Below are 52734 nucleotides of genomic sequence, written 5' to 3'. Positions count from 1 at the left end.
AAAACAAATATCATTAGATATGACATTATACTTAATATTGCAAACTCAAGAATAGTATAGCAAGTTGGTCCTAGATAAATTAATTTTCTATTTAAATCAGATGCCAATTCTTATAAACCCAATACATCCAAGCACAATTTTTTAACCCAACTTTCAAGTACCCTTTGTTGTATTTGTTTCTTTATTGGATCCAAACAAAAGTAGATCGGTTAACTTGATTTTACGCCACAAGATTTGGTGATCATTTGCAAAATGAGTCATTAGATTTTAATTTTTGCATTTCACATCATGTGGTTTCTGAATTGCACCAATTTAACTTCTCCATCAATTTCATTGTCTAATTAGACGTTACGTGTTGATGTGGCATAGACTTGTTAATTAGACGATGAAATTGACTGAGAGGTTAAATTTGTACAATTAAAAAATCAAGTGGTGTAAAATAAAAAAATTCAAAACCTCGTGACTCATTTTGAAAATGACCCCTAAATCTAATGGTGTAATTGTAAAATGTAGTTAACCCAAAGAGAGATGCTAAGAAGACACTCTCAAAAGTGGGACTCTCAGGCACTTCATGTTTTTGGCATAATTTTGCATGCCAACATTATAAAACATTGTGCAAAAAAATGAGGTGACGGAGAATCTATAAAAAGTCTCACTTTAAGAAAGTCTCTTTAACATTTCTCTAATTCAAAATAAATTTTCAAAAGAACAGTAGATAAAAGACATAATATTTCATTAACTTGACTAGCCAATAGGCTTATTTGACATCTGTTCTTCATAATAATTTGAAAGCAATAAACAAAAATAAGACCTAACAGAACAAAAGCAAACTAACAGAGAAGACATAATATAACTCTCTCAAAACGGAACTCTCCGACGCCTCATGTTTTTCTGACTAATATTTTATAATACCGGCACGAGAATTGTACAAAAAATATGGGGTGGTGGACAGAAAATCTTACTTTTAAGAGAGTATCCTTAACATTTCTCTTAATCAAAATCATAACTCTGTATTTTATGCCTCTGACTTAATATTTAAAACCATCATAACCTCTTCATGGAAAGCCTCCACCACCATTAGGGTTCCATGCATCGAGATGCCAAACAAGAAAGTTATTCAACGCAGCAGTGCTAGTGCTAGCCTGATCTACAGAAGCCTGTACCATATGATCATTGCCATATAAAAGATCGAATCCAGCATTCTTAACATTAAAGTTAACCAAATCTTGGTGGCCAGAAGCCCAACGACTCGACTAGATGAAGTGCTTGTTGGGTTTTTGGAAGACTTGACATTCGTATCATGTTTTTCATGTTTATGTCGTTTTTGTATTATATTTGATATCTTAACAGGTCGTGTCGTGTAACACCCGTTAAAGTAAACGGGTAAAATGACCCAACCCGAAATTGACTCGATAATATTAACAGGTACTATGACCCGGCATGTTACCCATTAAGGAAAATATATTTTAAACCAATAAATAATCAAATGAAAAACATAATACTAAATAAGTATAAACATATCATATTATCACATTCAAAACATAAAAACGCATTTGTCTTTCAAGCATTACATATTTACATACCCAAAATAAGAGCATAATAAAAAATAATAAAATAATAAAATAAAATAAACATTAGAAGATTACAAAATATCAAATGTTCAAAAGATTTGCAAAATTAAGAGAGTTATGTTTCAAGGTTTGGAACCTTGCGCATTTTCTTACAATCAAACTCTTCAATTTTCATCAATCACCATGGGAAACAGTATTGATGATATTTTCAATGAGGTTTTCTACATTAGCACTCTCTTCTCATTTATCATATGGCTATTGTTTAAGTAAAGTCTTTAATAGTTTTTTAATTAATGTAGAAGTGTGAAAAATATATAAAAATATATAAACACTCGTAATGACGAGCTTTACAATTTTCGTGAAGGGCTTAACTTTGAAATGTGCCACTATAATCATATAAATCATAGATCAAAATTTAACCGTCGATTATTGTGTACATTTATGCTTCATTTTTCTCACCAAATTTTGTTTTTTCAGATTTTGTTTTTTTGAAAACATGATCTATTAGAGGATATAGGAAGATGAACGGTTCAGATCGTTGATATTATGTTCAGAGTTTTACCATTAGTGAAAATATTGTTTGGTGTTTATAAAGTCTTTACAAACTATATAACATCGACTCATATTTCAATTAACCGTAAATATCTATTAAAGATCTGAACCGTTCATCTTCCTACATCCCCCAGAAGATCATGTCTTCAAAAAAGAAAATTTTAAAAATGAAATTCAATATAAAGAATAAAGCTTAAACGACAATCGATGGTTAAATACAAATTTAAGGTTTATGGATTATAGTGTCGGATTTCGAAGTTGATTCCTTCACGAAAATTGTAAAGCTTGTCACTATGAGTGATTGTGTGTGTGTATATATATATATATATATTTTTTTTTTTGTTTACATTTCTTACATTTCTTACACTTCTACAATAACTATTATTAATTTTATTACTTTTACGCTCAAATAAAAAACACTATTCATGAAGGTTTGAAGGGTTTTAAAAATCTAAACAATAATGTAAGTATAACCATTGTCTACTTGTGGCGGAATGATGAATCATGAGTGTTTATATATTCTTTCACATTTTTCATACTTGTAGGGATGTCTTATTGCCTATACTAAAACTATATTAGTTGATTTTAATTTTGGACAACAACATATTAAGTAAAATTTATCCTATTAATGATAATAAAAAACTCTTATAATAAAAATAAATAAAAGAATAAAACTTAATTTTTTTTAACTTATATAGAATAATAATACAAAAATATATATTTAATATAGAATATACCAATATATACAATATGGCTATTGTATTTTATAATAATTTTTTTAGTAATTAAACTTTAAAATTATAATTTATTTTTCTTAACGGGTCGAAACGGGTTACCCACATGTTACCCACGTGTATACCCATTAAGAACCCATTATTAACGGGTCACCTGATAATGACCCGATTAGTTATCGTATTGACCTGAAACCTGTTATTTTTATGTTGTGTCATCGTGTTGTGTAAGAAACTGCCAGGTCTAGTTTTTAGGCCTGTTATTAGGATAAACTTAATTCTAATAATAATAATAATATGCAAAAAAAAAAAAATGATAATAAATATACAGTATGAAATTCGATTATATATTTAGTTAGTCGTAATTAATAATGCTACAAGAACAAAGGAAAAAAAAATTAAATTAGTTGAATCCTCAGCCGCTTGTGTACTGCTTTGTAGGATCATCTTTGTGTTTCTTCTTCTTCATGACGTTTCACGAGAAAACTCCTCAAATGTTGAGTTTCTAGGAGCATTCACACTGATACACCAATGACGAAAGATGGAGTGAGGGATTCGATTGTGCTAGCAAGATCACTCATTTGGAATAATGTATTTGAGCCGCACACTATGGTGTTTTGGCATAGGATTTTTTTTTTTTTTTTTTTTTTCTTTTCTTTTCTGAGGAACAAAACTGATTTCACTTAGGTTAGGAGAAAAAAGACAAAGGGTATATATAGACCTCTCGCTGCACCCCCTATGCCGCACCTCCTTTAGGATTTGACATATGCTTCGTGTCTTGTGTCAAGCCCAGTGATTTATTTTGGGCTTGGTACTTGGACCCCTTTTAATTAAATAAACCCAATGTTTATTTTAATTAAAACATGTCCAATATGCCCAAATAATAAATCCAATATAACTAACAATTATTATTTTTATCATCATCCATGTAACATCGTTAGTATTATCATAGGTGTGTGACCTTTTAGGTTCTAATTAAAGCCGACAATGAAATTAATTAATAAATTAATTTAATTCTACAAGTCAATAGTGACACTTTGCAGCATGTTATGCCTATCCAGATTAGATAGAAGTATTTGTGATACAATCAAGATACTTTTTCAAACCTTGATTGTAGTTACAATGCAATATGATCCTTTTATCATTCATATCCCGATCAAGATTTATGTGATATGGATTTATGTCAAATCACATGTAGTCTTCTATGATCACCTTGATGCATCTAATGTTGAAGTAGTTCTTACAAGCATAGCTTGATCAATAAGGACTCTACCTGGGCAGAGCTTTTTGAGATGGACTTTCAAGTGGCTTTGAGAGATATCTCCTTTTATTAAACAATTACCAAAATGTGATAGATTTCTTATTGCGCATTCATATATCCCATACTCATTACATGAACCCAAGCAACACACTATCACGCTCTACGAAGTAATGAGGGGCACTGAGCTGAAGTGAGCACAAGATATCCAATGATGCCTTATGTCTAAGAACTATTTGCATACTACAACCTGAAGCTTTGTAACGTTTGATGCGTGGTAAGCATCCATATGTTCAAGCTTCTTGGGCGGTCAGCGATAAGTGAACTTGCTCAACAGACAATCACATGTATGTCCACCACGTGTCTAACACACATAGTACGAGATCATACTAACCTTATGCCATATATCCTGACCTTTTTGGATAGTCAATGTCCAGTTGACTTTTCAAATGACTAGGAACTTTACTTAAGGACTAAGTGACTATAGAATACAAGTATATTTGCCCTAACCTTGTTTAGAACGTTGCTTCCATGCATACGTTAAATCCTACGGACTTATTCATGGTATATTATCTCTACAATTTAAAACCAAAACTCGTGAATTAATAATATGAAGTTATTGCATAATATCCAATATCAACAATTGACATTCTGGGCACAACTCCAACAGTATTCCCCACAAAAAAAATTAATATTATTAGCACCGTTTAATGCTTGGCCAGCAAGCATTATGCATCTAACCTCACCAGTTGCTTTGCACCTCAGATCTTCCACACAAGTTTTGAGAATTTCCAACAACTTGGCATTCTCGATCTCATCTAGCGGTCACTCCCACAAGTGATCCACCGTGCCCGCATTCATGGCCTGGGTCATACAACCATTGAGCTTTTTTTGTTATCGACCAACCCAAGCATCTTTGTGAGGTCATTGTTGTGCTTATTCAAGGTCACATTTCAAAACGCCTCGATCTTTTGTTGCAAATTGAAACCATGGCAAGTTGACTGAGTGAGAGTTTGCCCTCGAACCCATCAATCAACACCTCAAAAAAGCATGGATGGCCAAAGAAAATTACCTTCTTGCTCTGTGTTAAGACCATAATGGCCATCTGTATATCACATAGGGTGTATAGCTCACTAGCCCTTTTTTTTTTTTTTTTTTTTTTTTTTTTTTAATTTTTTTTTATTTTTTTTTAACAAACAATATTATCTACACTAAGGGGAAGGAGGGTGGGTTTAACCTCACAATGTGCTAGCAATAATGTGTAATGTGGTTCAAATTCGCCGTTGGCAATAATCGAACTTAAGACCTCTCACTTACAAGTAAAAAAGAATATTACTAGACTGTAGTATTAAATAGCAACACATTAGCCTTTTTGAAAAGGTCATATCTCCTCTTGGAGAAGGTGACTTGGAGACTGGCTTCATTCGTTATCTTCCTCATCGACACCCTTTGGCGACCCCTAATATTTCTAGCCATGACTAACACTAGAAATTTATGGTTGAGGGGGCCGAATTTCCCTAACCAACCTAGATAATTATCAATCTTTGTTGTCATAATTTTACTAAATTCATATGTAGTTACTAATATACTAGTTTGGATGAAAATTGAATTCCTTTTTTTGTTAGCACACATGGTAGGCACTTCATGAATTTTCATTTTATTCATACCATGTTGAACCAAGTCTAACCATTTCTTACTCACTAAGAAAAAACATGGATGCATAGGGAATTAAAGTGCTAGATAATATTTTCCTAGAAAACCTAATCTTATCTTCTTAATTAATTCTTATCTATAACGAATATGGTTTTAATTTAACGCATATTCGTCCAATAAGGAGTAAAGGAAATAATTGAGAAAATTGTATTAATGATCCTTCAACTTTAATCCAATTGAGCAATGGTCCCTTAACTAAAAATATATGACCATTAGTCCCTTAACTCATCAAAAAGAGCAGCTATGATTTTTTTCGTTAACTCCATCAGAATTCGTCAAAATGAGTTATGTTGGAATAACGATTGCTATAGTTGAGTTACAGTTGAGAGACTTTTATTGCTCCAATTGGATTAAAGTTGAGGGACAATTTCTCTAGTTGGGTTAAAGTTGAGGGACCATTGCTTCAATTTTTCTCATTTGGTTTTCCATATTTGCCCCTCGATTTAGCCTCATGTGTGTGACACGTGACTCATTTTGACAGAAGTTCTAACGGAGTTGATAAAAATGACCATAACTCTATGTTTTAAGGAGTTAAGGGACCAATGGTCATGAATTTTTAGTAGAGGAATCATTAGTCCAATTGGATTAAAATTGAAGGACTATTACTATAACTTCCTCGAAATAATTTGGCTGAAATTTTTAAAGAAAGCAATTTTAAGAAAACATTATAAACCTTGAAATTTAAGGTGTTTAGGGAGGATATAACAATTAAACTTAAACTTAATTGTGATGCGGCATGGAATGGGAAGAATGGAAGAGGGGCGGCGCCCGGGGGGGGGGGGGGTGGGGGGTGGTGGAGCAGCAAGGGATTTTGATGGGTTACTGAAATTTGTAGGGGGCACGCTGCAGTGTGACTCAGTGAAGATGGCAGAGATGGCAACAATTCGCGAAGGTCTCCGGGCATGCTGTAGGGAAGAAGTGCATGACTTAATCATTACTAAATACGGAGATGAAACTTGATGCTAGTGCGGAAGGTTTAGTTTATGATATTTGTATGTTGAGTGAATGCGTTTGTTCCGTGAAGTTTTTGTTCTCGCCGAGAGAAGGCAATAGAGCGGCACACTCCGTGTCGGTGTTTGTTCTTAAAGAGGGAGGCTCATTCGAGTGAGATTGTATTGATCCTTTTTTTGTGTTTAATACTTTAAATCGATGATGTAAACCTTTCGATTCGAATTTAATATTATTGATTTCTTTGACAAATAAAAGACAATTAAACATCATATTCTTGTTAAAATTTTAATTAACTGAATGGTACTTTGAATACAACTAGGGACTAATGTTTTAGGTGGCACACCGCCTTGATGACTTTGCAGTCAAATGAGCCTTTTGAAGATCAAACACCGACACGGAGTCTCATTCGAGTGAGATTGTATTGATCCTTCTCATGAATGTTTTAGGTGGCACACTGCCTGAATCTGAAAAATATTCATGAGAAGGTCTTTTGAAGATCTCCGAATGTTTTATATGGATCCTTTTTGTACTTATCAAATGTTTAATGTAATATTTGCTAGACATATCTCAACAAGTTGTATCAACAACACTCAACAAATTCTATCAATATCCCTCATCAAATTGCTTCAGCATATGTCAAGATTTATTGACATGTGCACAACATAGTCTGACTAACGACAACAAGCCATCCAACGGTTCGACAAAATGTCTTAGCTTATAAACTGAATTCTTTTTACGCGCTTCGCGCTTTGTTTGTATTTAAAAAAACTTGAACCTTTATTGTTGGGATCCCCAAAATTTGAACTTGAATTCGCCACTCTTCGCAGTAGTATTCTAATACATACGTGAATAGAGGACTTAATTATGTGTTAGCTATTAGATTTGATATTCAGGAAATTTTAAAACACACATGGATCTCAATCGTTTTTAACTTGAGATACCACATTTCATAATCAATTTTCAATGAGAGCATTAATTTTGTTTAAACGTACGCAGTTTTAAGTCATCAACTTATGCAATCTCTTGAACAATCAACATCTCGAATATATTTTTGTAAACTTTCTTATTAGAAAATTTTAATTGGATTTCTTTAAGTGACCTACAACATTTCATAATTAATTTTACATATAAGAGCATAAATTGTACACTAGGTTAAGAATTGCTAGCAAGGCTGGGGCAAAGGATAGCTGAAGTAGGCGCCGGCCTAGGGCCCTCACTTTGGAGGGTCTTTCAATTTTTATTTATTTATTTATTTTTAATATGTACAATTCAAATTCAATAAAAATATGGAAAAAAATAAATAAAACAATAGACAATTGAAAAAGAATTTGTTGAAAAATTTAGATTATCTGAACTTAATTAGTACATTTGCGTCTAAAAACGCGAACCGTGTAATATTTAAGTAATGTTTGTATACCCTTCTTATTTTCATATTAGTTTTAATGATATTTAATGTAGAAATAGAATTTTTTTCATGTATTTATAAAAAAAATTTATACATATTAATGTACAAAAGGTCGGAAGTCAAAGAATTTTAAGGCTTCACTTTGAAGGCTCTCCTTAGGCCTTCAAATTCTCAGGATTGGCCTTAGAGTTTATGTTATTCCAAGTTGAACCATAAGTTTAAATCATGACCCCAACCACCAATCCAAATTGCGTCATTATATAACTCACCACATCCAACGTATAAGAATCTATTAAATAATGAGTGAATATAGAAAAACAATGATCCAACTGCACATAACAAATAATAATCAGCGTGTAATACCGACCTCGAGTTTTGACATGACAAAGTTATCTCATAGCACGTTGGCAAAGTACACTAAAATCTTTCGAGACAATCATAAATTAAGTGATTGTCTACTTAAAAATTAAAGGAAAATTAATAAAAAGTAAAAGAAAAATTTAGTTTTAATAAAAAATGACAAATAAAGGTGTATCAAATAGTACCAAAAAAAATGTAAAAATATGATTTTTGTTTAAATATGAACAGTATCAAGAGTATTTCGTTAAAACTCCTAATTAAAAGAAAGCATCATCCAGACCAAATTACCACACAAAAACTTGCACTCACTAATAACAAAGTATGTGATGGTGGTTTGCAACCCACACCGTATTAATAAAAAAATCGTAATGTAATAAGAACATAACATAATTCATGTATTATAATATAACTAAATCACATACCATATGTTTCTCACCACCAGTGAGGCATATATTTGAGGAAAATCGAAGTCAGATCATAATATTTGAACAAAATCTTACTAGATAAACTGTAGTGTGATATTTTTTTTATCAAATGATAAATTTTGTTAAATTAACAACGAAATTCAAACTCACATTATCTACTATGATAGTCAAAAGGGCACGTGCAAATTGTAGTGTAATATCTCCGAACAGTATCTCGCTCGCAGTGCATCTCGTCCAACGTCATGAAGTCCACACCTATCATCACTGAGCCATCACACCTCCCTCCACGATGAATTAGCCCCTAACTTATTTGGTACCCACCACGTGTCGAGTATGCGTACATGACACGCAATCCAATTAGATTAACTGGCAGACCGACTTGTTGGGCCAATAGGAGTCGACAAAAGTAAGCAAAAAAAGCGAAAATGTCATCCCCGTGGGCTCCACATAGTCCGTCAGTCCCTGGGTTTGGTCGGTTGAGTTTAGTCTCCCAAACCTCCCCACGTGTCGAATCCACTCACATTTGATTGCAACCACAGACCACCCTATCCGTCTTTTTTCTTTGTTCTTGTTTGCTTCTGTTTCATACGTGTATCTGTTTTTCTAATTCACCTTTCTTCTTTTTTTTTTTTTTTTTTTTGACTTTTTGGTCCCCATACAAAAGTGAAATGCACCGACCAAAACAAAAGTTGATGTGGAGGACGTGGGAGAAACTAAGAGAGACCATTTCCAATATTTTATTTTGGTAATAACAAGTTAGAAAATGATTAGTGGAGGAAAGGTATTTTATGCCGACATAGTTTGTAAGATTTTCATCTTTTGTTTTTTTTATTTTTTTTATTTTTTTATAACTAATATTAAATTGGTAGGAGATAACTATGTGACAATTTGGATAAATATACCCAATTCTATACTCGAGGTGTAATTCAATGGACTTATTTATTATTCTTTTTTAAAAACAAACCAGCTAATGGTTTGTCATGACATTTCATTCTTACATAGGTATAATTCAATGTAACACGAAAGAAAGAGGTATTAGGTTCGATTCTCATCAAAGGTAAATTTTGAATCATTTTATTGGTAGCCCATTATGAGGCTAAGCCCAACCCTTCTCTCTTATTATAGATAATATCGTTTGTTAAAAAAAATTATCATAATTGCTTATTGCGCAAATGAAACTTTTATGCATCACATATATTTGGCGTTACTTCCGTTAGCATCCAACATTACCGAATCAATTAGGAGTTTAGGATTAGTATACATAAGGAAGAAAATCAACTTGATTTTTATAGAGAACCAAATCAGCTAGAATTAAGATAATATAAACAAGTGATAATGTTAGAGAAATCAAATTTTTTTAAAAAAAATTACAAATTAAATGATATGGTAATAAATGATTGAATTATTACTTAAATAGTAATTAAGGTGACACAATTATTTGCAAATTTATTTTTATTCCAGACATACATTTGAAAATGTTTCTAGATTAAAGGCCGTACAATCTCTCTCATATTTAAGCCTAAGCCAGAACTCAGAAGAGTGATCCCTGAAAAAGCTAAAGCAGAAAGAAGAAGCTCTTTTGGCAAAAGCACTGCCAACTCGTGTGAGTCACGAGAGTCACAACAGGGGGGAGGAAGAAAAGAAGGCTCACAAGAAAGAGAGGAGAGGAGGGGGAATGGAGAAGAAAAGTGAGAGTGGGAGTGGTGGTGGACAGGTGGTGGACGGTTCGAATATAATGGAGTTGGTTGGGAACGAGGAGGTGTTTAGTAACTTTGTGGAGCATAAGTTTGAGGAGCTCGACAGGGACAGAGACGGCCACCTCTCTTTGAACGAGCTCCACCCTGCTGTCGCCGATATTGGCCTTGCTCTTGGCTTGCCGGCTCAGGGTTCTTCCCGGGACTCCGATCACATCTATTCTGAGGTACCTACTAACTTAGTTTCCCCTCCTTAAGATTTCGGCTTTCGCAGCCGATTCTCAAGTAAAGGCTCCCTTTAGTTCAATGAAAATCATTTTCTTTTTCTATACAATATAACTAGGAATGCGGATATTATTTCCTTTATTATTATTTTAAAAAAATTGGTTCGCTCAAATGATTCCCAATTGATTTTTGTGTCAGACATACTGTTTTTAATATGTTATCTGGCTACTCGTTCTCCCACGTTGCCACCACAATGGTCATCTATTACTTATCTTCACTACCCTTTTTCTTTTGCTTACTTATTTTTCAGAACATATTTATTTATTTATTTATTTTTCAGGAAAATAAGTCATATTTTGTATGCCAGCATGGGTAGCTGTTTTCTTATCAAACTAGAATGTTGTGCTTGGTAGGGAAACTTGTAATTAACAACGGTTGAAATTATGCAGAAATATTGTTTGGGGGAAGAATATTTGCCTTACCATTTTCTTTCATCTTGCGTTGAATTGTTGTCTAATTACTTAGGGAGTTGAATTAATCAGATGATAGTTAATTCTTGGCAGGATAGCCTAAGCATACTGTATTGTCAATATCTAGTAATCTTTTTTATGGTCAGGCTAATCTCTACTAATCTACTAAATCCTCATATGATACTGCAAACTTACGACAGATAGTCAAAGTTAGAGTTCTAATATGAAATGCAGCAATCTTAATTACATCAGATATTATATGACTTTACTCTTCAGTTCCACCTCCCTTTCCTACCTTTTTTTTTTTTTCCCTTTTATCCTCCTTTGCTAAGAGGAATCTGGTGACGAACTATGTCGAAAATTTATATTATTCAAGAAGATTTAGCGTGACAAAAGCCGTAATAATATGTCATGATGTTCTGTGATGGAACCGGTGCCTGCCTAATTTTTAAAAGGCAGTGGTTCTGTGGGGGAAGGAGTAGAAGTCAAAAAATATTTGTTTGAGGGGCTTGCTTTTGAACAAAGTAACAACCTTACCTAATCAGCTCATCATGTAGCTTCACTTTATATTAATACAAGTACATGACATCTTACTAAAGTAATGCCGCCCCTGTTCAGCGCGTGAATGATTGAGGAATCGGAACAATTCTAAAGTCAAATACAATGTTACATCGCAGAGAAGTTTTTGATAAAAGTAATCGTTAACATCTAAGGGTTGGCAAGTCTGGATCAGATTAGACATAACAATTGAGAGTATTATCCTACTTTGGAAATGGAAGCGTTGTATTAGTAGTATGCCTTTATACGTGTTGGGTCCAACGGTCACAGGTACTCTCATGTCCGCATGTTTGATTTGAGTGATGCCATTGCCACACGTTAGTGTTGTACCGCATTGAAAATGAAAGCTGATTTGAGTGATGCCATTGCCACACGTTAATCAGCCGAGAAACCAGTTAAACTAGATTTCTTTGAAAAACATTAATGGCTTTGTTCCATTGTTCTTAGGTATTGAATGAGTTCACTCATGGGAAACAACAAAAAGTGAGCAAGACTGAGTTCAAAGAGGTTCTTTCGGATATTCTAATAGGCATGGCTGCTGGTTTCAAGCGAGACCCTATTGTGATCCTCCGTATTGATGGAGAAGACCTCCTAGAATACATCGACGGGCCAATTTTTGAACCAGAGCTGGTGGCTACATATTCTGAGATAAAGTCAGCTGATGGAACTCTCCGTGACTGTATAATCAAAGCTTTGGAAAAACTCACGGTTGACCAAGGGATGCCCCCTTCATTGGATTCTTGGGTGATTGATCTTCTCTAATTTAAGACTTTTCTGTACTAACAGTTCGTCCTACAAATTTACATGTTGCATTGAACATATACATTCTTGACTGCTTTTTTCCATCTTTTCCTCTTTGTTGGTTTCTTTTGTTCTTTAGATTGTGAGCAATATTGTGGAACCTGCTCTGCAATCATGCACTGGCCATGATTTGGACAAGCCGGTTTCTCAAGATACGTTCATAGCAGAATTCAAAAAAGTAGCAGAGTTTGTGGCTCATCGTCTTCAGGAGCAGCCTGTGATTGTAGCCCACAGTGAGAATGACTTTGATGGAAGCGACATCAAGAGATTGTTGTCCAACAAGTTTGAATTAGACAAGGTTTGCCTCGTAAAGATGCTTCATCCTTTTGTTTCTGACCAATTATACTTATAAACGTTGTTGGAATCTATGCCCTTTTAAGTATTCCCTATTTTTCTTAGAGTGCCCTGACTCATCAAAATCGCTTATTACAATCTCTTGTGAAATGCAGACACTGAATGCAGCTATTGAAACTGTTCCAAAAGACCGCAGTGGGAAATTATCCAAAGAATATTTGCGTGTGGCACTGGAAGCGGTGGCTCCAACAGCTGGTCTGCCACCACTTGGTGCAGTTGAGCAGGTTCTCTCTAAATTGAAATTTGAACTCAGACAGCGTTTTCCTTCTGTGCTTCCCAAGCTTGATCATTTTTACCTTCAGCAGATGTTCATAAATTTTTTACAATGAAAATCTGCAGATGGACAAGGTTGTGCAGGATGTGTTCAACATGTTTAACGCAGATGATGGAAAGCAGCTTAAGGAAGACGAGTTCAAGAAGACACTGACTGAAATCCTGGGGAGTATCATGTTGCAATTGGAGGGAAACCCAATCTCAGTTCACTCAAATGCGGTTGTGCACGAGCCCCTCACCGCTGCTTCTACTCTACTGCAGCCAACTCCCGACTTATAGATCATAGCTCTCCTGGATTATCAAGCGTAACAAAGATAAAAACGGCAATAAAATTTTTGATTAAGGAAATGGTTACTACCACAAGTTTGTGTTGCTTAGTTATCGTAATCATGTTAATGAAATGCTGTAATCATGTTAATGAAATGCTCTTACTGTGCAAATTTAGATAGGGAATGTCCACTATGTTGTTACTGATTTCCGATGTTTGAACTTTGAATGCATCAAGGGTTTGAGCTAATTAGTGAAATTGGTACTAAAGCATATGGAGCCAGAAACTGCCAAAGTGTTCATGCATGGTAACTCTACTTGGTGTAATTGGTCTTTGCCAGATGCAAAAGAAGCTTGTGGTAATTTATTTACCCGTCTATCATACTGCTGTGTTTTTACTGTGCGTAGAAATGAAAGAGCATCTTAATATGATAGTCTTATGGGGCCGAAAAGTTTACATATACGTGAGAAAATTGTGTAACTAACTACATAACACTAATCAAATAATTTTCCCCAGAACGTACAAGGTCTTTGTGTTTCTCTTAATTCGAGTTGCAATTGCATTTGACAAGAAAAGGTGCAGAGAATTGGGTGTGTGTTGTGGTGGCCGCAACCATGGTGCTTGCTGTTTGTGTTGACGATTATAACCAGGAGGGCCACGTACCCGGTAAAGAAGACAGACAAGAAGTACAAAACCGATATAGCTTATGTATAGGTCTCATTGTCTCAACATATAAATTCAAAATGTTGATTTTCTACTACTAAATGGGTTTCATATCCACAAATCCGTGCTTTAAGGATTTCTCATGCGCCACAGTAGTACCAGTAGGCAGTAGCTTATTCAAATCAATGCAAATCCTTCATATAATTCTTGGAGAAAAAATAAATGTCCCATAAAACACATAACTTGATCTTGCATGATTGCATCTTATTATAGGCATGTGAGCCCCTTTTTAATTTTCGCTCGAGCCCCTAAAATCTGAGGACCGGCCTTGTATGTAAGTGATTCAAAGTATCTTTCGATTTTGATTTGTAATATGCTTAAGCTAGCTTAAGCCCTACTCTTGGTAAAAATCCAGACAGACAATATACCAACCTATGATCTACTAACATTGGTGATCAAAACACCACTTAAGGTAGAGCTCAAGGTAGAATGTTTTTACGTGTTTAATTTCAAGCCCTTCATACATTTCTTTCTCCCTTCATAATCTCACTCTTCTTCTACTGACGTTAAATTTTGCTTTGGCAAGTTCAAAGACAAACAATGGTAAACACTACAAGCCAAAATTGGTCCAACCCAAAAAACCCAATGACCGTCCCACAATATCCCTCCTTGCAACAGTGCTGCCCCTAAGCACCTTGCCGGATTCAGTCCTACCCCGGCGTACCCAGAACGCCCGGTTACCGTTACCGACACAAAAACTGCAAGTGCCATAGACCCAGCCACCACAACGCACACCATTGGTAACCCTAATTCTTTGCTCCTTCTCTTGTCAAATGCCACTGTGACTCCAACAAAGAGAACCACAAAAGTGCAAGCAACTTCTAGTACCAAAGCTGTTTGTGTCCCCACCCCAGATGTGGGCCCACTTCCATGGATTGTGCAGCCACCTAAGGAGTACTTTTGTACTGCATGTTGGTCCATCACAGTTTTCATTATGAGAAACCCTAAAACTGAGCCAAAACATTGTGCCAAAATGTAGACGGAAGCACGAGCTAGGGTTATGGCACCCTTGAGGGCAGCTATAAATGTGAAAACTGGGCTCATGTGGCCGCCCGATAACGGAACTGTCACAAGGAGAAGGAGGAAGGCTATGATGAAGACGGAAATGGGGACAAGCAGTTTCGGATCAACTTCACCTGAATCCAAGCATGATATGATGGAAGAGGTTAGGCTGAATACTAGAGAAGCAGTTGCTACTAATTCTGTCAGAGCTGCTCTCCACATCTGAAACAATTTGAATCAAGAGGGCACACATGAGTTTAAATGAGAACATTAAAGTTTATAACAATGACAAAACATTGAACTTTTGAGATCCTAATAGAACTGTTCTTCCCTAGACATGACAGTTCGTTCTTTATCAAGGACGGATTGTGGATATGGTGTTGGTAATTCCGTCGATTACACGTTGGCAGATATAACATGTCAATAACAAAATGTACTGATGTGTTATCATTACATCATCAACATTATCGACACAAATATTGAAATTGTTGATACAATGCTTTTTATAAAGAGCAGGCATCATACGCAAAGTATTTCTATTCAACGGAGTAATTGTTAGACATTCTGTTGCATATGAAATTATAAATCAAGCTGACCTCTGGTGAAAAGTATTCATGGGCACCAATTGCAGCAAGAAACTTTGGCCCCAAGGAATTTCGGGCACCGATTGTGTCACAACTTCCTCCAACTGATTTGGGCAATTTTTGATCAGCTTCAGTTTGGATTATGACAAACTCCGCCATCGCCTCAAATTGATGATATGAAAAGCAAAGGGTTGAAGGGTTTATATTTAAAGAAACACAGAAGAACATAAGACGATATATATTGGGAGTCCGAACTCCTAATTAGGGTCACTGAAACAAAATGGGGTGAACAATATTCAGGGTAGAATGTTTTTCCATTACATAAGTTGTAGGGAAGTTGCCAAAGAGTTTTGTATTTAGTATTTATCCAAAACCTTGTGAAAGATTTTGATCTGTAAAAATTCCAAAACTCTTAGGTTTTTGCTCTTCAAAGAAGACAGGCAGCGGCCATATGCATGTCTTTTAATATGTAAATTAGACTGAAATTTTTGCTAATACCTTGGACGTGGAAGTCGAAATATATGAGGATGATTTTTAAGCAATATAATTGCAGGCATATTCACTCTGCATAAACCAAGATTCTGAGCTTAAATCGATGAACATTAGAGTCAGATAAAACTACACACGCGCGCGCACACACACACATGCAGTGGACTACAAAACAAAACTAGAATTTGCAAGTTGGGATGGTGCCAAATTAATGACAATCTCTAGCAATTGGAACCGGTTCCCCTCCGGATCCAAAGGAACTAAGCCCACTCATCAAATGATCCGGACCATTGAAATTTGAGTCAATAGCTACAAACAGGGATCCCTTTAGAGCAACTCCACCCCTAAGACTTTGCGCCAGCACCCAGCCCATTTATCCACTTCAGTGAACAGTAATAGGCCAAAGCATCTCCACCCCAAAAAAAATGTGTTGGCACCCAGTCTAAAAATGCGCTGGCACAAACGATCTCCAACCCTACAAAATGCGTTAGCACCCAGTCCATTTAAAATATTAAATAATTTTTTTATAAAAAAAAAAAAAGTTTTAATTTCGGATAGGATTTTTAAAAATCTCGTCACGCCATGTGTCATTATCCGAACGTACTATTTTTTGAATAGATTTCCGCTAAGATTTTCAACTAATCCCGACAACCCACGTGTCACTTCCTGTTTACAATAATTTAGGCAAGATTTCGATAAGATTTTTAACCAATCTTGTCACGCCACGTGTCATTATCCGAACGTACTATTTTGTAGATAGATTTCTGATAAGATTTTCAACCAATCCCGACACGCCACGTGTCACTTCCTATTTACAATAATTTAGCCAAGATTTCGATAAGACTTTCAAGCAATTACGTAGTGCCACGTGGTATTGTCCAGAACCTCATCTTCTTTTTTTTTGTCCATATAAACCCTACATCCTTACATCCATCCTCACAATAAACTCAATCCTTTTTTTTAGCTCAGAATTCTTCTTTATCGTTTTCAAATCTTGAGTTCTTACAATGTTTTCTTCAAGGAGAGCGTATAAACAGTTGCAAGAGCAGCAAAAAAGGTTGTTGGCACAACAGTAAGAATTGGTCAATCTTGACCAAGGTGGAGGTGGAGATGAGGCCTTCGCAATGGAGGAGGATGAGGATAATCATCATAGAAGGCGGAGGGCCTCACATTCCTGCCGTATCATGGAAGCTATGGGTCAGATAGCCAAACCCAGACGTGCGACAAAATCGATAGAAGAAGGGAAAGACGAGGTAAAGATCTCTTGGAAGATTATTTTATTCCCAACATCGTTTTCCCTGATTATGTTTTTAGACGTCGTTTTAGAATGCAACGAAGTTTGTTCGATAAAATCATGAGTGATGTTTGCAACCATGATCCATATTTTGTGTAAAAAGATGATGCTTTTCATGTTCAAGGTCTTCTTCCTGAGCAAAAAATTACGGCTGCCTTGCGAATGCTTGCATATGGAGCATCTGCAGATCAAGTAGATGAGATCGCAAGGATGGGAAAAACAACAGTTCTGGAGTCCCTGATGCGGTTTTGCTCTGCAATTGAAGCCCTCTACACCAATGAGTACCTTCGGCAACCTATGCCAAGGTACATGCGAAGGCTTCTGAGGAAGGGTGAGATGCGAGGCTTCCCTGGCATGATTGGAAGCATCGACTGCATGCACTGGACATGGAAAAACTGTCCAAGTGCGTGGTAAGGATCTTATGGTGACAGAAAAGGAGCCAAAAACATCATTTTGGAAGCAGTGGCTTCTTTTGATACATGGATTTGACATGCTTTTTTTGGTGTTCCAGGAGCTCAGAATGACCTAAATGTCATTGCCCAATCTCCAGTGTTTGACGAACTGCTACAAGGAAATGGGCCGAGATGCACATATTGGGTTAATGGTAATAAATACGATGGACCATACTACCTTGCAGATGGTATTTACCCAAGGTGGTCAACATTTGTCAAAACAGTGCCACATCCGCAGAGTGAAAAAGAGAAACACTTCGCAAAGTGTCAAGAAGGGTGTAGGAAGGATGTCGAGCGTTGTTTTGGTATCCTGCAAGCTCGTTGGGCCATTGTCAGAGCTACAACTAGAATGTTTGATGTCGAGGCTCTTCGATCCATCATGATGACGTGTATTATTCTCCACAACATGATTGTTGAAGACGAGTATGATTATGATATTGTCGATGAATACGAGCCTGATCCGATGAACAACTCAAGAACACAAATCTACTATGCTCATGACCGGACCGAAGATCCCGTGCAACACGAGCCGTTGGAACGGGATGGACGTTACAATGAATTGATTATTCAACGGTACACTTCATTGCAAGAGCCATACTGGCACATAACCCGCCAAAATGACTTGATTGGCCATCAGTGGAGATTGCACGAAGGCGAAGATAATTAAAATAAAGTTCTAAAAATGGTGAGGTTATGTAATTTTATTTGGTGTTTTTTTAAGTTTAAATGGTGAGGTTATGTAATTTTATTTGGTGCTTTTTTTTAAAATGTTTATTTGGTGAGTTTGTGTAATCTTATTCAAATATTTAAATAAAGTACAAAAATTACATAAGAAATTAAATAAAGTTCTAAAAATAAATAAGAAATTATACAAAGTTTGTGGAGTTAGGATATGTGGTGCTAGGATCTTGGTTGCTAGGATTTCTGTAGCTGGAACCCCCTTGACTTGTTTCGGCATCTCTTGCACACCTCCTTCGCACGACATCTCTTTTTTTCTGATGTCCAAAAATATTTTGAATTCGGAGACAGTCCTACTAGAGACTTGTTCATAGTGTCACGATCTGTTTGAGCCATCCTTTCTTCTCTAAGCATCTCATTCTCTCAATGAAGTGCTTCTCTAATCATCTCGTTCTCTCGATTAACTATTTCTCTTTGTCTCTCAGCCGCCACATCACGAGCCTCAGTAGCGGCTATTATTGCTGCCATAGCAGTAGCTTTTTCCTCATCTCTATCCTTTTCCCATGCCATGTTCAGTTCACCTTGACAAGTAAGTTCCTCCATATATTTAGTGTAGTCATTTTTGGAAGAACTACCTTTTTTCTTTGATGCCTTTTTACCTTGAGGCCTGAGGGACTGACGCGTCGGTTGGGTCTCTGGCACTTGTTCAGGCATCCCTTCTGTGTCTTCAAATGTGTTGGCTTCTTGTTCGGCTGTGTCTGCTTCTGGCGAACTGTGTAGACTCATACCGTGCATGACAACTTTTGGACCGGTTGCCACAATTTTGTATCTAGGGCAATCTTTCACAATTTGCCAACATTCCCATTTGTTAAATGATTTGTTATGGTTCTTTGCATTGTAGAATGCTTGTGCTTGTAGTGTCTATAAAAATGTGGGATAAGATAGTATTAAAAAATACGGATGTAACACAAATAAATAAATTAAAATATTGATGGGCGTGGAATAAATTAAATAAATTAAAATATTGATGTGGGTGGAATGCATATAAATAAATAAAAATATTGTTACCTCATCCGCTAAACTTGTCCCACTACGCAGATTACCAGAAGCATGAGAGAAGGATGCGTTGAGTTTTTTCCAACGACCTTGAAGACTTTGACTAGATCTGGCATCTTTTCCATGTACATCGCAAAACGATCTCGTAATTTTACTCCACATTTCTCTCTTATCCATCTCATTACCCGTAATCGGGTCATGAGTAGTGCGAACCCAACATTCACACAACGTAATATCTTCACTGAGCTTCCACGAAGTCATTTTTTTCTCTCAAAGTGTAGAAAATATTCAAATGTAGAAAGTGTAGAAAATATTGAAATGTGGTGTAAGGTGGAAGATGAGGGTTAGGTATTTATAGAAAAAAAAATTAATTTTTTAAAATTTTTCTGTATTTTTTAAAAAAATTTCACAATTTTTAATAATTTTTAATGTTGTAATTAATCTGGACCGTTGGATTTGAAAAATAATCAAATCCAACAGCCAACCAGCTGCCACGTGGCCAACGGTCAAATTTCTGACCGTTGGGCCTTTTTTTTTTTTTTAATTTTATTTTTGGTGAAAAAAAACGTGGACCGTTGATCTGTGATCGGACGGTCCAATTTAAAAGTCAAATTTAAATTTTTTTTACCGTTGGAAATCTAACGGCCTACAAAAACTAGCCGTTGGAAATCCAACGACTCTGAGGAGGGCCACGTAGCCCTCAGCCAGTCGAACGCAAGTTGCCCTGCACGCGGGCCCCACCGCCTGCAACACTGTCGGCTATTCGCGCCCAGTCGCGAGTGTCGTGCACGCGCCAGCCATTTGGACCGGCTTCTGGGTCTGTCTGAAATGGGCTGGCCTACTGCCTGGCTTGGGCTGGGTGCCGGGCTGTTTTGTGGGCTGGAGCCAATGGACAGGGTGCCTGGCTATTATTTGGACTTGGTGCTGGGCTACTCCACCTCCGGTGGAGTTGCTCTTAAAAGTTATAATAATTGTAGCCGTTGGATCAATTTCAATAGCCCGGATTATTTAATCTTTGGACTGAGTTCCTTCGAGTCTGGAGGGGATCTGGATTTAAATAAAGTTAATTGTTATCTAGTCATCAATTAAAGATAACCGATTCATCATATAAACACATTATCTTTGTTAACCAATCCCAACATCTCATCACATTTTTACTTGTCAATCGAATTAACAAGTTCTTTCTCAACCGTGGTTGGTATTTAATCCATGAAGGCGATTAATTTAGAATTGTTGGTTAATGTGAGTCCCGTTTCCTAAGAAAAAATTTATAGACAACATTATGTCATTATGGCAGTATTTCAAACAAGTCATGCACTATCAAGCATTTTAAGTTTTATATGTGATAGTGCATGATTGTGATACTACCACGATAGTATCTCGTTGAATGAAAGTCCATTTCAGCCTTCAATGTGCATTAATCAACAATTAGGAATTTATGAGTCGTTCACATTGACAACTTTTGCTTACATTTTCCCTAGGAATCAAACTCACTACTTTAATTATGAGGAAACTACATTTGATAACAAACAAGAGTCATACTCACAAATTTAATACACAAGATCCTCCAAAAATAGAATTAATAGTTACAACCCATTTCCTTAGGAAGTGTCTTCACAATGTTCAAACTATCATGCTTGTAGCCCTTCGTGTGAAAATGCTGACTTGAAATGATCTTAATGTCCATATGCAAGCAATAATGAGCCCAACCCAAATTACGCAATGCCCATTCTAAAGGTGGCCTCGCAAATAAGTGCAGGGCCGAAGCATCTAGCCGGGTACATCCGACTCCGGCATACCCCTTTGCGACTGTGACGGTAGTTGAGATTAAAACAAGGAGGCCGACGACTATTCCGACGATAGAGAAGACTACAACTCGGCCCAAATTATGGACTTGGCGGTGGTGGTCAAATGCTATCCAAATCGAAGCAAAGAGAAACACAAAACGTGCAAAGTATCTTAAGCCGAAGGGCTTGGGTGGTCTCAATGTCCATTATGATGGGCCCATTTGGGCCTGGGGCAATGACAGCGAAGGTGCAATCTCCGAGTGAAAATGTTCCTTCGATGCTGTTGTTTACCACTGCCTTGAGTGCAGCTGTGGGAGGGAGATGAGGCCGATGCTGTTGTTTACCACTGCCTTGAGTGCAGCTGTGGGAGGGAGATGAGGCCGACAAGTGTCTGAATAAGGTTATAACGGGGTTGATGTGACCGCCGGAAATGGGATTGGTGGCTTGGAGAAGAATTGCGAAGGTGATGAAGTTTGGTATTGTGGTTTTGGTCTCATAGGAGGAGATCACTCTTGTGTCTATAGTAAAAACAAGCACTGCCGTACCAACTAGCTTTGCCTGAGATGCTCTCCACACCTGCCAATAATTTGGTGGATTCAAAGTCTCAAATAGGTGTAACCTACCCTTCAGTGGTGCAACTGAACGTTACCAAGTTGACTAGAGCAGCGTGCTCTCCTTTAAATTTAAGTTTGAATCTCTCTCCTCATATTTTAGGTTAATAAGAATATCTCATATGAATCCACTGATACATGTTGCAAGAACCATTTAATTATAGTTAACTAATCCATAATCATAAAGTTAATTAGGAACACGAATTCACTAAAGTTATATGGTTGCGATTAAATTCTCCTCCCCCACCCCTTCCGTCATCTGCGGCACCACGGATTCTCTCCCAGTCGCCATCGCCGAGAACGAGATCGAGATCGAGCTTTTACAGAGGCTTCCTTGACTACACGATGCTGCGAGGACGAGATCGAGCTTTTACAGGGCTTCCTCGACTACACGACGCTGCGAGGCAGTAGAGGCTCGCACCACGGCCCAAACGACATCGCTTTGTTCTACGACCAGATCAAGTGCAAGCTCCAGCTCGACTTCAAAGGCTGGTTTTTTTTTTCTTTTCAAAATTTGTTTGTTTCTGCGGAGAGATGAGAAGAGTGGGGGAGTGGGATGAATGGCCGGGGAGGGTGGGGGAAGACGGGAGCTGAAAATTTTTTTTGATGGGGATAAGGGGTGGGGTGATGGGTTTGTAGGGAGGGACGGAGATGAACGGAGGGAGGGGAGGAGATGAACGGAGGAAGGGGGAGTCGAAGAGGTGGTGGAGAGGTTGGGGTGACCGGTTTTGGGTAAGGTGGACTGGTGGATGTCTGGGTGAACTGGGAATAAGGGGTGGGGTGGGGAAGGTGTCGGGAAGATGATTTGATATATATATATTTTTTTTCCCCTAAGGGTAAATTAATATTTTATTAATTTTTTAAATAGAAGATGGGTTCCGTCTCAAGCCACGTCAACGTTTAACAGAAGAATTGACAGACAACTGATGGAAGGTATGACATTGCAACAAATTCGAAGATAAGATATGACATTAAAACTTTTTAAAGACAAGATATGAAAATTTTAATGATTCAATAATTAAGGTAATTTTGTCTAATTTATCCTAAATATTAATTCCCAATATATGCTAATCTTCAAAGAAAATAATTCGTAGAAGCCCGACTTTTGATTCAAAGTGAGAGGACGGAGCTTCTTCCCTTCACATTCCAATGCTCTGACCTGCAAAATCATTTGCAGAAGAATCCATGGCACACTAGATAATTGTTTTAGTTTTACTTTTTATAAAACGATATTCTATTTTAGGCTATTTTAATATATGATGTTGGAATCCATTGTCCCACATCGGTCATAGAGCCAAAGAGAAAGTAGTTTAAATAGAAATGCATTTCTCTAACTAATATCGAAATCTTTTGTGATAAAACCCCACACCTGAGGATTATGCATATGGTAAAGTGGGGACAATATCGGTGTTGTTGGAGTGGGGCCTCGGCCCGTCGACCTGAAAAATTCTACATACGGAAACAAAGATTTGAACTCAACTCGATTGCAAACACAGTAAATACACATAGCCTTGACTAATTGGCTTAACCCATGTGCTCAAATTAGAGAATTAGAATGGAAAAAAAAAAAAAAAAAAAAAAAAAAGGAAAACAAATTAAAAGTGCTTAAAATTTTTGAGTTTTAACGATAAAAACAAAATCAAGCGTTAAGTGAATAGTATTAGAATTAACTTTTTAATGTAAAAATGTGATTTTTTTTTGTTAAAATGAACAGTACCAGTAGCTTTTATTTAAACTTCCCTTTAAACAGATTGTTGGGAAGAATGTGGTACTTGCATTAGGGAGGAAGAAAAGGGATGAACTCTCTCATCTTCCGCTGATGGCATATTTGCTCCATTTGTTTTAAGATTGAAATAATGGATTACGTTTGAGGTCATTAATGTGTATCTATATAGTCCGTTCAGAGAATTTTATTTTTGATAAAAACATCGATCGCTTCATTCAATCATAAAAGGGTAGAACAACGAAGTCAGCTTACAAGGAGGATTCCTCCCAAATCAAATCTGAAATGAGGTCTGGGGTTCCTCAAACCAGTTGCAATTAGATCCAGAAAAGATACCAAAACGGCCAGTCGATGAGTCATATTGTTAGCTTGGCGATGGACATGGATAGAATAACTCCAGTGATAGAAGCCATAAGTCTTCAATAATAATCCCAACATCGGAGAGGCAAGGAGAAGTATCTTGAAGGGCAACAACAATCTGGAGCGAATCACACTCAAGAATGAAATTTTGAAATCCCTTTTACATCGTCAGTAACAGGCCCGCCCTAGCAACCATAGGCTCCACAAGAAGAGGAGAACCTTTTACAGCAGCAGCTGCCACAAAAAAGATTAAAAAAAAAAAAGGAGAGTAAATCATGGCAATAGTCATTCAACTAAAAATTTATTACTATTAGTCCCTCAACTCTTTAAAATGTGTAGTTATGGTTATTTTCATCAACTTCATCATAATTTTGTCAAAATAAGTTATTTGGAAGGACTATTGCTACAATTGAGGTCCCTCAATTCATCAAAACGTGTAGTTATGATTATTTTCGTTAGAATTTTGTCAAAATGAGTTATGTTGGAAGGACTATTGCTATAATTGGGTTAAATTTGAGGGATCATTGCTCCAATTGGGTTAAAGTTGAGGGACTACTTCTCCAGTTGGATTAAAGTTGAGGGACCAATGGTAATGAATTTTTAATTGAGGGACCATAGTTTTACGTTTTGAAGAGTTGAGGGACCAATGATAATTAATTTTTAGTTGATATACCATTACTTTAATTGAGTTAAAGTTAAATGACTATTGCTACAATTATTAAAAAAAAAAAAAAAAAAAAAAAAGTCAATTCGTAGATGTGTGTATGTATACATAACGGATTTAATTTTGCTACCCCCCTACTTATTTATCTTGTGACGTACACTACTTTCTAATACCAAATTATCGATAATCCCCAAAATTTTAATATGCGCTCCTCTTTAGTGAAAAGATGAATAAAAAATGAGTGCATAATATATTTTGAAGTGTTAATAATAATTCCCGTTTGTTTATATGAATTTGAAGTTCACATATAATGTTTTGTTGTACTTATGGGTACGTCGATCATCTAAACTACACTTGTTTTCTTGAAGTCTTTCTATCCTAGAACAATTAGACAAACTCTTATCAAGGACTTCCCAGCCTGTTGTCGTCAACGGTCCGCTTCCTTGAATGAAAGTTGGTCTTCTCGATCCACGAATACTACCCGTTGTCCTTTACTTGTTTAGTGGCTTCTGTTTGAGGGCATCTGGAATTGTCTGTTTCGGTATTAACTCTTGTAAACGGTCGCAAACGCTCATCTGTTCACGAATATGGTTCCCTTCTTTTATGTGAGATATAGCTTTTATTCAATTTGGACGAATACCTTGTAACCTAATTTTTTCTTATAAGATATACTACTTCCCGATCGAGCTGTCTTGTAACAGTCTCTAAGATCTTCGATCAAATTTATCTTCCTTCCTATAGTAGTTCACTGGGCTGAAGTTAGTTCGATATTATAAGTTATTATACTTAATGAGTAAATTTAATATTTTGAATGGAAAATACAGTTTTAAGCGTATCACATTAAACGACAAAGTTTGTTTGAATCAATTGGTGCCATGCCACCGTTTCTGAAGTCGCACTGCACTTTAGAATCTTTCCAAATAGTAAAGGATATATTCTATTTTAGAGATCAGATTTATGTATTATATCCCGTAGCCGGTCCAATGCTTTAGGAAATCCCGTGTAAGATTAAAATAGGATATCTTGTCAAAGTTACTAAATAGGATATTGTGTCCGCTTCTTTATAAGTTACTAGTTTCATGCACGTGCTTACATGTGTGCAAAAAATATTTTTAAATTACAGTGTTCTACGTGCGATTATAATTTTTTTTTAATAATATTATTGCTAGCTTATTGTAAGGCTAAATATATATCTCTCTTTCTTAGTGTAGATAATATTGTCTATTAAAAAAAAAATCATTTGACAACTAATTGAATCGCATTATTCTGCGCGTGCGAAAAACCTTGACGCCTCTTGAGATGTATTGAACGTGTTTAAAAATAGAAAAACTAATATTTGATAAACAACTGATTGAATCACATTATGGCTAATCCATTGTGAGCTCTAATTATAAAAATAAAATAAAAAAGGAAACTGCACAAAAGAAATTAATTATAAAAAAACACTGTTTATATAACGAAAATACCCCTGCATTATTATTATTATTATTATTTTGGTAGAAAAGGAAATACATTAAAGAGAGAAGCCCCTAGGGCAACCCATCTGAGTACAATAAAAAAGAAAAGCTGGGTGAGCAGCCAAAGGGATAGTTCCATCCCAAACATGATCCGCTAAAAAAATTGGCTTCGTTGAAAACATGCTTCCAGCAAATGACCTCAAAGAAATCCACCAACCGACGTATGTCTGCAAGAATGGTCTTCAATCCTGGGGGCATGAGCACCACGAATAGCCTCAATAACCAGCTTAGAGTCACCTTCAACGATGATGCACTTAAGACCTTTCGCATTTGCCATCCAAAGGCCATCACAGAGAGCCAAGCAGTCCGCCACACTAATGGTATTCCGACCAACCCTTTGCGCCCCAATAATGATAAGGGAATCATTTTCATTTCTAATCACAAATCCCTAAGCAGCCTGCTGGTTAGTCACCGATCCGTCAAAATTAAGTTTGACAAAGCCAACCTCCGGGGGAGACCACTGAATTATGCCAGCCTTGGCCAACTGGTTGTCAGACAGTCCATTACGTCCCTTCATATTAGCTGCCAGATACTCTCTGCCCAAACTAAATGCTAAGCAGATGAGAATAGTATAATCTGGATTCTTATTTTGAAAAACGACATGGTTTCTGTACTTCCAAATCTGCCAACAAATCAAGAGTACCATACTCAACTCACACAACTGTTCACTATTTTTGGTGTCCAATGAGTTTAACCAATCATTGAAATTAAGGTTTTGATTCATTTTTAAAGAGTTAGAAATAGCAGGATTATTCCACACTTGTTTAGCAAAACTACAATCAACAAAAAGATGGCTAATGCTTTCATTTTCTAAGTTACACATAGGACATGAAGTAGGCATATTATTAATATATCTCGCCAACTTGTCTCTGGTTTGGAGTTTTCCCAGAATGAGAAGCCAACTAAATTTTTTTACTTTGTGAGGTATAATAAGGTTCCACATTCTTGTTAGAATCCTGCGCATTATTAATAGCGGAATTCTGTATCAAAGTTGTGGACTTGACAGAAAATTTATCATTTGCATTTGGACCCTAACAACTTGAATCACCTTGAGGGCTTAAAGGTAAGGGAATACTACAAATCTTATTAACCACCTCAACATCAACCATATTATATAACAATTGTCTATTCCATTGCCTATTAACAATAACCTAGCTTACTTTCATTTCAAGATGAACATGGGTAATCTGGTTGCTAGATAAGAGATCAGTATGTAGGAAAGGAAAAACCCAATTATGGTCTAGAAAAGAATATTTTCTCCATTTCCCACCAGCCGCCTCAAACCCATCTCAATAACATCCCTCGTTTTGAGGATAACCTTCCACGCACAAGAATAGTTTTGTCTAACTTTATTACTTAGAAATTCTTCCTTCTTTAGATACTTATTCTTAACAATGTAGACCCACCAATTTTTCTTCTCAGTCAGGACTTTCCACCCCAACTTTGCCAAGCAAGCATTGTTAAAGTGAGCACTCTTTCTAATGCCCAACCCTCCATTCTCTTTAGGGCAACAATCTTTGTCCCAAGCAACAAGGTTAAGTTTGGAGTCTTTTCCCCATAGAAATTTTTTGTTCTCTCTATCAATAGCCTTAGTCAACTTTTCAGGACATTTAAAGCTAGCCATAGTATGATTAGGAACACCAGAGAGGTTTGCTTTAATAAGAGTAAGTCCCCCTGCCTTAGAAAGTGTATTGGTCTTCCAACCAGAAAGTTTGTTCTAGATCTTGATAATAAGTTCCTTAGCATTAGTTGGATCATTCCAAAAAATTATATTATGAATCCCTAAATATTTGCCAATAGTGGTTTTATGCTGGATTTACAGAATAATATCATTCCTGGATTGATTTCGAGTGTTACTAGAAAAATAAAACAACGACTTATGGAAATTTATTTTTTGTCCAGAACCATTGGAAAAATCATTAAGCACTTTGGCTATATTTTTGGTTGCATTATTTGTAGCTTTAGCAAAGATCAAACAATCATCTGCAAACATCAGGTTCGTGACTCCAAATGGAGCTGCTGACTCCAAATGGGGTTGCTTTTGAACTTTTTTGTTTGGGAGGTATTTTTGTCTTATTATTTTGGGTGAAGCCCGTGACCCCAAATGGGATTGCTGGCTCTATATAGTAGTATAGATTTTACCTCTTGAATTAACACCCTAGTTCAAATCGACGCCTAGATTTTTATTTTTTTAATTAAAAACCTAAATTTTTTAAAATTAGTCAGTTGACTAACGTCAACATATCGTCATATCAACAACATGCACCAATAAAAATATTCCATGTGGAAATTAATAAAATAAATTAAACTACATATATTTAGAAAGGAATTAAAAAAAACCTAGCTCAATTATTCATCCTCTAAAAGGCCCCAAAATAATATGACCCCCGCACATGCCCAATGTAAGGAAAGAGACCCTTAATACCACAGTTGGAAAACAAAAATAACAAAGATGGTGTGCAGATATTCGAAACCATGCAGAAATGGATGGAAAAAAAATAAAGTAATGCTACACTTACCATATGTTTTAGCATCCTTCTAATAAAGGTAGAACTTACTAACGCATATGAGTCTCATATTTATTAGAAACATGATACAAATGATAGTACAAATATACATGGTAAAAATAATATAATTGAAAAAATAACGCTTGACAAATCCTCTAAGCACTGCCTTGTTTAACAGTCTCATTTCATTAACATGTACTACTTACACAAAAGGTTATTAACATTGGGAGGGCCTTAAAAATTCAGGTCCCTTGTGCAATCGCACAACTCACACATCCTCAGGATCGGCCTTGCTTCTAATTAATGTACGTAGATTCTATAAAACCCAAATATCATTATCATTTAGGCATAGAAATCGGATAGATACTTTAGATTCCTGACAAATAGAGTCTTCTCCTACGTATTTTCACACGTTGTTAATTCTATAATGCTTAGACTTTGGATTATAAATTGTTGAATCCTATGAGACAAACACCTACCGAATTGCAAGCACAAGAGCATGGGTGAAATTCTGTCTTTAGGACATTACATTTGTGACATCCCACATCACTCAGGGGAGTGAGCCTTATATGTATATTCTCATCTTTACCTAGCACGAGGCCTTTTGGGAACTCACTGGCTTCGGGTTCCGTAGGAACTCCGAAGTTAAGCGAGAAGGGGGCTAGAGTAATCCCACGATGGGTGACCCACTGGGAAGTTGCTCGTGAGTTCCCAAAAACAAAACCGTGAGGGAATGGTAAGCCCAAAGCGAACAATATCGTGCTACGGTGGTGGAGCGGGCCCGGGAAGTGGTCCCGCCCGGGTCGGGATGTGATTATTTAGTATCAGAGCCTAACCCTGGTCGCGTGTGTGCCGACGAGGACGTCGGGCCCCTAAAGGGGGTGGATTATGACATCCCACATCGCCCAGGAGAGTGAGCCTTATATGTATATTCCCATCTTTATCTAGCTCAAGGCCTTTTGGGAGCTCACTGGCTTTGGGTTCCGTAGGAACTCCGAAGTTAAGCGAGAAGGGGGCTAGAGCAATCCCATGATGGGTGACCTACTGGGAAGTTGCTCGTGAGTTCCCAAAACAAAACCGTGATGGAATGGTAAGCCCAAAACGGATAATATTGTGCTACGGTGGTGGAGCGGGCCCGGAAAGTGATCCGCCCCAGACCAGGATGTGACAACGTGTATGTAAGCTTCAATCTATAAATTTGATAATTTTCTACAACTCTAAAAATAAAAATTTCCTTAATTAGAAAGTATGAGCAATTCCAAAGCCTAGAGCTTTAGACATTGGCAACAAAAGATGTTGCATTTGACGTGGAGCCTAGCCCTCTTCTTGAAGAAAGAAGCATCATTGCAAAGATCTGATGCAATTGTGGGATGAATCTCTCCAATTTCTATGAAAAGATTTGGTTTGATCATTGGGCTAGATGATTTGTTGTACATATAGTATATAAAACATCAGAGTTATGAAAATTATTGATGATAATTAGAGGACGACGTTGCAAACAATAACAATTTTCTACCCTTTTTGGATCCCAAATCTAGACAGTATGATTTCTATTCGGTTTTTTAACTAAAATGATATTTGAGATTGGTATAACTCACTTTGATCCTTGACTTTTGAAATCAATAAAAGTGGTTACTGAATTTGTTCAACATCAATCATTCCGGTTATTTCGTGAAAAATTCTATTAAATAAGGATCAAAGTGCCAAAAATATCCTCAATTTAATAAACAATGAGCCAAAATGATTTGACACAAATTGAGGATATTTTTTGTCACTTTATCCTTATTTAATAGAGATTTTTTCACGGAATGACTAAAATGATTAATGGTTGACAAATTTAAGGACCACTTCTATCGATTTCAATTCTCAAGGATTCAAAGTGTAGAGTTATGCTAATTTCAATGACTATTTTGACTAAAAACCTTCTATTCTTCTAATTAAACACACCATAAAAGAAGAGTTTTACTATTTAAACATCATCACCTATTTAAGTTCACTCTAAATTCTATTTATACCCCACTAAACTTCAATTTTAACTTTTTCAAAAACACCACTTTGTTACCAAATTGCCCTTAAACATACACACAACACCCATAAACCCTAATCTTAATTTAACCTCAAATGTAATTATGCTTGTTTTAGTTTGATTCAAAACTACAAAAATGTTTTTAATTGTGTAAATAATGATTGGACTAATTACTTTTTTTTTTTTTTTGAAGAACTGGCATCCATTAAAACCAGGGCTGAAGCCACAACACAACAGAAGCTCACCGAGAACAAGCAACAAAGGAAGCAAAAACATTCAGCAGAGGAGGAGGGTCAACACAACTGACGCGGCACTAAGGCCACGACCCCCCTCCCCAGCAAAACAAAAAATTAATGGGGACAGGGTAACCCATCCTTGTTCAAAACATGGACCAGCGAAGATGGAGGGTGATTAACCCAAGTAAAGTCGCACATCTCCGGATTACTTCTCGACGCCAACTTATGCGCCGCCGAATTGGCCGATCTCGGAACCCAAGACCAGCGACAGTCCTGAAATGACCCCCTTAGGCGCAAAGCCTTTGAAATAAAGGGGAAAGCCTCCCAGCTGCCCCACGAAGACCCCTGAGCTAAATTAAGGATATTCTCCTTGGAATCAGATTCCACAATGATGCATTCCAACCCCAACGCTTTGGCCAACTCACACCCAAGCAAAATCGCAGAAGCCTCGGCTGCAGCCATACTAGGCACCCCAATCTGCATTTGTTTAGCAGCCACAAAATTCCCCTCGTGATTCCTGACTACAACTCCAGCAAAGCCGCTCTTAGAATTAGCCTCCCAACTCGCGTCCACATTCAACTTCATGAAAGGATGGCATGGGGGAGCCCAGCGGGTAGGAGGACTAGAGTTTGATAGAACCCTCTGAGGACGACCCTCAGAAGCACCAGTCACCACCATAAACCCATTCACCGAGGTCAGGATTGCCAAGATGACACGGTTAGGAGAAATACGCATGTTATCGAAAACAAAGTTACACCTGGTTTTCCAGATGTGCCAGCAGGTAAAAGCCACAAATGACAAAATCCTAGCAATCTCTTCCTTTGATCCCAAGCTAGACCCAATGAGGGAAGAAACCCAAGCTGGAAGATTCGAGATGTTTGCGCGATTCACCCGATAATTCAACGGGCCACCAAACCAAATAGGCTCAACCCACGGGCACAGAAGAAGCATGTGTTCCACAGATTCATCCTGAACCAAGCAAATTGGGCAACACGGGGAGGGAGAGCAATGGCGTTTGAACAAATTCTCCATTGTGGCCAAAGCGCGGCTTAAAGCCCTCCACATAAAATTACGGACCTTCGGAGGAGTCATCAAATGCCAAATACAACTCCAGACTTTGTTTGGGATTACAGAGGAAGACGAAGAGGCCCTACTATTCATAGGGCTCGAGCAAGCATGTTTCCAACAATATCCAGATCTCACAGAGTACACCTCATTCCTAGTGGCTGGCCAAATAATTCTATCCTCCCGGAGCCTATCTCCGATGGAAGTATCCAGAATGGCCTCATAGTCCTCCATAGAAATAAGAGGCTTAATGGCCTCAATATCCCAAGTTCCGGACAATTCATTAATCATTGTATTCACCCGCATGTTCCTAGACACTCGCACATCCCCAATGGCCGTAGGTTTCCCAACAGGGATAGTCGGCAACCATCTATCTTGCCACAACCTGATACTTCGACCATTCATTATCTGTCAATGTGCTTCTCTCAGTAGGATCTCCCGACCAACCAGAAGACTGGACCAGCCCCAAGACGCTCTGCCACCCAATTTAGCTTCCAGGAAAGAGCATTGAGGAAAATAACGGGCCTTAAAAAGCTGCGCCCATAGCGAGTGTGGATCATGAATCAATCTCCAGCACTGTTTAGCAAGCAGAGCATCATTAAAATCTTGAAAATTCCGAAATCCCATACCTCCTTCCTGCTTCGGTTGCCCCAAAAGGCCACGGGAAACCCAATGGATACTTTTCTCCCCCCCTTTCTTTCCCCACCAAAATTCAGCAATTAAGGCGTCAAATTCCGAACACAGCGTAGTAGGGAACTTAAAGATATGCATTGGATAAGCAGGGATTGCTTGAATCACAGCCTTAATCATTATTTCTTTCCCTGCTTGTGAGAGGGTGCATTGTTTCCAGCCCTGAACTTTTTCCAGAATCCTTCCTTTCACATAAGCAAGCCCCTGTTTTTTTGATCGACCCAGTAAGAGGGGAGACCAAGGTACTTCCCCGGATCCTCCGCCAAAGGCATACCAACGATGTGACATAGCTCAACTGATAAGCTTCTAGGCACATTAGCTCCAAAGAAAATACAAGACTTCTGATTATTCACCTGTTGACCAGAAGCATTACAGTAAGCATCTAAGATATTCATCAGACTGTCACAGTTTTGTTTATCAGCGCGCATAAAAATCAGAGTATCATCCGCAAAAAACAAATGAGAGATAATCGGGCATCCATAATTCAACTGGATTCCCGTAAGCTGCCTCCTATCCACAGCCTGTTGAATAAGCCTAGCCAAGACCTCACCAACAAGGATGAAAAGATACGGAGATAGCGGGTCTCCCTGACGGATTCCCCTAGATGGGATGAAATTCTTCCCTGGCTGCCCATTCAGGATTATAGCAAATTCCATATTTTTGACACATCCCATAACCAGGTTCCTCCATTGGGGACAGAATCCCAACTTTTCCATGACTGCCTCAAGGAAATCCCATTCAACCCGGTCGTAAGCCTTATGCATATCAAGCTTCACTCTCATCTCAAACTTACTCCTTGCCTTTCTGAGTTTCAAAAAATGGAACATCTCATGAGCAATGCCAATGTTATCTTGTATTTGTCTCCCCATCACGAGAGCGCTTTGCGTAGAAGAAATAATCTCCGAGAGAAGAGGCTTGAGACGATTCGCGAGAATTTTTGAGACTATCTTGTAGGAGTAGTTGCACAAGCTGATAGGTTTGAACTGCCCGACCGAGTCCGGATTTGTGATCTTCAGGACCAACACAATGTGTGTCGAATTGAGACGTTGCAGAGCCGAGACCCCCTGCATAAAATCCTGCACAATTCCATTCACATCATCCATAAGAGAGTTCCAGAATGAGTGGTAGAAAATCCCCTGGAACCCATTAGGACCCGGGGCTTTCATTCCTCCCATTTGGAAGACGGCAGTCTGGATTTCCTCCATTGTCACCGGCCTTATCAGGCCGAAATTCATCTCATCACTCACCTTATGTTGTATGCAATCCAGTGTCCTTCCCCACTCTCTAAGGCCTGATGTAGAGAAAAGGTTTATAAAGTGATCTTCAATATACTTCTGAACCTCGCTCTGATTATCAATCCAAACTCCATTCCCATCTTTAATCTTTACTACCTTATTTCTCATTCGCCGTTGAATCGTACATTGATGGAAAAATGCAGTATTCGCATCACCTTCCTTAAGCCACTTCACCCTCGATCGTTGTTGCCAAAATTGCTCCTCAATCTCCCACAATCTGTCAATACGCGTAGAAACCATCTTGATTTCCTCCCAATTTTTGCTCCAATTTTGTTGAAGGTCCCCCAGCCTGTAGAGAAGGTCGTCAAGATCTCTCCCTCTCGATTTAAATTCCTGCTGGCTCCACTTGTTTAACTTTACTCGACAATCATCCATTTTTTTCTGCCATCTCATAATTCCATCACCGCTGCAATGTTGCCTCCAACAGCGATCCACGATTGCCTTACACCTCTCTTCTTTGGCCCAGTAAGCTTCAAAACGAAAGATCTTCTTCGATTTCTTAACCCGAGGTTGATATTGAATAATTAGAGGGCAGTGGTCCGACCCAATAACAGTTTCATGAATAACCATAGTATTTGGCCAACTGTCTTACCACTGCCTATTTGCCAAACCCCTGTCCAACCGCTCCTCCACAAGTTGCCCATTTCTCATGCCTCTCCAAGTAAAGCAAGGCCCATTAAAGTCCAGATCCATAAGCTCCGCAACATTTAAGAATTCCTCCAGGTACCTTGGTCGATTATAGTTCAAGCTTGTTCCTCCTGACTTCTCATAATCCCATAGGATCTCATTGAAATCTCCTCCGCAAAGCCAAGGAATATTAGTCGATTTAAACCATTCTTGCATCCACCTCCAAAATTCCAACTTTTCATTCCTATATGCAGTACCGTACACCCATGTAATCCGAGCCCATCGATCCGAGCCCACATAATTGATTTGAGCATCAATAATATGTTTGGACGAAAATCCAATCGTCACCTCTAAAGAATCGTCCCACCACATATTGAGACCCCCAGCTCTCCCAACGGGGGAAACATGAAACCCCTTCCGATACCCCATTCGCCTTCTTACTCCATCTACTCTATTATCTCTCATCTTTGTTTCAGCGAGAAAAATCATAGCAGGCCTATGCTTTTGAATGAGCCCATGAAGGGCCCGAACTACCGTGTCCGACACTAGACCACGGAAGTTCCATACAAGGTATGTCATAGTTCTCTTGCGGCTGTTGAGGGCCAGCCGCCACCACCCTGTGTACCTTGGAGCTCCTGTTGTGTTGTCGACTCTAGTATCTTCGGCTCAACATTTTCTTCAATAAGATCCCACTTCTCTTCTAACTGACTCTCCTCTGTTGTCGTTTTCCTGGGTTGTGGTATTTCCAAATTTTTTCCTTCAGCACTGCCATCCCCTAGCTTATTTCTTTTCAAAGAATAATGACTTGTCTCCAGACTGCCCCTCTTAGTTCCCCTGCTCCACCCTCATTCCGATATCCATTGTTGCCCTCTAAACTCAATCCTCGGCAAGGCTCCTCTCAGTCGCAATTCAGGCCTAGAAGACGACGCAGTTGTATCTGATACAAGTGTGTTGCCCAGATTCGAAATACCTTCGTTGGTATTGAAAATTTGTCCACCTGTACCCCTGCTTTGGCTTTGAAGCTTTTCTCTCATCTCCTGTATCTCTTGAAATCGAGCTGCCTGGGAGAGTATATTTGGATTAGGAAAATTAAATATTTTAGTGGGCTGAGAGCCCAAACACCCAATTCCCATAAACACCTGATGGGCCACGTGGGCCATATTTCCTTCTACCACCCACTGTTGAAATACCTCATCCTGACCCTCCTTTCTATTCTTCATCCTATGCCACGTTCTCTGATCTCTCCTTGGACTGTATGCCTCCGCCTGGATTGTTGTCCCCCTCACTAGCCCTCCCATTTCCAGACGACCAGTGGACTCCGTGGTCTCTACGCGCCGTTGCATAATGTTATGATCCCCTCCTCTGATGGCTCCAGCGTGTCTCCTCTCCCCCAGATTAACCACCAGCGGTTTTGGTTTAACAATTTCATCTTTAATAGGACCCGTTTTCGTCCATTCACCATACCCCGCTGTAGAGCTCTGCCCAATCTCAAAAGAACACTCGTTATTTGCATGTCCTATCCTCCCACATTTGTAGCAGAAGTCTTGAAGCCTTTCGTATCGAAATTCAATCCACGAATCCGTATTACTCTCCCGCGGTATCCAGCATCCTTTAGCTAAAGGATTTTTTGTATTAATTATCACCCGCACCCTGAGGAAGCCACGAGCCTTTGCCGGATCCTCAATCTCCACTAGCTCTCCAATCTCTTTGGCCAGTCGTCTCACATTTGTTTCTGTACACAAACAGAGAGGCACCCCCCGGATTTGGACCCAGAAAGGAACCAGCTCCATAGGGATTTCCTCTATCGTTAGCTCTGGTGGCCACCTTTTAATAGATAAGTTCTGCTTCATGACCGCCCATGGAACCTGACTCAAGATCCGCTCAGCCGAGCTTTCATCCTTCACTGTAATTATAAAAGTGTTGTCATGGGCCCATTTAACTTCAATTTCGCCCATCTCCTTCCACGCAGCTCTAAGGATGTTCCTGACTCCCCATTTATTTAGCACTTTGTTGGTTAAGGCAGTCCCCACCAGCTTTATCCCACGTTCCATTGTCGTTATCTCCATTGACTTCTCCAGGTGGACCACCAGTTCCTCCACTTCCTGATTCGCCATTATCCAGATGCTATCTCTGTCTCCTTGTTCTGGGATATCAGAGTATATACAGTTTGCCGTTGTGTACTCAGTTTTAACCTTGGACCTCCAATTTTGGTCTCTTACCTCTGGCGTGTTACTTGTTTGTCTTTCTTCTAACTGAACAGCAAGAATAATTACCACAGAGAGGATAGTAATATTTGGGCCTCCGTACCTTCCCAGAGGGTTTTTACTCCTGCTCCAGAGATCAGATTTAGCAGTAGGTAGACTGCCTTTAATTCCATTAACTATGTTAGGTGACATCCTATAATAAATGCCCCCAACCCCCTCCACCAAGGATGGATTGAAGGTCCTCACCACCCAACCCCCACTACCCAAAGCACCCAAATTAAACCGGAATAACCAAACCCCCAACCGAAAGAACACTCCCAACCCAACCAGGGTAATCCTCCAGTCACACCACCCTAGACAAAATTAAGAAAGGAGAAGAACTGAAAATGGTAAAACCAAAACACTCCCACACGGAGAGAAGGGACACTCACCACAGAGGGCTCTCACAACGAACATGTCACACAAGAGGTTATTGGAGTATAAGTTCCGAAAAGGGAGATAAATAGTTGTGAGGATATATATGTAAGAGTAGAATTACTATTTCATCCTTAATTATGAAAAGTACTATAAACTCACATATTTTTTTTGTCGGATTTAAACTCACATAATTAAAAATGTGCATGATGATCATTTTACTCAACCAAAGAGAGTTTTCTTAATTAATAGTATAGCTGTGTATGGTTTCATAATTAAACATTTTCTAGAAAACAAAAAAAAAAAAAATTTGTCAGGCAAAATAAGGTTTTCATCGCCTAAATCTTTGCTTAACAGATATTTGTGGGGGCAAAGATCGCACGAATGTTTGCCTGAAGACTCTTAAAATTTTGTTAGGCAAACCATTCGGATGAAAAGTTTCATTGGGCAAAATGCGTTGACCAACTTGGCTTGACGAACCAAACTTGCCTGACAACGGTATTTAGTCGAGTTCTAAAAATAAAAATATTAAAAACACATTTTCCCGATAAAATAGTCATCGGGCAAGGAATTTGGAAAAAAAAAAAAAAAAAAAACACAAAGTACATGATCGACGAAAGAATTTGTCGAGCAAACATTTAATTGTTATTTTAAAATTGTAATTTAAATTATATTAATCTCAAAAGAAATCACAATATTACAAAAAATTATTTAACTATATTAAAACTGAAATAATCGTACAAACGTATATGAAAAATATCCTAAACTAACTGTTGCAGTTTGGAAAATGTCCCACTTGGAAGTTGAGAGCCAGATGAAGAAGATCCCTGATGTCCTGAACTTAATCCGCTTCTATGCCACGAAGCTCTCGGCCTTTCCGTTGCCCAACTTTGTCCATCAGCAACTATAGAGACACATCTGGATCAAGTGTTAGCTGCCCTAGTGGCATGTTCAGTTGCTGCTAAGAGAGGTTGGTGAGGTACTCGTCTTTGTTCAGAGACTTAGAAACCTACAGAAAAGAAAACCAATTAAAATTATCGATCATAATTTTAAAATTTTTAAGTGTAATGAAATTTGAAATTAAAATTTTGAACAAAATACTCACATAATTGTCATCTTGCCATAATTGGCATGCGTATCCCCTAGGCATTGACTTCTGGGAAAAGCAATTCGCATACCACCTTCGTGGTGGAGATGCACAAATCCAAGTAACTTGTAAAATAGCAAACAGTCATAAGCAAACTAAAGATTGGGATAGGGGATAAGCCAGTCAGAGGCTCTCTAACGGTGAATTAGTAACCTATATAAGACTTAAGTAATGGGCAAGAGAATAAGTACACGAGAATTGCATTACCTGAGATGAACCATAGAATAGTGCATTTATACCAGTCGATGAGAGGACCTTTTAAGATGTTAGGATTCTTTTAGGATATTAGGATCCTTATTGAACCAAGAGAATCCCAGAGGATATATAGGAAATAGATATTGCATCCTCTTAGAAGTGTGATTACTTGCGACGCACGCAAATCCTTATATTGTAAGAACTCTAAAATCATTCGAAACCCTCTGATTCCTTGTTGGATTAGGTTTCGAATATTATGGAATAAGCATGGTAAATCTTAACTAACTTCGCACACTGATTCCAGAATGGGATGATGGTAGCATCACTACTCCATTTATTCAGGTCCACAGTGTAGGCTGTTAAGTCTATCATCGGACTTCTAAGGTATGCATATTCAGCCGTCTTGCTCCAGCCCTAGAAAATCATGGTCCCACAATTGCCCCAACTACGTATCTGAAAGGATTTGTTCCCCTTAAGGATAGATAATTACCTAAAGACTCTGCTTTTCGGAGTAAGTCGGAATACATACTGTTTTGATTCTTCTGACATATGGTATTCTGGTTTTAAACCTTGTGAACTTTGTGAACGTTGAGTTATTCTATATTCGGGGGCATTACCTCGTTAACCATGTTGTTGGAACTAAATTTGCACACCAAAGACCAAGAGGATGAATGTGATGATCAAAGGCTTTCCATCAATCAAGCTTGCAAGCAATAATAAGACTCAAACAGTGGGCACGATGATTGTGTTACTATAGATGAATCCAGAATGATGTATTTATACCAGTCGGGAAAGAAACATTTTAAGGATAGAATCTTGTATTCAACTAGGAGAATCCAGGAGTGGATATTGCATCTTCTTGGGAGTGTGATTACTTATGGTGCATGCCAATTTCTAGATTGTAGAAACTCCAAGACCATAGAAAACCCAGCTAATTCCATGTTGGATCAGTTTCCCTATCTTGCAGAACAAGCATGACCAATCTCAGCAAAGTCATTCAGACTTTGCCCATTACTCTGGAACAGGATAATGAGGGCACCACTTCTTCGTTAATCCAACTCGGCTTAGAGTTGTTGAGTCTATAACAAGACTTCTGAGGCACTTGTATTCTGACTTGCCTTACTCTGGCCTAGAAAATCATGGTCACACAATTACTCCTAACTATGTATTAGAGGAACTTATTCCCCTTGAAGATGAATAGTTATCCAAAGGCCATGCATTTCAGAGTCAGTTGGAATAGATATCGATTATTCTTCAATCACATAACAATCTGGTTTTGCAAAGTAGATGAAACGTTTCGAATTCAAATGTGCTATCTCGAGAGCTATGCCATAAAAATTATGCCTCCGGAATAAGTGAGGTCATGATTGGTAGGCTATGGACACGGGCACATGGCTCCTTACCTAGAAATTTAGTGCGCCATCATGCTTCGGAAAAGTCAATACAACTAGTAAAATTGTGTGTTATAACATTCAAACCTAGGCTTTACACCATTCAAAATAATAGTTGAAAATGGTGATTTGGAAATCATCCAAGGGTGGCTTTGAACTCTGACCCTGAGTACGACTAATTTTATCTCAAACCAACATACTAAGATAAGTATGCTCTGCAGCACCATGTGTTTAGCAGGTTTGAAGGGGGGCATCTAAACTAAGCAATTCCCAAAAGGAACTTGTTCTAATGGAGTTCCAATACACGGAAATGCTTTGGCCAAGTCAACCAAGGTAGTCCAATCGAAAACAATCAGGTTCGACGTATAGGGTTTGACAAAAGGATTCCAAAGGTGTTTTCGACCCACATACAGGCAATCAAATCATTAAAAAACTTGTGTTTAAGACTCATTGGGGACGAACATGCAATTGGAACTAAGGAATAAATCTTCTCTAAGTATCACGTAATCTATATCAAGACCCTTAACCACAAAATGGGGGCAAGAAGAATAGAAGAAAAAAGATAAAGACTGGAGGTCATTTCAGACGCAAGACGACACTTTTGCATCTTTAATCTGATCAATACATTAAGGTAAGTGCAGAGCAAAAGAATTTCCATGGGTTTCATGCCTGATACTAAAGTAAAGTGGTACTCCGGCTATCGTGATGAAAATTTTTAAAGGCACTAAGTTTGGGAGACAGTATTTTTCCGAATCAACATTACCGCACGAGGGTGATTTGAGCTTGTTCCCGGGCCCATAAACTTACTCGTATCTTGCCCTGTCACTCACTACTTCAAAGTTGGAAAATCATTTTTTCTTTCCTATAAGGTACTCCAACGGTTAGGTCTGGTTCTTTGATCAAGTTTTGAATGACTTTCTAGTAAGATCGTTCCTGCATTTCGGTTGTACTTCTGATGATTCCCAAGGATCTAATATGACCACTTAGGTCTACGTTGCCACGATATTGTTTTATGGAAACAGGTTGGCAAAAGTTTGGCTCGGCTTCGTTAACTCGAAGCGCCTCGCTATGAGAATCTAGCGGAGCATTAGTTTACTTCAAAAAGATTGTTAGATTAAACTATATTCTATAATGTAGGAGCAAAGTATGGGAAGTCCCAAGCACTTAACTGTTTGGGCAAGAACTACTCAGAAAAGCTAAACATCATTCGACAAAATCATGCAATTGTAACGTAAAGTTTGGCAAAAAGAAAGCCCAAATCCCATGATTGGGGCAGAGAAGTTCAAATTATGGATAAGATAGACCTTTATCCTAGCGAAATTGAAGGACCACAAGATAAACGTGGCAATTATAGCTCATTACCGGCAGCCACATCTGTAGCACCTACTGGATCTGCTGCAAAAGGGTTGACAAGATCAACATTGGAACCAGCCGGGTTAGCTCAATGCCCTCTTGAAGGCAGAAGAAAATTCACCTTTTCAGAGATAGTGAGCTCCACAGCTTTCGTTGCAAACGAATAAGGTATAAACAAGCCGCCTCGTTCTCTGTTACGGTTTGTCGGAAGGCCTCCGTGTGAGATTTCTCGCTTTGGTCCGTTTCTCATTGAACTGTGTCTAAGTTTGATTGAATGATGGCACGATCAGCATCCAATAAGCTTCGTTTGATGCCAGTCTCTATTCTGCCTCATTTTTAGTCATTAACACTTGAACCGACATTGCTTCTGTGTTTTGCAACCGCTCTTTCAAAGCATTTTTTCAACATCCTATGAGTGCTCTACATTCAAGAGCTCATACTGCCTGGTTCACTCTTTTAAGCAGTTTCAAACTTTAGAATTTTATCTACTTAACTTCGAAGAAGGACCTCAGTCCAAGCATTTGCCTAAAAGAAAATATTCACCACTATATTCAAAAACCCAGAAAAGAGAAAAAAATAAAGATATCATGTTAGAAAGAAAGAAGAACTAACCGCGTATCTGCGATCTGATAATACTTCTCCGCTAGGTGATCAACATCAGTGACTATCTCACTAAAATCGGCGGAGGAGATATTCAAGTAGACCAAAGCTTGAGCCTACCTGGTGTCACAAAGACTGACTGCGTTGATGGGAAACATCTTGGAACCACATGCAGGTTTGGTTGTAAAAAACTGCCCTCCTATTGTAACCACTTCGGGAGGGATAGACAGAGCAAGTGACGGTCCCTAGGGATCGATAAGTGCCCCCTTATCTACTAAATTTGAAGCATGAACTTGTTCAAGTATCAGATCGTGAACAATCAAAGTAAAGACTTGTTTTTGAAGACATTAGTGTTGCTGTTGTTGTAGCTCTTTCTGTTACTGTTCTTATGCCACAGTGGGAGAGGCTTGATCTAGATAAACCTTAGTGGAATTCTCATCCTTCCCAAAAAAGAGTTTGCTTCCTTTTTCTTCACCAGCTGCTAGAGACTTTTACGGACCCTCTGTAGCCAACTTTGATTTAAGGGGAGTACGGTCGCCGATTACTAACACTTTATTTATCTCTTCTCGACAACTCCCGGAACTGCTTGCCGATTTGGGCTTTTTTTTGGGAGCCTTGATATGATTCTCTTTTTGCTCCACACATTCAAGTCTCTTTTTCTACTTTGGCACTAACCCATTATGGGTCCTGAATGGGATGATTGGAGCAATGGTTCACAATGGTGTTTGCCATCTCTAACTCCAATGCTCAAGAGAAATCTCTTGGAGCGCTCTATTAATGAGCTCAGGCGACGTTGTCTAATGCTTATGACATTATTGTTTCAGTTGAGATCAACAATAGGCATATTGGGGACTCTAGCTCCGGAGATGTCTCCCTCCCAATTCCTGTCAACAAGAAAGATATAGTCTTTGTCCTGACCAGGAAGATCAGTGATGTCTGCAAGCCACCAGAGCTTTAACCTGGATTGGATAAAAATATCAAGTTTTAGTGTTCTTCCGTATTGTATAGAGCATACAAAATTTTTGAAGACCAAGTTCAGCGCCATACCAGTCATTTAAGCGCTTAAAACAGGTAATGATGCGAATGGAGGTGGGAGTGAGGTTGTAGAAACCAATCTTAAAGTTAAGCAAATCAAAATCTATTTCAACAAAGGCGACAACAAGAATTTTGGCCCCAAATCCAAGTACCAAGGATGGATCATGCTGCAAGGACGTCTAGGGTTATAGGGTTTAGGAAAAAGCCTTCTAACGTCATGCCCGACCTCTCACCAGACTACGTCATTTAGAAATTGTCACGCCCGGACCTAGGGTTGACAGAAAATTCCCGACGCACGAATAAAATAAATAAAAAGAAGCTGAAACGGTACAAGGCCAAATAAATAAATACAACTAACTAGCCTCACATCTAATATCCATCTCTGATTTCCCACCTTTCTCAACTTAGAGGCAAATGCAAGACCTATAAATCTATTAGATACTAAACCTATGCTCTGATACCAACTTTTCACACCCCGATTTCTTGTTCTTCCTTCTTCGATTAAGGGCGTGATGAAAAAAAATAAAATAATAAAACTACAACTAAAGTAGAACTAGATGAGAAAAATCTGAAAATAACTTTTATTCAAACAAAAGTAATTTACAAGGTAATATTACAAGAAAGTAAAGAAAAAGAAACAACACATTCTCAACTTATTTTTTCACAAGACAAGTCCAAACATCTACAAGAAGACCTCGACGTTTCTGGATCACATATTAAACTTTTGGTTGGAACCCTAGCTATAACAAATTCATAAAAGGTGAGCCCTAAAAGCTTAGTAGGGGTCCTATGTCTAACATGTTTTATTACTACATAAGAGATAAACTAACTCAAGATCGAAACACATAAAAAAATGAATGAGATAAATGCATGAATTTAATTCTCCTTCATTTCTGCCTCACCCATTAATCCACATAATAAAGCAAGTAGCCTGCATGTCCCATACCATGCATTCTACGTACAATAAAGACCCCAAATGCCCTATTGCATGAACTAACCCCCGTAACACAATCAGCCCAAAAATACCACTTTTGTTGGTCGTCTTGTTCGTCTCTCGGTCGCCAGATTTCCCACTACTTCAAGCCATTCTTATAAATTCCAATTTTCCTCCTTGACTAGTCCATACTAGAGTTGAACTCAATTGCACAAAAGATATTTCCATTCCATAACCCAAGCCTAAATATAACCACAAACTCCATCACTCCAATATGTAATGAAATGCAATATATTCAAAATAGAAACATTGTATGCCAACACCAAGAGTTAAATAATTAACTTCATAAACACCATCACAATGATATTCATCAAGGATACCAAATTCAGGATTCACTAATATTGTATAAGTTAATTAACTTATCATTGATCGAGTAATTTGCTTATACAATATTACTGAATCATGAATTTGGTATCCTTGATGAATATCATTGTGATGGTGTTTATGAAGTTAATTATTAATTTTTTAACTCTTGGTATTGGCATACGATGTTTCTATAATGAATAAATATTGTATTTCATTACATATTGGAGTGAAGGAGTTTGTGGTCATATTTAAGGCTTGGGTTATGGAGTGGAAATATTTTTTGTGCGGTTAAGTTCAACTCTTGTAGAGACCAGTTAGGGAGGAAAATTGGAATTTATAGGAATGGCTTGAAGTAGTAAGGAATCTGGCAACCGAGAGATGAACATGATGACCAACAAAAGTGGTATTTTTGGGTTGATTGTGTTCGGGGGTTAATTCATGCAATAGGGCATTTGGGGTCACTATGCTAGAATGCATGGTATGGAACATGCAAGCCTGCTTGCTCTATTGTGTGGATTAACCAATGGGGCAAAAATGAAGGATAATGAAATTCATAAATTTATCTCATTCATTTGTATATATTTTTCAATCTTGAGTTTGTTTATCTCTTACATAATAATAAAACATGTTAGACATAGGACCCCTACTATGCTTTTAAGGCTCGCCCCTTATGAATTTGTTGCAGGGTTCCAACTGGAAGTTTAGTTTGTGATCTAGTAAAATAATAAGTCGAGAATGTGTTGTTTCTTTTCCTTTACTTTCTTGTAATATTACCTTGTAAATTACTTTTGTTGGAATAAAAGTTTCTTTCCAAATTTTTCTTGTCTAGTTCTACTTTAGTTGTAGTTTTAAATTTTTTTTTTTTTCATCACGCCCTTAATCGAAGAAGGAAGGAAAAAAGAATTGGGGTGTGACAGAAATGCCTTCTCTTCCTCCTTGTTGTGAACCCTAATCATCAAAGGATCAAAGTGAGTATCGAAATTAGCATGAGAAGCGGGATGAACTGATGAAATGGAAGCCATTTCTCTGAAATTTTGGGATAATTCTAATAAAATTAAAAAAAAAAAAAAAAAAAAGAAGTTTTGGGTGAAACAAAGATGGAAGGGATTTGAATTGAAGAGTGAAAGGACAGTTGATGTTTTTCTAGGTAAAATACCGAAATTAGGGATTTGGTAAAGAAGAGAAGGTGAGGTCTGAGGGACATTTAGAAAGACATTTCAAATCATCTACTCGTTGAATACGGACCATCTTTTCTCGGGGTCAATGAATCTGACGGTTAAAATCAGTGAAGAATATCGGAGGTAAGTTTTCTTGTTTTTTGTGCACACGCAACAAAGGGAAACTTCATCATTGAAACCTTTATGGCACGACTCTTGAGACAACTCGTTTGAATTCGAAACGTCTCTACTAGTCCACAAGCAGCGGATCGTCATATGAAGACATAAGACTAAACGGTGCATATTTCAACTTACTCAAAAAGGCATGGTCTTTGGATAACTATCCATCCTTAAGAGGAACATGTTCATTTCAAATGCATAGTTAGGGGCAGTTGTGGGACCATAATTTTCATAAGTCGGAGTAAGTCAGATAGGAATAAAGCTACCTCAGAAGTCTGGTATAGACTCAACAACTCATAGCGGAGCTAGATTAACGTAGCAATGGTGCCATCATCATCCTCCTCAAGAGCAGCGAGCGAAGTTCGAGTGATTTTGTTGAGAATGACCATGCTTGCTTTGCAAGACACGAGGATCTAATCTAGCATGGTATTAGATAGACCCTATATAAGTTCTTAGAATCTAGGAATTGGTGCGCCACAAGTAATCACATTAAAGAGGATGTAATATCTACTTCTAAATACCTTGTAGGATTCTCCTCTCCTATCAGCGGTGCCATCATCATCCTCCTCAAGAGTTGCGAGCGAAGTCCAGGTGGTTTTGTTGAGAATGATCATGCTTGCTTTGCAAGACACAAGGATCTAAGCTAGCATGGTATTAGCTAGACCCTCTATAAGTTCTTACAATCTAGGAATTGGTGCACCACAAGTAATCACATTAAAGAGGATGTAATATCTACTTCTAAATACCTTGTACGATTCTCCTGGCTTAGAACAAGGATTCTATCATAGAAAGGTCTCTCTCCCGACTGGTATAAACGTACCCATCTAGGGCTCGTCTTTGGTAGAGAAATCATTGTACTCTAATTCTCTCTCTCTAACTTGGCCGTCAAAGAGCATTTGTCCGACACACCCCTCTTCCTAGTCTCTAGCTTGCTTACGGTTGTTTGTTGTTTTACAGGTTACTCGGATTTATGCCTCCAACATCTACGACGGTGCGCGAATTTGGTTTCAACAGCTAATATAGATTGAAATGCACTAGGGGTGTAGCATACTTGGTTAAAAGTGTTCGCCTTAACATTCAAGGTTTCAAGTTCGATACCCCCTAATCGATGGTACAAAACAAAAATCCACTATCAAATGCCAATTAGGGATTAACTTTAATTGAGCATCTTCATCACTTATAACGTCATCAGCTTTGGCATCTATCTATGTTTCCTTTCAGAGTCATATGAAATATTCGTGTGAGATAAATGATTTGTTTAAGAAAAATGGTACGCAAAGAGAATGAGAAGAGCGTTCCGATATTCAATAAATGAATGCTTTTGAATCCAAATACATGGATATATCCATCAAAATGCCACCATTATGCTTCAGTGAATTACATGATTAACAGCAACAGTTTGAATTTACTTGTTTTTGTAATCCCATGTAGGTTGACGCTTAAGTTTATGCAGTCCTCCTTTTTAATAACTCCAGTTGAATGGGAATTTGAATGAGACAAGAGGGTGCTTCCAAATATGTCAAGTAGCTAAGGATGAATGGGTACTGCATGGTATCTTGTGTCTATTTTGGGTTTAATGTTATCTTCCGTCTTCATCTCCAAGGAACCAGCTCATTTGGATTTGTCTGCTCATATCCAGTTGATATTTCCGATGTTTCTTGTTTGATTTGAGCAACCGAAAATCTTGAATGAAATAGGAATTTGGGTTTTCATCTAGATTTATGCAGAACTTTCCCTTCAGCTTTTTTATAATGTAAACATCAGGGAACAGGTTTTTCTTCATTGCACTATAACAACCTTCTAACCATCTCCAACTTTTGTTTCTCATGCCCAAACGAAAAATGTTTCTCATCCTTTCTTGCTTGTGGCCTTCTGCCCTAGTGTCCATGTTGTTAATTGCTATGTGCAGTTTATCAGGCATGAACACGAGCCATTATATTGATCACAAGCCTATGTACTGCTTCTTGATTCCGTTTTTGGGTGAGAATGATTTTCTAAATGAGATGATGCTTTGTTTCGTTTGCAGATTGCTATGACCCCTTGGATCCAAATGGAAACTTTACGGTTACCTTCGACACATATGATTGGGCAGATGATGGCTATTTGGTTAGTATTCCATAAAAACACTTGTATGACCTAGAAACATGTTGAAACTTTGATTAAAAATTCATGTCCTTCCTGAAAAAGAAAACATTTGAAAGTGTTTCTTATTGAAGCACTCAGCAAGTACTTCTCCAGAAAAACACTTGTATGACCTAGAAACACTAAAGAAACCCTTGATTCTATTACCGTACATTTGTGTATGTATTTGATGCTTTTCAAGTCTTGAACTTAATTATATACAATATGCAATAGACTAACAGAAACTTTTATTGCAGGCAAAAGTAACCATCCAAAATTTCTACCAGTATCGTCATGTGGACAAACCTGGTTGGCAGCTTGGATGGGTTTGGCAACAGAATGAGGTGATTTGGTCAATAACCGGTGCGTTTGCTAACGATCAAGGAAATTGCTCAGCGTACCAGACTGATATACCACACTCCTGCAAGAAAAATCCTGAAATAGTTGACCTCACGCCAGACGCCTTGTTGGACAACAAATCGGAGGACTGCTGCCGGGGTGGTGTACTTGATGCTTGGGCTATCAACCCTTCCAAGTCATTATCTTCGTTTGGAATTAAAGTCGGAAATTTGGGAGGATATCCTTTTAATGGAAATCCACCTCTCAATCTTACTTTGAAGGCACCAGGTCTTGGTTACACCTGTGGGCCTCTTTTGAATGTTGACCCCACAGTTTCTACTGATTTTGGGGGTAGACGCCAACGTCCAGTTTTCAGTAAGCACTTTAATTAGCCATTACATGCACGTATATTAATGAAAATGTTCTCTTTTCAGACTGATTGATAACATAAAATGCATGTGTCAAAAACTGGAAAACTGGATTAGCTCAATTTTGTTAGTACTTACGCGTGGTTCATATTCAGAGTCCGTTAATGTAAGCAAATTTAATATGCATAAGTCTATTTTTTTATCAAAAGGACAGTATTGCATTTCATTGCAAAAAGTAGAACAAAAGGAGATTACAATGTTAGACCATTTACAATTACATAACATCTTCCACAATCACATCAGCTATAAAGTCTGGAGGTGTATCAAACCCAAAAAAATGGACTAACAGCTCCAAGAGCAAAAGGGGCTAAACGATGGGCAACGCCATTTGCTTGACGGTGGACGTGGGTGTAAGAAGCCTCAGTGATCTTTCTCAACATGTCTTTGAAATCTTCAGTAAAATGGCCAATAGATGACATATTAATAGCAGAATCCTTCAATGCCGAAATGATCTGAAGCACATCGCTTTCAAACATCACATTTTGATAGCCCCTTGTCGCCGCCAAAACCAAACCATCTTTTAGAGCTAGATCCTCGGCATGCGGAGGGGATGGAACAAAGCTATAATTTTTAGCGATCAGGTTGTGAATAGTTGAGATTTTCTCTTGACGTACAGGTTGTGAATCATAATGGTTGATTGTATAGAGTCATGCATGAATATGACTCATAGTCTGATGACGTGATTTAACTATGCTACTTCTGATTAACTTAATTTGAGGTTAAAGCATCATCAACTACTTGTTTGCAGGAACTTGGAAAGCAACATGCACTTATTCCAGTTTTTTAGCTAGTGATTCTCCAGTCTGTTGTGTTTCACTCTCTTCATTTTACAATTCTGAGATCACATCATGCCTCAAATGTAGCTGTGGATGCAGACCAGTAACAGACAAAAAGATGGATACATGCATTAGGTGCACTGTTAATTATTTTTACTGCATCATAACACTGAGAGATCCAAATTTTCAAGTAAAGTTGAATTCCACTAATCCTTCGTTTCTTTATCTCTTTCCTCTTTATGATAACAGGCAAGCCTACCCTTTAAGAACGTCAGTAGAATATGATGGGGATGGTCTTGACACAGTGAAATGCACTGATCATATGTGCCCGATTCGTGTTCACTGGCATCTTAAGACTAACTACTTGACTCACTGGAGAGTTAAACTTACAATTACTAATTACAACTATATGAAAAACTTCTCAAATTGGAATGTACTGGTCCAGCACCCTGGTCTCAGCAAGGAAGCAAGAACATACAGTTTCAACAGTACAATTCTTCCTACTGGGTTTAGAGGTACTTATACTCTATTTGATATTTTTGCTTCAATAACCATGAAAGTAAAACTAAGAAATGGTGAACATCAAGTTGGTTTTGTAGATTAATTTTAGAAGAAAGAATATGTCTATATCATAACATTGTGAATCTGGATCACATGTTAAATAGAATCAACCTGATCAATAATCTAAATTCACAGCCTTGCTGCCAAACAGCCTGACAACTACATAAATATGTCGTATTGACGATTATGGTCACCTGAAGTGGAACCATGATATTGTGAGGTTCACATAGACCTTGCAACCTTGTGAGAGAGTTCGGATAATTTGGCCAAGACTTACTAGGTAGTCAAAACCCTCTATCAATACTCAATAGGCAACTTGTGATGATTGAAGTTACGTTCTGTCTGGCAACCTAAATTTGACAATAGAACATTACTGTTTATTCTATAACCGCTTTATTCAAGCAAATTCTAGTTTCTCATTGAGGACTCTTGCAGATGCAGCTGCCCTGTACTGGGGCATACCCTACGTCAATGAAGAGCTGATTGCAACAACTGATGTTGGAGTGGGTTCAGTCTCAACAGAGATACTTCTGGAAAAGGACTCAAACTCCTTCACATTAAAAAATGGATGGGGTTTCCCTAGAAGACTATATTTCAATGGAGAAAACTGTCAGATGCCCTTACCAGACACTTACCCAATGTTGCCAAATGGCAGCTCGAAACCCAAACCATCACATTTCCTCTTCCTTCTATTGATATTTTTCATCTCCCAAACCCTAATTTTTACATGGGTTTGATGAATAAAATATTGAACCTTTTTTTCCAACAAGCTTGGTGCTCTTGATGGTTATCTTGACTAGAAATTCTTTACTTCTAAAGTACATGTTTACACAGGATTTTTACATTTACCTGAATTGTAATTTATCTCCCAAGGTGTTTGCTGATTGGTACAGTTTAACACTATTGCCAATTCATAATGTTGATCATACTTTTTCTGATCATAATTTGTTGATGTAAATTCAATTCATATGTTGTTCTTTATTTTTCTCCAATAATGATAATTAATTACTGTCTATCTCAGCCTTGTTAATATACTCATGCATGCATCCTCTTTGATCGTCTCTAGCCTTTTCCTATCGTTATCAAAAATACGTGCTCAATTTGCTTTCCACTTGATAAACTTTACCACCAGGCTCCAAATGTGTAAATTTCCAAAAAGATATGACAAATGAAAGGATCTCACACAAAAATTTAAAGAGCATATGTCGTCCAAAAAATTCACAATTTCAAAACATTTTTAAGAATTGAGACATCGATTAGGAATGCTTTCTCATATTACAAAATAATATGAAAACTATATGATCCTATAATTTGTAGTCAATATTAAAATAATACTAAGAAAATTGGACAAAAAAGTATGACAATGATTTGTTAACAATCAATATTGTATGGTAGTAAAGTATAGTATCAATTCCATCACGAAACATGGTTTTATTTATTTATTTATTAATTTGAAAATTTCATTCGGTAATACATACTTGACGCCAGGCCCCGCCCTTATTTTTTTGGTGCCCGGAATAAAGGCTAAAAAATGTGCCTGTTTTCAATAGACAAACATATATTAAAAAATTTCCTCCAACAAAAAAAAAAATACATATATTAAAAAAAATAAAATTAAAGGGCTGAAACCCAGTTAAAACTGGGGGGAGGGGGGGAGGCGTGGGACATAGTACCTAACCCCCGATCATTAAAAGCAAAATCATATACAACAAATTCAAACAAAATTCTTTGAAATTACAACCTTTAAGAAATCATCTTCTAACATTTTTTGAAGCAAAATCATCGATTATATGATCATACTTCAAGTCTTCAACCTCATCTTTTTCAATGCATAAGATTGCTAATCTATTTAGCCTATCTTTAGTCATAGTGGTCTACAAGTAAGATTTCAATAATTTCGATTTTGAAAAACTCCTTTCTGCATATGCCACAGTTACAGGTACATAAGTAGTCAACACATTTGGAAACACATCAATTTCTCTTACAAACTTTGCTATTTCCATGGATGTCCAAGGTCTATTAGATTGAAATGATTCTTCAGGTAACATTGTTTGCAATATCTGTAATTCAAAATATAAGATAGTTTTACCTACATCAATGGAATTTCCAAGATTCAAATGTGCTTCAAGATTCGTGCAACATTCTTTTAGCTCTTGAGCGTTCACTGAAATTAACTTTGTTGCATTGAGTGTCGCCTTTTAAACTCGTGCGAACAAGAAGGGTTGTGCAGTGTGCAATTTAGGCTTATACAGACGAGGAGCATTGAGTGTCGCCTTTTAAGCTTGTGCAAACAAGGAGCATTGTTTCCATGTGCAGTTTAGGCTTGTGCAGGCGAGGAGCATTGTGTCTTGTGCAGTTTAGGTAAGCATCGTTGGTGTAGACCTCTTGTATTACGCAAGGTTCATCCCACTTTGATGTGAACTTGTTTTTTGTCTTGTGAGTTGTGATGATGGGACTTCGTAATGCCAAGACAAGATCTCCAATTTGGAATAACCTTAGGCGGACCTTCTTAGGAATTCTGATAGATGGTATACTAAC

At 37.8% G+C, this 52734-nt stretch overlaps 4 protein-coding genes and 1 pseudogene across 4 annotated transcripts; 2 read left to right on the top strand and 3 right to left on the bottom strand.

The window, feature by feature from the left end:
* Nucleotides 1-10116: 10116 nt before the first annotated feature.
* Nucleotides 10117-13858, top strand: LOC137725327 (uncharacterized). The gene is made up of 5 exons (XM_068463975.2): nucleotides 10117-10887; nucleotides 12361-12657; nucleotides 12794-13012; nucleotides 13164-13292; nucleotides 13408-13858. The coding sequence occupies exons 1-5, from the start codon at nucleotides 10642-10644 to the stop codon at nucleotides 13618-13620; spliced, it is 1104 nt and encodes a 367-aa protein (XP_068320076.2). The 5' UTR covers nucleotides 10117-10641; the 3' UTR covers nucleotides 13621-13858.
* A 935-nt stretch (nucleotides 13859-14793) lies between these two features.
* On the bottom strand, nucleotides 14794-16077 carry LOC137724884 (aquaporin TIP1-2-like). The gene is made up of 2 exons (XM_068463537.2): nucleotides 15931-16077; nucleotides 14794-15556 (listed from the first exon to the last, which is right to left on the bottom strand). The coding sequence occupies exons 1-2, from the start codon at nucleotides 16075-16077 to the stop codon at nucleotides 14819-14821; spliced, it is 885 nt and encodes a 294-aa protein (XP_068319638.2). The 3' UTR covers nucleotides 14794-14818.
* A 5541-nt stretch (nucleotides 16078-21618) lies between these two features.
* On the bottom strand, nucleotides 21619-26837 carry LOC137724883 (putative aquaporin TIP4-3; annotated as a pseudogene).
* An 8119-nt stretch (nucleotides 26838-34956) lies between these two features.
* On the bottom strand, nucleotides 34957-35574 carry LOC148696890 (uncharacterized). Its single transcript, XM_088693395.1, has one exon. The coding sequence runs from the start codon at nucleotides 35572-35574 to the stop codon at nucleotides 34957-34959; it is 618 nt and encodes a 205-aa protein (XP_088549521.1).
* Nucleotides 35575-47812: 12238 nt separating this feature from the next.
* LOC137724882 (COBRA-like protein 1) lies at nucleotides 47813-50933 on the top strand. Its single transcript, XM_068463536.2, has 6 exons — nucleotides 47813-47951; nucleotides 47998-48077; nucleotides 48350-48806; nucleotides 49608-49770; nucleotides 49903-50150; nucleotides 50632-50933. The coding sequence occupies exons 1-6, from the start codon at nucleotides 47813-47815 to the stop codon at nucleotides 50931-50933; spliced, it is 1389 nt and encodes a 462-aa protein (XP_068319637.2).
* The last annotated feature ends 1801 nt before the right edge of the window (nucleotides 50934-52734 follow it).

The sequence above is a fragment of the Pyrus communis genome, chromosome 5 (genome assembly GCF_041283825.1).
Source record: "Pyrus communis isolate YQ-2024b chromosome 5, ASM4128382v1, whole genome shotgun sequence".
Classification (NCBI taxonomy): domain Eukaryota; kingdom Viridiplantae; phylum Streptophyta; class Magnoliopsida; order Rosales; family Rosaceae; genus Pyrus; species Pyrus communis.
Note: the sequence above shows the minus strand (reverse complement) of the source record. Positions and strands in the feature narration are given on the sequence as shown.

Excerpts from the sequence above, each read along its gene's own strand:
- LOC137725327 (XM_068463975.2), top strand. The coding sequence starts at position 10,642 with ATGGAGAAGAAAAGTGAGAGTGGGAGTGGTGGTGGACAGGTGGTGGAC. Across the intron at positions 12,658-12,793 it reads CCCCTTCATTGGATTCTTGG|ATTGTGAGCAATATTGTGGA; the intron begins GTGATTGATCTT and ends TTTGTTCTTTAG. Across the intron at positions 13,013-13,163 it reads ACAAGTTTGAATTAGACAAG|ACACTGAATGCAGCTATTGA; the intron begins GTTTGCCTCGTA and ends TGTGAAATGCAG.
- LOC137724882 (XM_068463536.2), top strand. The coding sequence starts at position 47,813 with ATGTTTCTCATCCTTTCTTGCTTGTGGCCTTCTGCCCTAGTGTCCATG. Across the intron at positions 48,078-48,349 it reads GGGCAGATGATGGCTATTTG|GCAAAAGTAACCATCCAAAA; the intron begins GTTAGTATTCCA and ends CTTTTATTGCAG. Across the intron at positions 48,807-49,607 it reads ACGCCAACGTCCAGTTTTCA|GAACTTGGAAAGCAACATGC; the intron begins GTAAGCACTTTA and ends ACTTGTTTGCAG.
- LOC137724884 (XM_068463537.2), bottom strand. The coding sequence starts at position 16,077 with ATGGCGGAGTTTGTCATAATCCAAACTGAAGCTGATCAAAAATTGCCC. Across the intron at positions 15,557-15,930 it reads ATGAATACTTTTCACCAGAG|ATGTGGAGAGCAGCTCTGAC; the intron begins GTCAGCTTGATT and ends AAATTGTTTCAG.
- LOC148696890 (XM_088693395.1), bottom strand. The coding sequence starts at position 35,574 with ATGACATACCTTGTATGGAACTTCCGTGGTCTAGTGTCGGACACGGTA.